Source organism: Triticum urartu, chromosome 5A (genome assembly GCF_056163025.1).
Source record: "Triticum urartu cultivar PI428250 chromosome 5A, HENAU_Tu73, whole genome shotgun sequence".
NCBI classification, from domain to species: domain Eukaryota; kingdom Viridiplantae; phylum Streptophyta; class Magnoliopsida; order Poales; family Poaceae; genus Triticum; species Triticum urartu.
The window spans coordinates 445,423,868-445,494,851 of NC_141877.1; the positions used below are offsets into that span (position 1 = coordinate 445,423,868).

Below are 70,984 nucleotides of genomic sequence, written 5' to 3' on the forward strand. Positions count from 1 at the left end.
GATTGAGGCTTGTTGGTGGAGGGGGAGTATAAACTTTACCATTCTGTTTGGGAACCGCCTATAATGTGTGTAGCATGGAAGATATCGACATCTCTTGGTTGTTATGTTGACAATGAAAGTATACCGCTCAAAATATTATTCACCTCTATTTCAAAACTGAGCTCTGACACCTCTACAAATCCCTGCTTCCCTCTATGAAGGGCCTATCTATTTACTTCCATGTTGAGTCATCATCCTCTTATTAAAAAGCACCAGTTGGAGAGCACCACTATCATTTGCATTCATTACTGTTAGTTTACATTGAGTATGACTTGACTAGATCTCTTTTACCATGAATTACAATGTATAGTAAGTCCTTGATCTTTAAAGGTGCTCTGCATTTATGTTTTGCGGCCTCAGAAAGGGCTAGCGAGATACCATCTTGTTATATCACATTATGATTGTTTTGAGAAAGTGTTGTCATTTAAGATTTATTATTATTGCTCGCTAGTTGATTATGCCATTGATATGAGTAAAAATGAGACCTAAGCGTTATTGTGAATATGGTTAGTTCATAATCTTTGCTGAAAACTTGAATGTTGCCTTTACATATTTACAACAACAAGAGCAAACAGAGTTTGTAAAAGTTTTTCTTTATCACTTTCAGTTTGTCAACTGAATTGCTTGAGGACAAGCAAAGGTTTAAGCTTGGGGGAGTTGATATGTCTCCGTCATATCTACTTTTCCAAACACTTTTGCCCTTGTTTTGGACTCTAACTTGCATGATTTGAATGGAACTAACCCGGACTGACGTTGTTTTCAGCAGAATTGCCATGGTGTTATTTATGTGCAGAAACCAAAGTTCTCGGAATGACCTGAAACTCCATGGAGCGTCTTTTTGGAAATAATAAAAAATACTAGCAAAAGATCAAGGCCAGGGGGCCCACACCCTAGCCACGAGGGTGGGGGCGCGCCTGCCCCCTGGGCGCGCCCCCTACCTCGTGGGCCCCCTGGAGCTCCTCCGACCTCAACTCCAACTCTATATATTCACTTTCGGGGAGAAAAAAATAAAGGAGAAGGATTCATCGCGTTTTACGATAAGGAGCCGCTACCAAGCCCTAAAACCTCTCGGGAGGGCTGATCTGGAGTCCGTTCGGGGCTCCGGAGAGGGGAGTCTGTTAGGGTTTGATCCCTAGTATCCACTATGTTTTGAGATTGATGTTGCTATGACTTTTATATGCTTAATGCTTGTCACTAGGGCCCGAGTGCCATGATTTCAGATCTGAACCTATTATGTTTTCATGAATATATGTGAGTTCTTGATCCTATCTTGCAAGTCTATAGTCACCTACTATGTGTTATGATCCGGCAACCCCAAAGTGACAATAATCGGGACCACTCCCGGTGATGACCGTAGTTTGAGGAGTTCATGTATTCACTATGTGTTAATGCTTTGGTCCGGTACTCTATTAAAAGGAGGCCTTAATATCCCTTAGTTTCCGCTAGGACCCCGCTGCCACGGGAGGGTAGGACAAAATATGTCATGCAAGTTCTTTTCCATAAGCATGTATGACTATATTCGGAATACATGCCTACATTACATTGATGAATTGGAGCTAGTTCTGTGTCACCCTAGGTTATGACTGTTACATGATGAACCACATCTGGCATAATTATCTATCACCGATCCATTGCCTACGAGCTTTCCATATATTGTTCTTCGCCTATTTACTTTTCTGTTGCTATTGTTATCATCACTACAAAATACCAGAAACATTACTTTTGTTATCATTACCTTTTGCTACCGTTACCACTACTATCATATTACGTTGCTACTAAATACTTTGCTGCAGATATTAAGTTTCCAGGTGTGGTTGAATTGACAACTCGGCTGCTAATACTTGAGAATATTCTTTGGCTCCCCTTGTGTCGAATCAATAAATTTGGGTTGAATACTCTACCCTCGACAACTGTTGCGATCCCCTATACTTGTGGGTTATCAAGGACGACGATGTCCCCGGATGCTTCATCTATAATGTTTATGGCTTTATTTATAAAGTAGAGCGGAAGCCTTTTTCGATATTTTTATGAAGAAAAAAATTGTGAGTTTACTCTCCATTGCCAGGTTGAACGAATTGTGGATATTGCTCTCCAATGTGATATTCATTTTATTAGTTGGGGACGTTGTTTGTTGTGCTAGAGGTTGAGGTTGAGGTGGTGGAAATCTTTCAATTTTATTTGTCCCAATACTTTGTTTGAATCATGTGCAAGTCAAAGCATGTCAGAAACATTCCTCTTGTTTTCTTTTCATGATGTCTTGTTACCTTTTTTGACACTATGATGCCTTGTTACTTTATAGTGATGACGGGCTGATGCTTACATGATTTGATTAAAAGAAAATTGTACAACAAACTAAGAGCATCTACAACCGGGTGCCTTAAACCCTCCTCAAACGTTCGGGCGAGCCGCCCAGTCACTGTCCGGTCACATTTTTTCAACCCAGACGGACACCCCAAATGGGTCTCAAACGCCCGGACTGACCGGCACCCCCCATATCTAGCCCAAATATGAGGCAGATATGGGGTGGCCTAGGCACGCCCGGGCGCGTCCGCCTGACAAGCCCGACCCACCACCGACCCCACAGATGTCCCATAAAAAACCATTGGGCTCATCGCTCTGAAACCCTAGTTCACTCACTCTCCTCTCTCACTCCCTCCTCCCCCGCACCGATTCCGACCAAATCCAGCGCAATGTCGATCTCCGCAGCCGCTCCGACGACGAGTTGGATCCGGAGTATGAGATTGCCATCCGCATCACCTTGGAGCGTCCAAGGTGGAGGCCGGGGGCAGCTCCGAATCTGCAGCCTCGCCGCAACCGCAACTTCCTCGTCGGCGCAGCTCGGACGCCCGCGCTGAGGGCAACTCCGACAGGCAGCATGCACAAATCGCGCCTCCCCTACGCCGTCTCCTGGCCCCGCCGGCTGCTGCCCCCCTCGTGGGTAGCGATGGGTGAGGGAGTCCTGGACTAAGGGGTCCTCGGGCGTCCGGCCTGTTAGCCATTGGCCGGACTGATGGGCTGTGAAGATACGAAGACCGAAGACTGCACACGTGTCCGGATGGGACTCTCCTCGGCGTGGAAGGCAAGCTTGGCGACCAAATATGTAGATTCCTTTCTTCGTAACCGACCTTGTGTAACCCTAGATCCTCCCGGTGTCTATATAAACCAGAGGACTTAGTCCGGAGAGGGGGAGATATATTACCATAGCCATACAAGCTAGACCTCTAGGGTTTAGACATTACAATCTCGTGGTAGATCAACTCTCGTAATACTCATATTCATCAATATCAATCAAGCATGACGTAGGGTATTACCTCCATAGAGAGGGCCCAAACCTGGATAAACATCGTGTCCCCTGTCTCCTGTTACCATCGACTTTAGACGCACAGTTCGGGACCCCCTACCCGAGATCCGCCGGTTTTGACACCGACATTGGTGCTTTCATTGAGAGTTCCACGGTGCCGTCCTCAAAAGGTTCATTGGCCCCTTCAATCGTCAACAATGACGCTGTCCAAGGAGAAACTTTCCTCCCCGAACAAATTTTCGTGTTCGGCGGCTTCGCACTGCGGGCCAACTCATTTGGATATCTGGAGCAGATCGATAGCTACGCCCCTGGCCACCATGTCAGATTTGGGAGCTTGAACTACATCGTGGACATCCGTGGAGATCTGATCTTCGCTGGATTCGAGACCACGGCGATCGCTCCTGGTCACCTCGATGAACATGACCTAAATCTGTCATCGGACCATATTCAGGAGATAGCTCCTGTAACTGCTCTGGCCTTAGATCCGGAGCATACGGTGCCATCTAAGGACTGGAGGTTCAAGCCCACCACGGAGGCCACAGATTCCTCGGCGTTGGAGCCGCACATGGACTTAAACTCACACAATATTTTTGTCACTGGAACCCCGGACTCGTCTCCGAGTGTAAGTTCCGAACCATGTGAGTCCACGGATGTCGAACTTGATCGTTTATTGATCTTCGAGTTCAGCGCCGCAGACATCTTCCAGCACTCACCCTTGGGCGACGTGCTAAGCTCTTTAAAGAACCTGTCCTTGGCTGGGGACTCATAGCCGAACTATATCCGGTTCGAACTAGAAGCTGATGACAGGGAATTTCGCTCCCCACCCGCCACCCACTTTATAGCCACTATCGAAGACTTAACCGACATGCTCGATTACAACTCCGATGACATCGACTGTATGGACGACGATGCCGGAGAAGAAGAGGCCCAGTACCCGCTGTTCACCGGACGCTGGACGGCCACTTCCTCGCACGATGTGTACATGGTGGATGTACCAAAGGAGAATAGCGGCGATGACAAAGAAGACCCAGTTGAGGATAAACCTCCTGAGATACAATTGAAACGCCAGCATCAGTGGGGCCGCTCTAAGTCACGCCGCAGTAAAGATAGCAACACCGGCACAGGAGGAAGATAACACTCCGGAAGGTGCCGAAGACAACGAAGACCCCGTTGACGCAACTACCGAACGGGATGAACGGGAAGGTGGGCAGATTAGCCCTGGTAGACAGGCCATGCACGAGGACTCGAAGGACAGTAATTATCTTACGCTCTCCGAGGATGAGGCGAGCCTCAGCATCGAGGATTTCATAGTGCCTGAGGAACCTCTTGAGCAGGAGCGCTTCAAGCGCCAGCTAATAGCCACTGCAAGGAGCCTGAAAAAGAAGAAGCATCAGCTTCAAGCTGACCAAGATCTGCTCAACGATAAATGGACCGACGTCCTAGCAGCCGAAGAATACGGCCTCAAGCGCCCGGCCAAAAGCTACCCGAAGCGCAAATTACTACCTCAGTTCCACGACGAGGCGCCGGAACACATACCACCATCGCGCAATGCGGCTGACCGACCACCACGTGGATGGGACAAAGCGGCAACTCAAGCCGAACACCAGCCCGCCCCACCTCATCGCAAAGGCAGAGGTAAATCAGCTCACGGTCATATATATGACCTTCGACATGACCTGAACAATAAAGCAGGATATACCCGATCGATTTACGGATCGCGAGGACGTTCCTCAACACGTGATGACGGCTACCAATTCGGACATGACAAACCTAGTCACACCCGAGCCGACAACCGCAGACGGACTCCATGGGAGCTACGTCGTGATGTGGCCCGATATAGAGGCGCCGCACACCCTCTTTGCTTCACCGATGAAGTAATGGATCACGAATTCCCCGAAGGGTTCAAACCCGTTAACATTGAATCATACGACGGAACAACCGACCCCGCGGTATGGATCGAGGATTTTATTCTCCATATCCACATGGCCCGCGGAGATGACCTACACGCTATCAAATACCTCCCACTAAAGCTCAAAGGGCCAGCTTGGCACTGGTTAAATAGCCTATCTGAAAATTCTATCGGCAGCTGGGAGGACTTGGAAGAAGCCTTCCTCGACAACTTCTAAGGTACATATGTCCGGCCACCAGACGCTGATGATTTAAGCCACATAGTCAAACAACCTGGAGAGTCAACTAGGAAATTTTGTACTAGGTTCCTAACCAAAAAGAACTAGATCATCGACTGTCCGGATGCCAAAGCCCTAGCGGCCTTTAAGCATAGCATCCACGATGAATGGCTCGCCCGCCACCTCGGCCAAGAAAAGCCGAAATCTATGGCAGCCCTCACGGCACTCATGACCCGCTTTTGCGTGGGTGAGGATAGTTGGTTGGCTCGTAGCAAAAACACAGCCAGTGAGGCAGCACCCTATGAGGTTAAGAACCGCAACGGCAAGCTCCGAGGCAGCAAACACAAACGCCGAAGCAATGATGACAACACCGATGACACTGCTGTCAATTGCCGGATTCAGCGGCTCCAAGTACGGTTAGCGAAAAAAGCCATATAAAAGAAACAATCAGGGACCATCCATCATAGACCGCATACTCGACCGTCCGTGCCAAATCCATGGCACCCCAGACAAACCAGCCAACCATACCAACAGAGATTGCTGGGTTTTTAAGCAAGCCGATAAGTTAAATGCCGAAAACAAGGAAAAGGGACCGCAGAGCGAGGACGATGACAAGGAGCCCCTGCAGCCAAACACAAGGGGACAGAAGAAGTTTCCCCCTCAGGTCGAAATGGTGAACATGATATATGCTACGCACATCCCCAAGAGGGAGCGCAAGCGCGCACTCAGGGACGTCTATGCGATAGAGCCAGTCGCCCCAAAATTCAATCCAAAGTCATAGTGCCCGATCACTTTTGATCGTCGGAATCACCCAGCCAGTATCCGGCATGGCGGATCAGCTGCACTAGTCCTAGACCCAATCATTGATGGATTCCACCTGACACGAGTCCTCATGGACGGTGACAGCAGCCTCAATCTGCTCTATCAGGATACAGTGCGCAAAATGGGCATTAACCCATCACGGGTCAAGCCCACAAGGACTACCTTTAAAGGAGTCATACCAGGCGTAGAGGCCCGCTGTATGGGCTCAATCACACTAGAGGTTGTCTTCGGATCTCTGGACAACTTCCGAAGCAAGGAGTTAATCTTCGACATCATCCCCTTTCGCAGCAGCTATCACGCACTGCTTGGACGAACCGCATTTGCTCGATTCAATGCGGTACCTCACTACACTTATCTCAAGCTCAAGATGCCCGGACCACGTGGTGTCATAACAGTCAATGGAAATACGGAATGCTCCCTCCGTACCGAGGAGCATACCACGGCCTTAGCAGCAGAAATACAGCGCGGCCTTTTCCAGCAGAACCTTAATTCGACGGCCGAGCCCCCGGACACCATTAAGAGAGTCCGGACTATCCTGCAGCAAGACAGCCCGGCTCGTCAAGAGTTTAACTAGCAACTTGGCCTCCGTCCCAGTCCTAATCAAACGGCGGCATTCGTACCGCGCGTACATAACTACGCACTCAAAATTCCATGGAGGCATAGCTAGCCCGTGATCCACGGTGCGGCTCGACCGACCCTGGATCCGCACACCTTCACTTTTTCTTTTTCATTTCGGGTTTTTCTCTTCTCGAGGCTTTTTCTAGTAACCTGATCATCGGACCGATCACGAGACGGATACACCAAGGAGGCAAGGAGCTTTGACATACAAGGGAATCCCCAGGTGGTCTCTGCTAACGATTGCTATACCTATTTTACATACCCGCACGTAGCTCGCTCTTGGTCATGGCATGTTAAATAGCCTTACTTGATTATCGCATTGCTTGCACAAGTACACCTCGACGTATTAATCAAATTACAATGAAAAATATTTGGCAGCGTCAGCTTATTCCTTGATTTTTTTTCCTTACCTCTGTATTTATTACTCATCGCACCCGTATACTCTGGTACGTATTACTTTGCCAGGGGCTTCATCGCGCCCCGCAATACGGCAACAAAGTCCGAGCACTTTTACAGTATAGTTCGGCACCCCGAACTTATAGCATTATATGCATCGGCTCCGAATCATGTCTTTGGTCAATAGTTGGGTTGCCCGGCTCCTGTGCTTACTACATTACGTTCCGCTATATCGGCTAGGGTAGTAAAGGGAGAACTACTACGATTGTGTCCCGATTCTTCTGGACGAGCACCTCAGTAGAGAAAGCCGAAAACTAACTGTCATGATGCAGCGAGAGCTGGTCAGCTGTTGGAGAGGTTTCAAATCCTTAGAGATTTTTTTTCTGCTTTATCAAGGAATTGGTTTTTATCCGATCAGGTGTGTATAGCGCCCCTAGTTCGGCCTTCCGAATACCAGGGGCTTCGCCAAAATTCTCATTGTCAAACTCCTATGGCTAAGTGAGGGCGATAAAAGCCGTATAGTCTGATTGCCTTGTCCGTTGCGCTAAACACCTCCTTTAAGGATCAGAACGTGGAGTAAAGAGTGTTTAGATTTATCCCGAACACCCGTACTATCTACATGGGGGCAGAAGCCAACGACTGGCTAACCCTCAGATTTCATAAACGGCCGCACGGGAGGTAAAATTTTAAAAGTCACAAGCACTATATTACATAACGACCTTGTTTCATATTACAGGACAGGACAACATGAATGTTTTCATGGTAATATAACATCCTTCGCACATTGCTCCGCCACAAGGCGGGATCCCTCCAGAACACTATCAAAATATAGCTCAGGTCGGCGGTGCTCCTTGCCCTCAGGCGGCCCCTCGGTCATCAGCTTCTTGGCATCCATCTTCACCCAATGTGTCTTGGCGCGGGCAAAGGCCATCCGTGCACCTTCAATGCAGACCGACCGCTTCACGACTTCAAGCCGTGGGCAGGCACCCACAAGACGCTTTACAAGTCTGAAGTAGCTGCTGGGCATGGGCTCGGCAGGCCATAGTCAGACTATTAGGTCCTTCATGGCTAGCTCGGCCGCCTTGTGCAACTCGACCAGCCGTTTCAGCTAGTCGCTGACGGGCACCGGATGTTCTGGTCCAAGGTATTGAGACCAGAATAGCTTCTCCGTAGAACTCCCTTCTTCGGCTCGATAGAACTCGGTAGCATCCGATACGCTGCGTGGCAAATCCGTAAACGCCCCTGGAGAGCTCCAAATTCGGGTAAGTAAAAGGAATGTTTCCTTCGCAGACTTGCTTTGCATAACGAAAGCCTTACCCGCGGCGATCTTCTTGGCCGCCTGGATTTCCTGAAGGGCGCTCTAGGCTTCGGCTCAGGCATCTTGTGCGCTCTGGCGGGCCTTCGCAAGTTTGGACCCTTGTGTCTTAGAATCACGCTCCAGGGACTCATACTTCTTGACGGCGTCCTGGAGCTCTTGCTGGACCTCGCTGATCCGGGCCTCGTGCTTCTCGCGCGCGGCGCGTTCCTTGGCCGCTTTGTCCTCGGCCTCGGCTAACGCCTTCTTGAGGGACGCCTCCTCGATCGTGGCCCCTAATAAAGTTCATGACACTTTAGTCAGCATGAACCATTCATCCTTCCTAAATATACACGCAGGTTACTGCATACTTTGGCTGTCCTCCAGCTGCTTCTTCACGAGGCCGAGCTCTTTCCCGGCCCGCTCCAGGTTCTGCTTTAGTCCGGAGACCTCCGCAGTATGAGCGGCAGCAGCCATCAGCGATGTCTGCTTATTCACATAGACATCTTATGTTAGACTCCTATGAAAATTATTTTGATCCTCTGTTCGGATTTTCCTTTCCGGACACCGAACAGAGCATCAGGGGCTACTGTCTACACTGTGATATTCTCTCTATAATTATATTACTTACCTCAAAGCCTGTTAGAATGCTAGCACAGGCTTCGGTCAGTCCGCTTTTGGCGGACAGAACCTTCTTGATCACCGCACCCATAAGGATACGGTGTTCATCCACAATGGAAGCGCCTCACAGCGCTTCCAGCAGATTATCCGGTGCCTCTGATTGGACAGAGGTCACTGGTGGAACAGGCACACCTCCTACTTTCAGGGAAGGCTGCTCGCTTGACTCCGGAGCCGTGTAGGTCTCCGGAATGGTATCCGGCTGGGGGTCGAATTGAACTTGGCCCCCACCACCAGTCCCCATGGGGGCTTTTCCCCCCATGTGTCCGGCGGCCGAGGAGTCATCCTTTGGCGCCACCCCGAAGACCTCCGGAACCTCTCCCTGACCTGAGAAGGTCCTTTGGGACACCACCTCGTCATCACCCTTGGCCGAGGGAGAGTGAGCGGGCGGCGGTGACACGCTGGCCATCTCCTTTGAATCCAACGAACCTCCTGTTGAGGATCGCGGGGAACTGTCACAGGCCGGACTGCAATAGCATAATTTAAACATATTAATATTACAAAGTGGAAAGGCCAGACATTTGGGTGTGCATAAGGTACTTACAAGGCAGCCTGAGGCTTGGTTCGGGGGGGGGGGGTCGCTCCGGACTGCTATCGACATGCCACGTGGAGTTATCCGTGAGGGAGCCCTTCCCCCTCTTGGGCGCCTTCGCCTCCAGAGTTGGGGAGGCCCCCCTTTTCTTCCTTCCCTCCTCAGGGGGGAGTCGTTTTCCTCCTCCTCTTCGTCATCATCTTCGGCGGCCGAAGAGTGAGTCTCGTCTCCGGACGTCACGTCCGAAGCACCTTTTCGGCGAAGGCCACTCCTGGCCCCTTTGGCCGTTTTCTTGGCCTTCTTCTCCGGAACATCATAAGGCGCCGGAAACAGCATCTTCGTCAGAAGTGGGGTTTCTTGGTCTTCAGGTAGCGAAGCCGGACAGTTAATCTGCCTCGATCCAGGCTTGAAAAATTGATAGGAAGGCTTAGACTCCTTCCTCAAAATATGCCAGTAGAGGGTATACCTTGAAAAAATGAAAGAACTTACCGAATTGGCATGGCGTTTTAAGTTGAGCCCGCGATCCTCGGTCGTGGGTGGTGGTGTCTCGCCGGCCTTGAAGAGCACTTTCCAGATGTCTTCGTGCATCGTGCCGAAGAGCTTAGTAGCGTTTGGTGCTTGGCCGGATCGAGCTCTCACAAATAGCAAGTCCAGCGTTGGCACAGAAGGATCCGGCGAATGAGCATAACCTAGATCATGTTGACTAGTTTGATCCTCTTGGTTATGATGTTCTGGACGCACGTCTGGAGCCCAGTCAGCTCGCTCGAAGAGCCCCAGGTTAGGCCCTTCTCTTGCCAGGAGGTGAGCCGCATCGGAGCTCTGGATCGGAATTCGAGGGCTGCCGCCCAATTGGTGTTGGGCGGCTTGGTGATGTAGAAAGACCCCGACTGCCACCCCTTCACCGTCTCCACAAAGGAGCCTTCGGGCCAGGTGACATTGGGCATCTTTCCCACCATGGCGCCTCCACACTCTGCTTGTTGGCCGCTCACCACCTTCGTCTGCACATTGAAGGTCTTCAACCATAGGCTAAAGTGAGGTGGGATACGGAGAAAGGCCTCGCACGCGACAATAAATGCCGAGATGTTGAGGATATAGTTGGGGGCTAGATCATGGAAGTCCATCCCATAGTAAAACATCAATCCGTGAACAAACGGGTGGAGAGGGAATCCCAGCCCGCGGACGAAATGTGTGAGAAACACCACCCTCTCATGGGGCTCTGGGGTAGGGACGATTTGTCCCTTGGCCGGGAGTCAGTAAACGATCCCCTTGGCCAGGTATCCGGCCTCCCCGGAGCTCCTTGATGTCCTCCTTCTTGACGAAGGAGGCCATCCACTTGCCTCCAGCTCCGGATCCGGACATGATTGGAGTGCTTTCTCGGGCGGGGAAAGCTAGAGCTTGGGCGCTGGAGCTCGAGTATGGATGGGCAGAGGAAGGAGAAGGCGTGGGAGAAGAAGAGGGAATCCTTATCCCCTTATAAAGGCAGTGAATATCGAACGCCTCCCCACTCGCCTATTCACAAGGGCTGTGTAAACAGGCACAGTTGGGTTACCCATGCCCGAATTGATGAAAATCCTGCAATAAGGGGACACGATCTATACTTTGACAAGACGTGCCAATGGCAACCGCGTCTCGAAACATGGAGTGGCAGACGAAAAACGGTTCAAAATTATGGCCGAACTGACGTGATGTCATGTTACTAAAGTGGTCAGCAGATTGGATTCGTGAAATATTAATACTCTCTACGGCTGTGTGTTGCAAATCTGTACACAATTGTTTCGTCTGAAGACTATCTTGGGGTTCGGAAGGAGGAACCCGCCTTGCAATGCTGAAGATAGATCTACGCGTCGGATACCTTGTCATTGAAGCCAGGTTCAGGGGCTACTGAGGGAGTCCTGGACTAAGGGGTCCTCGGGCGTCCGGCCTGTTAGCCATGGGCCGGACTGATGGGCTGTGAAGATACGAAGACCGAAGACTGCACCCATGTCCGGATGGGACTCTCCTCGGCGTGGAAGGCAAGCTTGGCGACCAAATATGTAGATTCCTTTCTTTGTAACCGACCTTGTGTAACCCTAGATCCTCCTGGTGTCTATATAAACCGGAGAACTTAGTCCGGAGAGGGAGAGATATATATTACCATAGCCATACAAGCTAGACCTCTAGGGTTTAGACATTACGATCTCGTGGTAAATCAACTCTTGTAATACTCGTATTCATCAATATCAATCAAGCATGACGTAGGGTATTACCTCCATAGAGAGGGCCCAAACCTGGATAAACATCGTGTCCCCTGTCTCCTGTTACCATCGACTTTAGACGCACAGTTCGGGACCCCCTATCCGAGATCCGCCGGTTTTGACACCGACAATGGGTGCTTGTGCCCGCCCCGCCGGCCCGGACGCGCACGTCGGAGCTGCCGCCCGCGAGAGGCGGCGGACAAGGGAGAGGGACGCTACGGAGAGCTTTGTCCGCCGCCGCCGTGGGTTACTGGCGGAGCCCGACGAGGACGAGAAGCTCCTCGTGTGGGTTTATCGCCGGTCGCTTACGACGGTGGAAACGGGCGCTCGGCGGCTCCGCCGGAAGAACGCGAAGGCTCTCCGGCTTGCCATCGAGCAGTCTGAGCGGGAGGCGAAGGAGAAGGTGACAGAGGCGGCTCGGCTGGCCAAGCTCAGGCGCCTGCAGGACCGAGCCGTCCAGCGCCTGAAAGGCCTCGTCATTGTCTCCTCCTCGTCGTCCGACGACCACGGCTCCTTATCCGACGAATCGGACGATCCTCCACTAGCCGCCGATGGCTACAGGTACGCCGGCGACCAGAAAGGGAAAGGGCCGGCCATAAAGTGGTGAAGTTCAATTTCATTTCAAGTTTTAGATGTAGTATAAAGTTGTCTGTTGTTTATGTGAACTTTGGTGGATCTTTTGGTGAACTATTGTGCTATCCTATGTCGGATTCTATGTCCGGTCAGCTGGTCTACGTAGTTTGATCGACATTGCATGATTTAGTATGGATATAGGACTCGGATATGAGAGGCACGGATGTGGACAACGCGATTTGGGAAGTGTCTGGTCAGTGTCGGCGGACGCGCCCGGGCGCGTCCGCGGGCGTTTGAGGGGCCGGATTTGCCATGTCCGGCTGTAGATGCTCCAAGGGTATGATTGTGTTTCTTGCGATGAAACCAGTCCACTACGGTCAAGTTCTAAACTTCACACTTCCCGTCAACACAAAAATGAGTGTATGTGCGTGTATATAAGCATTTGTGATTGCACTGTAAAACGTTCAAGCTTTCTAATCTCTTATGTTCAACAATTATTAGATTGGATTGTTTCACACACGAGCCAATTGTTAATTTGTCGCTGATATCGGTTCTATTTTTCTTTTCTTTTTTGAAGAGGAAAAAAATAGTGAGTATACATTGCCGTCGGATCATACAGTACAATCAACTGTCTCGATTGATGCATTATCCGATCGTTGCATTCTCATGGCAATGGATCCAGGCCAGAAATTACGTGTGGCCATGCGCACTCCTCAGCTCGCTGCCGACTTGGCACCTTATCGCCATTTAAATCTGACAGACCTCGCGAAGCTGATAGTCACAACACCAAGGCCAAGCCTCAAGGCAAACACCTTCTCCATTCGCCACGGCCATGGACGCCGACGCCGACACGGTGGTGTTCGAGGCACCGGCGCACTTCCGCTTCTACAAGAGCGGCAGGATAGAGCGCCTTAACCGGCCTCCCATCCTCCCCGCCGGAGTCGACGAGGCCACCGGCGTCACCTCCAAGGACGTCGTCCTCGACGCGGACTCCGGCCTCTCCGTGCGCCTCTACCTTCCCAAGCTCCAGGAACCCTCCACGAAGCTCCCGGTCCTCGTCTACTTCCACGGCGGCTCCTTCCTCATCGAGTCGGCCGACTCCTCCACGTACCACAACTACGTCAACGCCCTCGCCGCGGCGGCCGGCGTCCTCGCGGTGTCCGTCGACTACCGCCTGGCCCCGGAGCACCCGCTCCCCGCGGCCTACGACGACTCCTGGGCCGCGCTCCAGTGGGCGGCGTCGGCGCAGGACGAGTGGATCCGCGAGCACGGCGACACGGCCCGCCTGTTCCTCGCCGGCGACAGCGCGGGGGCCAACATCGTGCACGACATGCTCATGAGGGCGACCTCCAACGACGGCAGCCCGAGGGTCGAGGGCGCGATACTGCTGCACCCGTGGTTCGGCGGGAGCAAGCCGGTGGAGGGGGAGCACCCGGCCGCGCCCATGGTCACCGGGATGCTCTGGTCCTACGCGTGCCCGGGCGCGGTGGGCGGCGCGGACGACCCGAGGATGAACCCGCTGGCGCCGGGCGCGCCGGCGCTGGAGAGGCTCGGGTGCGTGAGGATGCTCGTGACCGCGGGGCTGGCGGACGGGCTCGCCGCGCGCGACCGCGCGTACCACGACGCCGTGGCCGGCAGCGCGTGGGGCGGCACCGCGGCCTGGCACGGGTCCGATGGGGAGGGCCACGTGTTCTTCCTCGAGAAGCCCGGGTGCGACAACGCCAAGCAGCTCATGGACCGCGTCGTCGCGTTCATAGCCGGCGCCTGACAGAGTTGGTCTGCAGATCATCTCCATTGTGTTCGAGGGAAGTTGCTCTGCATGAGTGAATAAATAGGTGATGGCGCCTAGTTGGGGTTTAAGTTTGTCAGAACGGAGAGAGGGTTTTGGTGGAATTGTCCTTGTATTGATTGAGCCTCGTGGGCATACATATATGAATACATGATCTATTTGAAGTACAAGACAAATCAGAATATTTCCTAGTCTAACTTATAACTTATGTTTCCTAATACAATCACGTTACTCAACATCCCCCCGCATTCACAACGCTAGCGACGCAGACGGTGAGACTGGAGAAGAATCCGAATGCAAGCCGACGGACAACCCCCTCCCCCCCAGTCGTAACGGTCGACGCATCGCGGAGTCGTGGCTGGAGTGGAAACCAACGAGGTTGCTCAAGCAGGCGGTAGCCTTTTGTGCCGTTTGTCGATGTGTTGTGGTCGAGGTAGCCGTGCGAGGGACGCCGTGGTCGATGTCGAGTCGGGGTGGCCGGTGTCGAGGTAGTCGCCGTGGACCGAGAAGAAGAGCGGCGACGGCGGCTAGGTCAGAAGCGCGGCGACGGTGCCCGAGGTAGGCGAGGAAGAACCCGACAGCATGACGAAGACCGGCGCGAACGGTGGCGTTCCCGCGCCTAGGAAGGCGGCGCGACGAATACGGCATAGAAGTCGACGCGCGGGGACGGCGAAGTAGACCACGCGACGCGACGCTACGACACGAAGGGGCGACGCAGCGGTAGCGCGGGTCGGGACGACGGCGGGGAAGACCTCACGGCGGTTGCAGGGACCGCGTGCCACGCTCGCTACGGCCCGACCGGGCGACGCAGCGACAGCACGAGGGTCGGTGCAGCCTCGGGGACGGTCTGGAGCGGATGGCCTCGGGGCGGCGGTTGACCGCGGGCCGCGTCACTATGGCCCGAAGAGGCGACGCAGCGGTAGCGCACGGGTTGGTGTAATCACGAAAACAGCCTAATGGCGGCGGCGGGGACCACGTGTCGTGGCGTGGGTGCGGAAGCGGCGGCGACTAAGGTTTAGGATCGATTAGGTTGATACCATGTCAGAAGGGAGAGAGGGTTTTAGTGGAATTGTCGTTGTATTGCTTGAACCTCGTGGGCATATATATAGAAGTACATGATCTATTTGAAGTACAAGGCAAGCCAGAATATTTCCTAGTCTAATTTATGTTTCCTAGTACAATCACATTACTCAACAAAGTTCTCTTGAAAAATTTGCGTTCCGAGATTGGCGGTAACATCATTTTGTGCCAACTTCTAGAAATAGATTGGCAGGCGATAGCTACAGCAAATTTGATAAATTTGACCTATAGACGAAATCAAATTACAGAATGAACTATTTATGAAACTATTTTACGTGGCTAATCTTTTTGTGCGACGCCCGACACGAAGACGTCACACTACATTATGCAACGCCTCACAGATAGGCGCTACACGCCTGGCCAACGTTGTATCCCAAACCGACTAAAAATTGCTAAGTCATTGTGCAGAGCCTACGAGCTAGGCGTTGCACTTTATAGTATGGCGCCTAGCTCTCAGGCGCTGCACTAGTGGTTGCACTATAAAATGAAGCAACCACTAGTGCAACGCCTGTGGCGCCTAGCTCTCAGACGTTGCACATTGACTTAGTAATTTTCGGATTACATGGATGCGACGCTGGCCAGACGTGTAGCGCCTATCTGCGAGGCGTTGCACAGTGTAATGTGACGCCTTTGTCTCGGGCGTCACTCAAAAAATTCAGCCGCGTGAAGTAGTTTCACGGGCAGTTTATTCTGTGATTTGATTTCGTCCATAGATTAAATTTGTCAATTACCGACTGCTGCAGCAGCAACTTCACACTTTCCAGTCCACCGCTAGTCTCTGCCACTGCCACCAACCACTGAACAAACTATACCTTCAGATCTGTGCGCGGCTACGGCCATGGAGTCCGGCGCCGACGAAGTAGTGTTCGACTGCGATGACTACCGCATATACCGGAGCGGCCAGATGGACCGCCTCTGTCGCCCGGCTCGTGTGCCCACCGGCCTCGACCCGGCCACCGGCGTCACGTCCAAAGACGTGGTCCTTGACTCCGACACCGGCCTGTCCGTCCGCCTCTTCCTCCCCACCAGCCGAGACCCCTCCAAGAGGCTCCCGATCCTCGTCTTCTTCCATGGCGGCGGCTTCCTCGTCGAGTCGGCCGTCTCCCCGCAGTACCACAACTACGTGGCGTCCCTCGCTGCCGCGGCCGGCGTCGTCGCCGTCTCCGTCGAGTACCGCCTCGCGCCCGAGCATCCGGTGCCCGACGCCTACGACGACACCTGGGCCGCGCTATCGTGGGCCGCCTCGAGCCAGGACGAGTGGCTCGCCGAGCACGGCGACAGCGCGCGCCTCTTCCTGGCCGGCGACAGCGCCGGCGGCAACATAGTGCACAACGTCCTCATCAGAGCGTCGTTCCAGCCGGCGCCGAGAGTAGAAGGCGCGATTCTTCTGCATCCTTGGTTCGGAGGGAACACGTTCCTCGAAGGTGAGGTCGAGGCGACGGCCAAGGACATGGCCATGATCTGGGAGTTCGCGTGCCCCGGCGCGGTGGGCGGCGCGGACGACCCGAGGATGAACCCGATGGCGCCGGGCGCCCCGGGGATGGAGAATCTCCGGTGCGAGCGGATGCTCGTGTGCGCAGGCGAGAAGGACTGGCTGGCGGCCAGGGACCGAGCGTACTACGCGGCGGTGACCACCAGCGCGTGGCGCGGGAGCGTATGGCGTGGAGGCGTGGCGTGGTTCGAGTCGGAAGGCGAGGGGCACGTCTTCTTCCTCAAGAAGCCGGACTGTGCCAAGGCCAAGGAGCTCATGGCTCGCGTCGTGGCGTTCATCGCCGGAACCTGAGCCCTGATCGGTGCGCGCACGCCGGCGCGGCCGCGGTGTGCTCTCGTTTCGTCACAAACGAACTGTAAGAGTGGCTTCGATTCACAACGTAGATCTAATGTTACAATCCGATGGACTGGTGCATGTAACGCGCTTGATGAAGGACACAACAATGGCCATCTCCTTCGCCGCCTTCTCCGGCACGACGGAGTTGGATCTCGCGGCTTTGGAGAAATAATACATGTGACCCTCGCCCTCCGTCTCGTACAGCACGGCCTCCTCGCCGCCCCACGCGCTGCCGCGGAGCGCCTCGACGTACATGCGCGCCCTGTCCCTGGAGGGGTCGAGTTCGGCCGCCGTCACCAGCGCCCGTCGGCAGCCGAGCGCCGCCCACTCCTCCGGCGGCATCAAGAGCGGGTTGGAGAGCGGGTGGTCGAGCCCGTAGTTTCCCGCGCAGACGAACCGCCAGTTCCTCTCGGCGGTCGCCGTGGTGTCCGTGCCTTCCGACGGCACCGGAGCCTTGCCCAAGAACAGCGGATGAAGCAGCACCATCCCTTCGACCCGCGCGCCTCCCCGGAGCCCTTCCTTTCCGGCCCTCATCACCACGTTGTGCGCCATGTTGCCGCCGCTGCTGTTGCCGGCGACGAAGATGCGCGTGGGGTCGCCGTGGTCGGCCAGCCACGGCTCCGTCTCCGGGCCCGCGGAAACGCAGCTCGTGGCTGTCCAGCGGAGCGCGGCCCACGCGTCGTCGTAGCCGGCGGGGAGCGGGTGCTCGGGGGCGAGGCGGTACTCCACCGACACGGCCACGACGCGGGCGGCGGCGACAAGGGCGTTGACGTAGCTGGTGTACCTGGCGGAGAAGGCCGACTCGGCGACGTAAGCGCCGCCGTGGAAGTAGACGAGGACGGGGAGCTTCTGGGACTCCGGGACGCTCTTGGGGAGAAAGAGCCGCGCGGCGAGGCCTGTGCCGGCGTCGATGACCACGTCCTTGGAGGTGACGCCGGTGGTGGCGTCGGTGCCGGGGCTCTTCCGCGACGTTAGACCAGAGCGTTGGACGCGGCCGCTCTTGTACACGATGGCGAACGGGGAGAGATCGAATTCGACCTCCTCGTCCGGATCCATGGCGCCCCGGCGGAGAGGGGAATACGCCGGGCAGTGGCAAAGGTTGTTTTGTGGAAATAATTGGTCTTCTGATCGCTAATCGCACTTGCTTCACTGTTTATATATAGAGCCATTTCTGTGCTTTAATATGCTTCCTGATCTTTGATTAACCAGAAAGTCAATATTCCTGAAGGTGAAGTGAAAGGTGACAGCGGTGCTTGCGTACAGAAATCCACTTCTAATAATAATGTCAACAGGAATTTGAAAGAAAGAAAATGTCAGCAGAAATCCACTTCTAGTAATAATGTCAACAGAAATCCACCTCTAATATCAAAACAATGGATCGCTAAATCTGGAAATTTTTAAAGTTTTTAAAATGATAAAGGGAGTGGAAGGTGGAATACTCATGTTCGTACTTGTAATGCCTCTTTCTGATGAATGAATTTGGCAGCTCTTCTGCCAACATGCTAATAAAAAATAAAAAAAATGCCAGAAGGTGTTTCCATTGTTATTATGGGCCACGGAGTTGAAGGTGGAAGCAGAGGCAGTGCTGGATTCTGACAGAGGAGCATGGATTCATTGGTGGAGGTGCAAGAAGAGGCTCTGATTGGGCGAGACGAGCGAAGGCACGTGCTGGAGGTGCTACTCTGGGCTATGGATCAAGTCGATTCGCCGATTCCGGGCGACGGCGCTGAAGTGGGTGGCGTTTATCTCCTTCTTCACCACGCCGCTGGCCCTATCGATGGAGGCGACAGCGATGAGGCCGGGGAGGAGTTGCCCCGCTCTCCGCGCTACACGCCAACGGTGATGGAGCGAAAATTGGATAGACACAAGGAGGAGTTGCCCCGCTAGCAACTCCAACGGGCCGACCCAAACGGACGGCATTTTTGTCCGGTTTTTGTCCATTTGGGTCGGCCGCCCGCCCGCCCGCCCGCCGTCCGCCCTCTTTTAGATTTGGGTCGGCAGTGCGCCTAACGGACTGACCCATTTTCATGACCGCGCGCGGGAAAGGTTCGTGCGCGCGCCGCGGCCGGCGCTCACTATAAAAGAAGGCGCTTCCTTCACACTCTGTCGGCCGCTCACTCTCGCCGCCTCTGCGTCACCATGCCGATCCGCCGCCTACGCGCTTCGGATTTTCGCGGAATCCGCGAGCGCCCTCCGACGCCTTCTCCGCTGAGATCTGGTTTCGCGAGAAACGTCTCGTCCTCGGAACCTTCGACACCGCAGAGGAGGCGGCCCGCGCGCACGACGCGGCGGCGTGGCGCCTCCTGAGGCTTCGTCGGGATATGAATTTTTCCAACGTGTCGAGCCAGCGGGCGCAGGATCTGGCGCCTCTCCCGCGGCTTTTCACCGACGAGGATCGTCGTGTCCATCGGAGGCGGCAGCGTCGCCTCGCCATCGCAGAGAAGGACGTGGAAGCCTTGGTGTTGTGGCGAGGAGGCTACCCGCAGGACATCGTCGACGAGCGCGAGTTCTATAAGCAATTGAGATCGGAGAGGGACGCGAGGAGGAGGGAGCGAGCCGCCTATCGGGAGGACAAGCGTTCGCGGAAGCAGGCAGCTCAATTGAAACTGAAGCTACAAGAAACGTCGGGTTGGGACTTTGAAGACGAGCAGCTTGCTGACGCCTACCTTCAAACGTCGGAGGAGGACATTACCAAGTCGGAGTCAGAAAACGACGAGTAGTGGTCTTTTTTTTTATCTCTGTACACTAGAACTATCTATGTATCCATTTTAATCTGAAAAAATGGCCGGTGGCATCGGCGACGTAGCAGGCGGGCGAGTGTGTGAATCCAATGTGCCACCGACCAGCGAGCCCGGTGAGGAAAGAGGGCGAGCGGCCGCGTCTGTCTTGTGTCCGCGCCGACGCAAATCAGCCTCAAAAATGGGCCGGAATGGATCGGCAGGCGGACGAAAGCGGACGCGCGTCCATTTGGGTCGGCGCGTTGGGCCGGCTTTTTTGTCCGCGCCGACCCAAATGGACGGCCGCGGACGAAGTGGGTCGCCCCATTGGAGTTGCTCTAAGCTATGCGTCCTGAAACGATGATAACAAAGACATAATGATTTTTACTCAGGTTCGGACTCTCTCAAATAGACAGTACCCTACACCTTGCTTGTGTTTATTGTATTGGGGTATAGTACAGAGTATAAATATCTATCATGAGATTATTGTGTAAGATTCTAATGATCTATAGACTAGTTTGACCTCGACTTATATAATGTATTAGATGCCTAGGATAAAAGGAGTCCTGATCAGCTATGTTGGTGGAAAGAAGTCCTTGTCTTATATGCCAAGTCTTGTGTAACCTTCCTTGTATGTGTCAGGGATGCCTGAAGTGGCCCAGGACGGAACAAACAAAAGGGGATTCTCGACTCGGCCCACCTGGCCGGGAGTCGATATTGTAAATACCCCCTAGTTCAGGTCATCAACAATCATGTCGCGCATGGAAGAAGAACGACATGAGAGGGCGAGACACATGAGGTGGAGAAACACAGCGCCACCGACGACGATGTGACCTAGATGATGCCCAGAAATGAGAGAACGAGGAAAGAAACGGGATCGATCATGACATCGGAATGAAAGGATGAAAGTACGAGGTTTTGAAACACGATACTTGGGGAGAAGGATGGCAATGATGGCGGTCGACGTGCTACTGGAAGCCTTGGCGCCGAAGAAGCCATCGGGTCGGCACGCAAGGGACGGAGCGGGAGTGGGGAAGGCGGTGGCGTCGACGTGGGGGTGGCTACCCTAGGTTGGGCTTGAAGTTGCGATGTGACTCGGGATCGCTGGACGGAGGCTCGCGTGTTATTGAGTTGCCAGCGGGGACGGTCATCCGTTTTTTTGGTTCCTCTACTATGATGTGAACTCTGAAGCCTAAAAAAAATTATTGCTAGGCTTTATTGATCAACACGTATGATTACAGCTATAACAAGTGGATCATTAGGCAGTCCCAACCACAAATAAATCCCCTAATTTAAAGATAAAGCATGCCTAGTTAATATATTTTTTCAGTTGAGCATGCTTTTTTAGTTTCTTTAGGGGTTAAACCGAGCTTTATCGATCAAAGTCCACGATGCCCGGGTTGGGCTCCCAGCCCCACGGCCCAAATCTGACTCCACCTACATCCTGCAGGGCCCGTTCGTAACCCCTGCGCCCATCCCCACCCACTCCTCTTCCTCGCCCGCCGTATCGTAAGCCGCCGGCCGCCGGCCGCCGAAGATGGCGCGCCTCCTCGCCGTCCGGGGCATCTCCTCGTCGCCGCACCTCGCGTGGAGGGTAAAGCAAACAGGTGGCACACATACCCCCCACCCCCACCCATCCACGCTTCCCCTTTATTTCGGTTTGCTAAGAATGTGCTAGGCGTGGGCTCTGTCATAAGTTCCAGCGGAAATTAGGAAGGGTTTCAGGAACCTGACCTTTGTTGTTAGTTGCTATGATATCATTACGTATTACAAGGTCAGATCAGCTTTCTTTGTACTGCTAACTTGAGTGAAATCATGTTCTGATGCAGCCGTTTGTAACAGTTACCTTAGTCAGGTAGAATAAATTACTTCCTTCTGAGATTAGTCCTCATGTGTGCTGGATTCGATTGTTGTTTTAATTTTACTTTTGAGCATACGATCTGTGTTGCTGTATGAAATGCCATTTTTAATACTAATGCCTTATTTTATTTTGTTTGAAAATCTTGAATTACTGGCGCAGAGAATGAGATTGTCCAGATGTTCCAGCCCCCGGTTCGTCAGAGTGAGGAGGCAGTAGCAACCACTGGACCAAGGTACACGCATTCCATACGAGTCATGGATGAGAGATTCATTAGGATCCTGAAGATATTCAAGTGGGGCCCTGATGCTGAGAAGGCGTTGGAGGTATTAATGATGAAAGTTGATCACTGGTTGGTAAGAGAGGTTATGAAAACCGATGTCGGGGTCAGTGTGAAGATGCAATTTTTCAGATGGGCAGCAAGGAAGAGGAATTACGAACACGACACATCCACTTACATGGCATTGATACGTTGTTTAGAGGTAGTAGAGCAGTATGGTGAAATGTGGAAAATGATCCAAGAAATGGTACGGAATCCTGTATGTGTTGTCACGCCGATGGAGCTATCAGACATCATCCGGATGCTGGGGAATGCCAAGATGATCAGTAAGGCAGTTGCAATCTTTTACCAAATCAAGGCACGAAAGTGTCAACCCACTGCTCAGGCATATAATAGCATGATAATCATGTTAATGCATGAGGGGGAGTATGAGAAAGTGCATGAACTTTACAATGAGATGAGCAACGAGGGCCAATGCTTCCCAGACACCGTGACTTACAGTGCACTCATTTCTGCTTTCTGCAAACTTGGTCGCCAGGATTCAGCAATTTGGTTGTTGAATGAGATGAAGGACAATGGAATGCAGCCAACTGCTAAGATATATACCATGCTAATGGCTTTGCTCTTTAAATTGGACAATGTTCATGGAGCATTGAGTTTGTTTGAAGAGATGAGGCATCAGTACTGCCGGCCAGATGTGTTTACTTACACTGAATTAATCAGGGGACTTGGTAAAGCTGGGAGATTTGATGAAGCATATAACTTCTTCTATGAAATGCGACGAGAAGGCTGCAGGCCAGACACAGTTCTTATTAACAATATGATAAATTTCTTGGGTAAGGCTGGTCGTTTGGATGATGCTATGAAGTTGTTTGAGGAGATGAAGACATTAAGGTGTATTCCTAGCGTGGTGACCTACAACACTATAATTAAAGCACTTTTTGAATCTAAATCTCGTATTTCTGAGATTTCATCATGGTTCGAGAGAATGAAGGAAAGTGGAATCTCCCCTAGTCCATTCACCTACTCAATCTTGATTGATGGATTCTGCAAAACCAACAGGACGGAGAAGGCTATGATGCTGCTGGAGGAGATGGATGAAAAGGGCTTCCCTCCATGTCCAGCAGCATATTGCAGCCTGATTGATGCTCTTGGAAAAGCCAAACGGTATGATCTTGCACACGAGCTATTTCAGGAACTAAAAGAAAATTGTGGCTCCTCTAGTGCTCGAGTGTATGCGGTGATGATAAAACACTTAGGGAAGGCTGGGCGGCTTGATGATGCTGTAGATCTGTTTGAAGAGATGAACAGACTTGGTTGCACTCCTAATGTTTATGCTTACAACGCCCTCATGTCTGGATTGGCAAGAGCAGGCATGCTTGATGAAGCCCTTACTACAATGAGAAGAATGCAAGACCATGGGTGTATTCCTGATATCAATTCATACAATATTATCCTGAATGCACTGGCAAAAACAGGAGGTCCTGATCGTGCAATGGGGATGCTTTCTAATATGAAACAGTCTGCAATAAAACCAGATGCTGTGTCATATAATACTGTTCTTGGTGCCTTGAGTCACGCAGGCATGTTTGAGGAGGCAGCTAAATTGATGAAAGAGATGAATGCGTTAGGATTTGACTATGATCTTATTACATATTCATCTATACTTGAGGCGATTGGAAAGGTTGATCAAGAGTGAACTGAAAATGGTCAGTAGGAACAGGATACATACCTTTTGGTAGTGTTCTACATAAAACATCTTGATCCAAGCTTTAATATTTTTGAGTGATCCTCCCAGTTTTTGTGCAGCACTGCAACTGTTCGATATAAAAAGCTTCCTTTTGTGCCACTCAAGTAAACTGTTACTTGGTAAAATCATGGAGGACAGCAGCTAGTCAAACGTAGAAGGTGTGTATTTCACCTAGCAAATGGCCAAAATACCGTTATGTTCCGTCCTCTTTAATTTTTTGGTAATCTGCAGCTGCCTAAATACTTCTCTGAATGGTTTCAGAATCACTTTCATCCATTAAGATGCGAGGGCTGTTGCTGAAAAGTTGAGACCATTTGTGAAAAGTTAACTACTGTATGTTGAGAGTTTTTTCTTCAGCAATCACCAGTGGAGTGCGCATGCTACAGTTCCTGAAGTTATGGTACGTGTTGCCGTGTTTGTGTGGGTAAATCAAATATTTTCAGGCGTTATATTACAGTCAGAACGTAGGAATCCAAAATCAAAGATATGGTAGCCGTCCCCATTTCTCCTCTCTGTATGCGTGGCTTTCCGAACTTCCTTTCCGTTATTGAAAAATATAGCTTTTCCAGATCTATACGGCGTGAAAACATTTTCTTATTTTCCCCGTGTGTGTTGTAGTTTGGCAGCATTTTTCACACTTTTCTCTTTCACTGGAACTCTATGGATTCTGACACTAAGGAATACTTGCAGGCTTCCAAAATTGGCATAGCCGGCAAACGTGCCTAATCTTTCCAGCTACTGTGTGCACAGGGGCTTACCTGTGGGCTGCCATTGTTTCATTGCTAAGTGTTTGAAGCCTTCCGAAACCAGTAAAGAACCGGCAATGCCATAAAAACATGGTAGGCCAAGTCCAGAATCGAGATATGTCTTTGGCGTCTGTTAAATTTGTGTTACTATAGAAGCTTCCATGGCGTTTGTAAGAAATGGTGTTACTATAAAAGCTACTGTGGTCTTTGCTATCAGCTAGGGTTTCAAATCAACAAGGTTACTGCAAAAAATGGTGTTACTATGCGCTTGTTGCTCATGCGGATTGAATACCTGCCCATAACAAGGCTCACGGTGCATGCGGCAGCAAGGCTGATGCTTTTGCTGGGCATCTGGAAACCTATCCTTTTGGGGGTTTTCGTTTCTGCAACAGGATGTTATATCGTGAGACTCTGTGTTTTATTCCGTTATTTTTTTATAGTGGAACCCTATCCATTTTGGATCGAATGTAAAACATAATAACAAGGCTCACCGAGGAGCATTGTTGGCTAGGCCATGGGCACGCGGCCGTGCGCCACCGCTATCGACCGGTGCTTGCGAGAAGGGTAGATGTTTGCCTCTTAGTGCAGTCAGGGAGGATTTCATTCAGAAACTCTAGCACTAGTTTAAAAAATCTCATCATCTGCGAGGATGCCGTTCTTATGTCCTTAGCATATGTGTTCATTGGTGAGCATCATTCATAATGCCATTTTAATTTCACTGTCCACTGAAATAATAGCTCCTTCGTTTGCACAATATTTGCTAGTATTTTCTACTCCCTCATTTCCGGTTTATAAGGCTCAATTTAAAAATCTCACAAACCAAGGTAGATGATGAGTGGTGGAATATTTTTTGTAGTTTGCAAAAGCACCCAATTAATGCTTTTATTTTTCTCAAAAAATTATGTTTACGAATGCATTAATTGCAATGCATGCATGCATAAAGTGCATGCATTGGTCAGTTTTCTCTTAATACTTGCATGCAATGATTTAATGCACCTTGAAGTCTGAACATGTGATGGAGAACAACCAAATTGAGCCTTATAAAATGGAAAAACTAAAATTTTGAGATAAGTCCTATAAACCGGAAAGGAGGGAGTAGTCGATTGTCATTTATTTGAGCAAATGTCATCTTGATTTGTGTGTATGACAGTTGATTTCAGGCCGAAGACAGTTAAGGTCCAGCTACACACTGAAAGCATGACCTGACACAAAAGTGGAGTTGGAGTTGCTGCAATAAAGAGACTTCAGTGTTGATGCACAGTTAGGAGAAAACAAGTTGAAGTTACGAGCAAATTCTTTATTGTACCAGCACAAGAAACTTGCCAGAAAAAAATCCTAAAACTTGCACAGCACCCGTTGGCGGGTGATGTTTTGGATCGGACCGGTCGCCTTAGTAACCTTGGATGGCGTGATTGGCAGCCACCTGATCTCAACAGCGCCTAGTTGTTTGCAACATGAGTCACATTGCGCTCGTGTTGCTGTGTTGCGACCGGTTGAACTGTTTTTAACTTTTTCTACCATCGCAACACCATCTGTGTTGCGGGCACAACAAATCCCTGCTGCTGGCCCGCAACAGATGGAGCTATCGTGAAATTACCTACCGCTGGCCGCCGTAAACCGCTCCCTCTGCTGCCAAAATACTTTTCTGAATGTTTCAGAATCACTTTTCTCCGTTAAGATGCGAGGGCTGATACTGAAAGCTTGAGACCATTTGGTGAAAAGTACTACTGTATGTTGAGAGTTGTTTCTTCGGTAATCACCAGTGGAGTGTGCATGCTGCAATTCCTGAAGCTACCGTACGTGCTGTCGTGTTTGTGTGGGTAAATCAAATATTTCCAGGTGCTATATTGCAGTCAGAACATAGGAGTCTAGAATCGAAGAGATGGTAGCTGTCCCCATTTCTCCTCTCTGTACGCATAGCTTTCCAAAAAAAATTGAAATCAAAGGGGTTTCCCCTCCGCCCTAACTTTTATTAAAACGCCAAGGCAAGTAGCTTTCCAAACTTCCTTTTCATTGTTGGCTTTTCGAGCTTTTATATGGCCCGAAAACATTTATTTTCCTCGTGTTCTAAGTATAAGTCTTTTCACAGATTTTAATACAGACTACATACAAAGCAAAATGATTTAATCTACACTCTAAAATATATCCTTATATATCCGTATGGTTCCGCATTGAAATCTTTGATAAATCTTATATTTAAAAACGGAGATGGTAGTTTGGCAGTATTTTAGTACTAGCCAGGTCTTTATTTATCACACTTTTCTCTTTCACCATAACTATGTCGATTCTGACACTAAGAAACACTCCCCCTGTTCTATAATGTAGTGCATATAGATTTTTTGAAAAATCAAACCTCTCAAACTTTGATCAAGTTTTTGGGAGAAAACATTTACATCTAGAATACTAAGCATATATCATTAGATTCATTATAAGAAGCAGTTCTATATTTGATACTGTAGATATAAATAGTTTTTTCTATAAAGTTTGCAAAGTCTGATTTTAAAAAAAGATTATATACACTACATTGTAGAGAAGATGGAGTACTTGCAGGCTTCCAGCCTTCCAAAACTGGCATAGCTGGCAAATGTGCCTAATCTTTTCAGTTACTGTGCACAGGGGCTTACGTACGGGTTGCCATTGCTTCATTGCTAAAGGCGTGCTTGGATGACATATTAAACTTGTCACACTTTGCCACGTCACAAGTTAGATAAGTGTGACTGAGTTAGCTTATGTTTGGTTTGCAGCCACACTGATGGCAAGATTCCTTTCATGTAAACTAGACCTCGTATGCCATTAACTCAGAAAACTCTCGCAAGTTTGTCTCAAGTGTAGCAAACTGTGGTATCGGTTTTGATTGTATAACAGTAGGCATGTGTGGCAAAGAATGTCACACCTGCATCGCCAGGAGGTGATGCGGTGGACGCGTGATGGCGGGTCCTTTCCGGCCAGTTGGCACGGGCCTACCAGTCAGGCCAGGCGGACAAGTGGAGCACCGCTATGTAGCCAGCTGTTGGCCAGTAGACAGGGCATGTGAATTGTATACTGAATTCTGAACCTCTCCCACCTAATCTGTACCTCCTCCCTTTGCGAGAACCTTCTCCCCTAAGTCTCGATCTCATCCCCTTCCCCTCCCAATCCAATCCTGCGAGGATGAGTTCGTGACAGTTGGTATCAGAGCTCAGGTTTTGGCCCCTAGAAATTTCGTTGCCCTCACATCCTCTCGATCTCGCCGTAACATCCACCGCTGCGGGTGCGGTCTTGCTCCGGCGAGATCCGCTCGAAATCCCCAGCGGGGTTGGCCTAATTTGGAGCGAGGGCGACGGCGCCGCCCAGCAAACCTTCCGCCCAGACCTGTCACATCATCACCGCCATGTCGGAATCCACGGGAGAGCTCAAAACCATGCTGCAGGCGCTCTTGAGGCGCTTCGACGAGACCACGCTTGCGAGCGACAAGCAGCGCGAGGCCCAGATCGCGTTCAACACGCAAGTCTCCATGGATCTGGCGCACATCCGCAAGCAGCTGGACCTCACCCAAGCCGACGTCGACGAAGTTCGGCATCACCAGCGTGAGCTACCACCTTCGCCGCCCGCAACCGATCACCACCGCCCGAACACCGCCGACCACCATGACGGCGACACCCAAGCCTCTGCGGTGACTTCGCTGGAGCACGACCACGGCGCTCGTCCTCAAGGCCCAGCCGTCCGCCTCGCCAACAACGGCCCACCGCTGCTACCCACGCGGCACGCCCTGTCCTACGCGGGCGTGGGGCAGACGAACGTGTTCATGGCGGGCCGCGACGCGCACACCGGACAGCGTGAGGAGTACACGGTCAAGCCACCGAAGCACGACTTCCCGCACTTCGACGGCGACGCGCCCAGCCTCTGGATCGACCGCTGCATCACCTACTTCGACCTTTATCGTGTTCCTCCACACAGCTGGGTGACAACGGCGTCGCTCTACATCGACGGCCACGCCGCGCACTGGTACCAGGTGTACCGACAGACTCATCGCTCGCCGTCGTGGCAGGAGTTCACTGCGGCAATCATCACCGAATTCACGCCTGATGAATTCGAGATGGAGATACATAAGTTGCTGCAACTACGCCAAACCGGCACCGTCGCCGAGTACCGGACGGCGTTCGAGACCCACATGTGCCATTTGCTCGCCCTCGACGCGTCGCTCAACCCCAAGCTGTTCATCACCCAATTCTTGCTGGGCTTGCGCGACGAGATACGGGCTGCAGTTCACCTTCAGGAGCCATCCAACATTACGCGCACTGCGGTGTTGGCCCGGATCATCGAAGAAGAAGCCAACACGCAACGTGCTCGACCGCGGATCATCCCGGCGGGGCGACCACCCCTCCACCACCACCGCCACTGCCGCTTCCTCGAGACATGGGGGCGCCACGGCCAGGCGGCGCGGCCGCCCCCAACGACGACCTGGCGCGCGAGCGGCAACTGCGGGAGCACCGCCGCGCCAACGGACTCTGTTTCAAATGCGGTGATCGCTACTCCCGCGACCACCGATGCAAGCCGGCCACGCAACTCCTCACGATTCAGGTGGGCGACCACGGAGAAGTACTGAGCGACGACGCGGTGCACGCTCTGGACCTGCTCGACGCACCGGCTGATCAAGACCCGGAACCCGAGTGATGCGTGCTCTCCACCCATGCGGTCGCCGGCACCGAGTCGCCACGCACCATTCGTCTACGCGCGCTCGTCGGCAATCAAGTCATGCTGCTGCTGGTGGACTCAGGGAGCACGCACAGCTTCATCTCCCAGGCGTTCGCCGAGCGCGTGCATGCCCAAACTGTTCCCGTGCCCGCCGTGGAGGTCCGCGTGGCCAACGGTGAACGCATGACCTGCAACAGCATGGTGTAAGGGCTGAACTGGTGGATTCAGGGCCACACCTTCACCACCGACATGCGTCAACTGGAGTTGGGCGCCTACGACGGCGTGCTCGGCATGGATTGGTTAGAGCAGTTCAGCCCCATGAGCTGCCACTGGCTAGACAAGACGCTATCCTTCGAGCACCAGGGCGCCATGATCACCCTGCAAGGTGTTCGACCGAAGCAGCCCGAGCAAGTGGAGGAGATCGAGCCCGAGCAGCTGCGCAAATGGCACGCCGGCAATGACATTTGGTACATGGCCGTGCTGGATTTGCCCCGCGCAACCGAGCCACTTGCAACCAAAATTCATTCAAGTGTTCAAAGCGTTCTGACGGACTTCGCCGACATGTTCGCCGAACCAAAGAGCCTACCTCCTCACCGCCGCTACGATCACGCAATCACCCTGGTGGACGACGCGCGCCCCGCCAACTCACGTCCGTACCGCTACTCGCCATTACAGAAAGACGAGATCGAGCGCCAAGTCCGCGAAATGCTCGAGTCAGGTGTCATCGAGCACAGTATGAGCCCTTTGCCGTGCCTGTGCTGCTTGTCAAGAAGAAGGACGGCACCTGGCACTTTTGCGTCGACTACCGCAGGCTCAACGACGCCACGGTCAAGAACAAATTCCCACTGCCCATCGTCGACGAGCTGCTCGACGAATTGGCTGGAGCAGCCTTCTTCTCCAAGCTAGACCTCCGCGCTGGTTACCACCAGATTCGCATGCGCGCAGGCGACGAAGAGAAGACGGTGTTCAAGACACACCATGGCCATTTCCACTTCAAGGTCATGCCGTTCGGGCTGACGAACGCACCGGCCACGTTCCAGTGCCTGATGAATGCAATCTTCGCCAAGTACGTGCGTAAATTCATGATCATATTTTTGGATGACATTTTGATCTTCAGTGAAACTTTGGAGGAGCACCTGGAGCATCTTCGCCTCGTCCTCGCTCTGCTCCGCGAGCACCAGCTGTACGCCAAGGAGTCCAAGTGCTCGTTTGCTCAAGATAGCATCTCCTACCTCGGTCACATCATCTCCAAGGACGGCGTCGCCACGGACCCGGAGAAGACACAAGCCATGGTGGCATGGCCAACCCCTTCAACTGCCACCGAGCTCCGCGGCTTCCTCGGCCTCACCGGCTACTATCGCAAGTTCATCAAGCACTACGGCATCCTGGCCAAGCCGCTCACAAGCTTGCTCACCAAGAAGGGCTTCGAGTGGACCGAGAGAGCGCAGGCGGCATTTGACCTCCTCAAGCGCGCCATGGTGACCGCGTCGGTGCTCGCGCTCCCAGATTTCGCACGACCGTTCGTGATCGAGACAGACGCTTGCGACACGGGCGTGGGCGCGGTGCTGGCACATGAAGGGCACCCGGTGGCGTTTCTCAGCAAGGCCCTGGGAGTGCGAAATCAGAAGCTGTCGGCGTACGAGAAGGAGTTCATCGCCGTCATGATGGCCGTCGAAAAGTGGCGTGCGTACTTGCAACGGGGCCCGTTCACCATCGTCACGGATCACAAAAGCCTCTGCAACCTGCAAGATTAGCAGCTCACCACCGACCTGCAGCGCATGGCCATGGCCAAGCTGGTGGGACTCCAATTCAAGTTCCGCTATCGTCGCGACAGCGACAATGGCACTGCGGATGCTCTCTCTCGCGTGGGTGCGTCTCTAAACCTGGATGCGCTCTCCATCTGCCAGCCCGCATGGGTTCAAGAGGTGGCAAACTCCTATGCCACAGACGCCGAGGCGCAGGATCGCCTGGCACGACTCGTGATCCACAGTCCCGACAACGACGGGTACGAGCTCTACAAGGGACTCATCCGCAAGCATGAGCGCTTGTGGATCAGCAAGAACACGGCCTTGCGCACCAAGATTATCAGCGTCGTGCATGACAGCGCGGTCGATGGCCACTCCGGCGCAACGGTCACCTACCAGCGCATCAAGAAGCTTTTCGTGTGGGACGGCTTGAAGACCGACGTCACCGACTATGTGCGGCAGTGCCCAGTGTGTCAGCACGCCAAGCACGAGCAGTCCAAGCCGGCGGGCACGCTCGCACCCTTGCCCGTGCCGATCGCTCCCTGGCGCGACCTAACCATGGATTTCGTGGAAGGATTGCCGCCATCGGAGGGCTTCGATTCTATCATGGTGGTCGTGGATCGCCTCACCAAATCAGCGTTGTTCATTCCGCTTCGTCATCCCTTCAAAACTCCTCAGGTGGCCAAGGTCTTTTGGGATCACGTCGTCAAGCTGCACGGCATCCCAAGCTCCGTCGTCTCCGACCGCGATCGCGTCTTCACCAGCGCTCTCTGGCGCGAGCTCTTTGCCAGTGCGGGCACCAAGCTGCTCTTCTCCACTGCATACCACCCCCAGATGGATGGCCAGAGCGAACGCGTCAACCAGTGCATGGAAATGTACTTGCGTTGCACGGTGCACGACGCGCCCAGGCAATGGCGTCGCTGGCTACCGACCGCTGAATTCTGGTACAACTCGTCGTTTCACTCCTCGATCAAATGTTCCCCCTTCAAAGCTCTGTACGGCATCGAGCCCAACCTCGGCGCCATGACACTCTGGGACGACAAGATGATGCCCATGATCGACGGTGAGCCGTGGGACTGGGGCGTGCACACGGCAAGGCTGCGAGATCACATTCTGCGTGCCCAACACAGATTCAAGAAGCAGGCCGATCAGCATCGCACGGAGCGCTCCTTCGAGGTGGGCGACAGTGTTCTCCTCAAGCTCCAACCTTATGCGCAGTCATCAGTGGCGAACCGGCCCTGTGCAAAATTGGCATACAAGTACTTCGGGCCATTCGTAGTGCTCGACAAGATTGGCAAGATGGCATACAAGCTGGAGTTGCCGGCGGACAGCAGAATTCATCCAGTCTTCCATGTGTCCCAGCTCAAGCCGTTCACTCCGAACTACACCCCGGTCTTCTCCGAGCTGCCGCGTCCACCAGACCTCGCCGGCCACGACGACGAACCGATGGAGATCCTGGAGCGGCGCATGGTCAAGTGTGGCAACAGTGCTCTGGTGCAGATCAAGGTGCGCTGGCGCAACGACGATGCGGCGACGACGTGGGAAGACTACGACACCCTACGCCGCCGTTTTCCGCTTGCACCGGCGTGGGACGAACCATCTTCCGGCGACGCGGAGCAGCACGCTGAACCTGAAGACGGCGCTCGTTCTGAAGGAGTGGGGAATGTCACACCTGCATCGCCAGGAGGTGATGCGGTTGACGCGTGATGGTGGGTCCCCTCCGGCCAGTTGGCACGGGCCCACCAGTTAGGCCAGGCGGACAAGTGGAGCACCGCTATTTAGCCAGCTGTTGGCCAGTAGACAGGGCATGTGAATTGTATACTAAATTCTGAACCTCTCCCACTGATGAGGACATCAATACCATTGTTACACCCACAGCCCCTACTGTTACATATACTAGACCAATTACTAGAGCTCGCGCACGCCAATTAAATTACCAAGTACTTTCGTTTCTTGGTAATGATTCTAATGTTCATGAGATTATGATGCTGCCTAAATTGGATACATTTGTTTTGCTTACAAATGAAGGGCCTAGCTTGGAGAAGGATGAACATTGGAGCAGGAACACGCATGGAGTTGATGGCATGCGCAAGGGGATCAAGAACGGAGTTACAAGTGATGATTTCAGGACTTTGAAGCCGCCATAAGGAGTGCATGAAGCCTTGGACGAAATATACAAGATGCCACTTCATAATATTCGTCCATAGGCTATTCTAGGTGCTGCGTCACCTTATTAATGGGCCAGGCCCATGTAATTTTGAAATACTTAAGTATAGGCTATTTTTAGAGTCCGTATGTGTGGGGAAACAAGAGTTAGGGTTGGTTTCGGGCCCCACCCTCAAGGGCCTCTATCACCCACCTAATCTGTACCTCCTCCCTTGGCGAGAACCTTCTCCCCTAAGTCTCGATCTCATCCCCTTCCCCTCCCGATCCAATCCTGCAAGGATGAGTTCGTGACAAAGAAATCTGGTAAATGGTGGTAAGCTTCGTATATGAACCAAACATGCCACAAGTGTTTGAGGTCTTCCAAAACCAGCAAAGTCATAAGGTAACACCAATGTGCTGACGCAAACGGACGCGGATTTGGTCCATTTTTTGTTCATTTGGATCGATTGTGGGGGAGGCGTCCACCCTCGTCTGCTTTTCAGCCAAAGATTCTGGTGGAGTATTGGCATGGAATGGAACACTGATGTCAACATACACAATATGATTCTTGATAGCAAACAGAGATACAACATGGATTTTCTCATGGAAATTATAATCATTGGATGTTGGAGCATATGGAATCAAATAAATGATATATTTTTTTGAAGGCGTCCAGTGCTCAATAAGCCAATGCAAGAATGATTTCATCAGCACGTTCCACAACACAATGATGAGGATTAAGCCTAGCATCAAGGATAGTGTATAAGTAGTCTCTGCTTGATCTAAGCACTAACTCCAATAATACCGCAACTTCTTTGTTGCTCTTTGTAACTTGTCTATCTTATTATATTAATGAAAATGACATACAGTAGGGACTTCCCCCACTGTTACTTGGTCAAAAAAAACTCATCCGCTTCCAACCGGTTGACCTATTTGGTCCGGCGGGCCGGTTACGCGGACGAATTTTCACAAACATTCTACGCATATAAGTACAAATAAAAAGAAACATTACACATAGTTTACAATCAAATAAATTAGATAGTTTTTACATCACAATAAATAATTTACAGCCAAATACAAATCTCATAGTTTACAATCAAATAAATTTAAAATTGTACTATATACATTGAAAAAAAGAGAGAGTCAATATATCTACTGGTTTCCTAGTTGAGTCCACATATGCTCAACCAAATCATCTTGAAATTGAATGTGAGTTGTCCAATCATACATTCCCTGATAAAATTGGGTGAACTGTGCAAACATTGCCGCTCCATGCTCCGGCTCACCATTTTCACCCTGGAAATCCCACCCTCGGTCGAAGGGGCTGTCATCACGCTCATCCTCTACGATTATGTTGTGCATGATCACACAAACAATCATTACCTCCCACATCTTCTGAATACTCCATGTTCTCGCAGGATGCCGAACAATAGCCATCCACCAAAAGCACGCTCCACATCCTTCCTAGTACCCTCTTGTGATTGGGCAAACCCAGCCATTTTCTCTCCTACTGGCTTGGAGATTATCTTCACAAGAGTTAACTACTAAGGATAGATACCATCAGCTAGGTAGTATTCCCTGTTTTATTGGTAACCATTTACCTCAAAGTTGACCCTGGGAAGTTGCCTTGAAAGCCTTGCGACCATCGGAGATCGCTGAAGCACGTTGATGTCATTGTGTGAGTCTGCCATCTCAAAAAAAAAGTGCCAAATCCAGAGATCTTGTGATGTCACAACTTAAAGTATGACTGTGCAAGCTTTAACATGCCTCTTATCTTGTCCCTGCCAAGCAAATGGACAGTTCTTCCACTCACAGTGCATATAATCTATGCTACCATGCATTCCCAGAAAGCCTCTTGATTCATTGATCGCCAACAACCGGGCTGTATCCGCAACATTTGATGCTCACAAGTACTCCGGATGAAACACTATAACCACAACTTTGGAGAACTTGTACATGATGCAAGGCATGTGGACTCACTCATGTGAATATACTCATCCACAAGATCATCGGAAATTCCATATGCAAGCATCCAAATAGCTTGTAGTATATTTCTGATAAGAGGATGTCAACCTTTCCAAGGGCATCATACTCCACCCTTCCCTCCCGGATACGGTTGAACACATGTCTCGCCATCCGGAAGCGTCACTAGAAAAGGTTGAGATTGAAGAGTGGGACGTGAGCTCGAAATAATCGTTATAGACTAGGCAATGGCCGCTCTCTCTGTTACGATTCAACACCGGAGCATGGCCCGAGAACGATCCCCTAAACATTGGCCGCTGCCTAGAAATGTGTTCATTGACGATCATAGTAACAATCACAAAGTCCTTATCATGAATCGTCTGATGAACAATATGGCGTTATTGTAAAAGAACTCATGCTAGCTATCTACCATGGTACCTTGTGTGCAAAGTCCCGAACACCTTGCGGGCAGCGACGGAGGCGGACATGGTCGAGTCATGACCGGTCCAGGGTATCGTCCTCTCCCCGTGCAGGCAACAGGATTGTCAAAGTTCGCGCCCTCCGGCAGTGACTGTGGAGGCGAAGGTGGTGCCGACAACCCTGGGAAGACATGCCTTCTTGTGCTCTGCAGCGCCCATGCCTCCTCGATCCTCGCGTCCTGCAGCATCGCATCCCGCACCGCCTCCTGCAGCTCCAGTGAGGGCGGAACCCCGTCGGAGGCCATCTTGCCGAGAGCGACGAGCGCGCTCCTGGGGTCCCCGAACCTGCAGAACCCGGCGACGGCGATGCCGTAGGTGGCGGCGTCGGGCCGGCGCGGGGAGTCGGGGCGGCAGAGCCAGCGGAGCATGAAAGCGGCCTCGCGGGCGCCGCGCATCGCGAGGAGGTGGCCGAGGAGCGGGGTGGCGAGGGGGAGCGGCGAGGGGCGGATGGGGTACAGACGGGGTGGTGGCGGAGCGCGGTGAGCAGGGTGAAGGCCGGGGTGAGCGTGGGAAGAGAGGCGAGGTGCTCCGCGAGCGGGGGGAACGGGAGGCGCTCCGGGGAGCCGGGCAAGAGGAGCGCCGCAGAGAGGAGGCGGCCGACGGCGGGGACCTGGCCCTCAGAGATGAGCCGCGGGATGAGCGCGGAGATGGAGTCGAGCTCGGACGGGGAGAGAGGGGAGGGAGGCGCTTCCGTTGTGCAGAGGCCCCGAAGGAGACGGTGGAGGCTACGAGCAGAGGCCGCGGCGGTGCGAGCAGGGGCAGCTCCGGCGCAAGCGGGGCCGCGGTGATGCGATGGGAGCTCGGGCTCGATGGATCCCCCCCCTCGATCCAGACCGGGCTCCGCCGTGCGGGGTGTTTCTGCAAAAAATTGCCACATCGGCAGCTGACATGCGGGCCCCGCCGGTCAGATACACCGTCAATACGCGTTTATACGCGATTTAGACCTTTTTGTAACGTCTAGCCTCAGATTTGGTACTGACATGTAAAAATTACTAAAGTTGATACCAATCTGCTTCTAATGCCCCAATTGTGATAGTTCTGTGCAATTTACTCGGAAATCGGAGAAAGACGCTCGCTCACATGCGCGCGGGATAGGCCACAGTGGCTCCCCATGGCGTGCCCGCGTTTGCGTTTTGGACCCGCCCGGGAAGTAAAAGCTGCGGCGCATCCGGTTCTGATCGTCGCCCGCGACCGACCGACTGCGGGGAGGCCCCGCCGTCCTCGCTGTGGGAGACCACCACCGCTCACGGGCGGGGGCGGGCCACCGCTCCTCCTCGTGTTCACATGAGTATACTCATGTGAATATACTCATCCACAAGATCATCGGAAATTCCATATGCAAGCATCCAAATAGCTTGTAGTATATTTCTGATAAGAGGATGTCAACCTTTCCAAGGGCATCATACTCTACCCTTCCCTCCCGGATACGGTTGAACACATGTCTCGCCATCCGGAAGCGTCACTAGAAAAGGTTGAGATTGAAGAGTGGGACGTGAGCTCGAAATAATAGTTATAGACTAGGCAATGGCCGCTCTCTCTGTTACGATTCAACACCGGAGCATGGCCCGAGAACGATCCCCTAAACATTGGCCGCTGCCTAGAAATGTGTTCATTGACGATCATAGTAACAATCACAAAGTCCTTATCATGAATCGTCTGATGAACAATATGGCGTTATTGTAAAAGAACTCATGCTAGCTATCTACCATGGTACCTTGTGTGCAAAGTCCCGAACACCTTGCGGGCAGTGACGGAGGCGGACATGGTCGAGTCATGACCGGTCCAGGGTATCGTCCTCTCCCCGTGCAGGCAACAGGATTGTCAAAGTTCGCGCCCTCCGGCAGTGACTGTGGAGGCGAAGGTGGTGCCGACAACCCTGGGAAGACATGCCTTCTTGTGCTCTGACGGCGGCGAGGAGCAGCCACACACATCGGCAATAGTGGGCCTTGGTGGATGCGGCGGCGACGCCTGGGTAGTGGCGAAGCGGCTGTGTGTACAGTGTGGAGTGGAAGGAGAGGATGACCGTTGTGCCACATGCGGGTGGGCCAGGGGCGGGCGTCCGCGTCGACGCAAATCAAGATCAAATTTGGGCTGAAAATGAGTCTAAACTGATAGAAAAACGGGATACATCCGTCTGGGTCGACACATTAGAGTTATCCTAAAAACATGATAGGCCAAGTCTAGAATCTCATATGGTCCAAAAAACATTCTCAGAACTAATAGTGTACAGGCAGCTTTCTGTGGATTGTCATGATTTGATCAAACGGTATCTCGATCTCTGTCAAGGCCCAGCCACACACCGAAAGCATAACGGGACACAATGCTGGAGTTGGCATCGCCGCAACAACTAATAGTGTACACGCAGCTTTCTGTGGATTGTCATGATTTGAGCAAACAGCATCTCGATCTCTGTCAAGGGCCAGCCACACACCGAAAGCATAACGGGACACAATGCTGGAGTTGGCATCGCCGCAACTTGCAACCAAGAGACTTGCCGTGTTAATACACCGTTAGGCTGGTCACAATGGGGAGGAACTTAGGAGTAACATCACACACTCCAATACAACTTTGCTTATGTGGCACATATTTAATGAAGAGAGAGGTGCTTGTGGTAACTAGCTAAGTTACCGAAACATCACACACTCCAAAAAACAATGAGTCTATAACCTAATAAATACATCGTTGCATGACACTATATAGATGTTCCTACCCACTATGGAGGTAGTAACATAGTCTAAGGAACTGTGTAAGTTACTAGCTTATGTTCTTGCCCATTGTGACCAGCCTTAGTGTTAGGAGAAAACGAGCTAAGCTGCCGAGCAACTTTTCCATTACTCGCTGACCAGCCGCATCAAGATCCGCCGAGAGAGAAGGCGGCGCCATTCCCGGCTTGAGGATGCCGATGTACGGCGGTGCCGCCGAGACCATGAAAAGGGGGGAGAGATAGCCCGGAAATCGGGAGTAAATTGCACACAAGTACCACAGTTGGGGCATTGGAAGCAGATTGGTACCAAGTTTGGTAATTTTTACATGTCAGTACCAAGTCTGGGGCTAGACGTTACAAAAAGGTCTAAATCGCGTATAAACGCGTATTGACGGTGTATCTGACCGGCGGGGCCTGCATGTCAGCTGCCGATGCGGCATTCTTTTTGCAGAAACGCCCCGCGCCTCCTTCGTCCTCACGTGCGGCAGGGCCCGATCTGGATCGAGGGGAGGAGCCCCTCGAGCCCGAGCTCCTTCGCCTCCCGTAACCCCCGCCCCGCCCTGGCCTCCTCCTCGCCGCGCCGCCGGCCGGCCACCGGAGCACCACCACCGGCGATCAGGACCAGGCCGTCCCCGCACCCTGCCTCTCTCCTTCTCTTCCTCCTTCCATTTTTTCTTCTCTCTCTCTCTCACCCGAAGCTCTCTCTCTTGACGCGCCGCCTTAGTTCCCGTCTTCTTGGACTCCGGCGGCCGCATAGCCTCCTCCAGCGCCCATGCCTCCTCGATCCTCGCGTCCTGCAGCATCGCATCCCGCACCGCCTCCTGCAGCTCCAGTGAGGGCGGAGCCCCGTCGGAGGCCATCTCGCCGAGGGCGACGAGCGCGCTCCTGGGGTCCCCGAACCTGCAGAACCCGGCGACGGCGATGCCGTAGGTGGCGGCGTCGGGCCGGCGCGGGGAGTCGGGGCGGCAGAGCCAGCGGAGCACGAAAGCGGCCTCGCGGGCGCCGCGCATCGCGAGGAGGTGGCCGAGGAGCGGGGTGGCGAGCGGGAGCGGCGAGGGGCGGATGGGGTACAGACGGGGTGGTGGCGGAGCGCGGTGAGCAGGGCGAAGGCCGGGGTGAGCGTGGGGAGGGAGGCGAGGTGCTCCGCGAGCGGGGGGGAACGGGAGGCGCTCCGGGGAGCCGGGCAAGAGGAGCGCCGCGGAGAGGAGGCGGCCGACGGCGGGGACCTGGCCCTCAGAGATGAGCCGCGGGATGAGCGCGGAGATGGCGTCGAGCTCGGACGGGGAGAGAGGGGAGGGAGGCGCTTCCGTTGTGCAGAGGCCCCGAAGGAGATGGTGGAGGCTACGAGCAGAGGCCGCGGCGGTGCGAGCAGGGGCAGCTCCGGCGCAAGCGGGGCCGCGGTGATGCGATGGGAGCTTGGGCTCGATGGATCCCCCCCCCCCCCCCCTTGATCCAGACCGGGCACCGCCGTGCGGGGTGTTTCTGCAAAAAAATGCCACATCGGCAGCTGACATGCGGGCCCCGCCGGTCAGATACACCGTCAATACGCGTTTATACACGATTTAGACCTTTTTGTAACGTCTAGCCTCAGATTTGATACTGACATGTAAAAATTATTAAAGTTGATACCAATCTGCTTCTAATGCCTTAATTGTGATAGTTCTGTGCAATTTACTCGGAAATCGGAGAAAGACGCTCGCTCACATGCGCGCGGGACAGGCCACAGTGGCTCCCCTGGGCACGCCATGTGCGTGCCCGCGTTTGCGTTTTGGACCCGCCCGGGAAGTAAAAGCTGCGGCGCATCCGGTTCTGATCGTCGCCCGCAACCGACCGACCGACTGCGGGGAGGCCCCGCCGTCCTCGCCGTGGGAGACCACCACCGCTCACGGGCGGGGGCGGGCCACCGCTCCTCCTCGTGTTCGCGCGCAGCGGCTTTTGATCCGGGACCGGACAAAACCCCACCCACGTCCCGTCGTCGGGGCCGGGGAGCAGGCCGACGGAAAACGCGAGGCCGCGCGGGAACCCGTTCCCCGCCGCAGTCCACCGGCGTGCGTACCGAGAGATTACCGACGGAAAAGTGGGAGGCATTGGCGACGGGAAGTGCCATGGCGTCGTGCGGAAAGTAATTCGTGCAAGCTCAAAAGAACCAAGACGTAGTAGTACAGTTGATTAAAGCATTAAACACGCCCATGTGGGTGTGAACATTTTGACAAGCCAAGGAGTACCGGGGCGCGTGCGCCCCATTCCGATCCAAAAGGCGCGTCGCAGCGCCATAATCGCACGCCATGATGAGCCGCGTCGCGTCTCGATCGGAGCTCGCCGCGGTGAACCCCGAACGCGTCCGCTCCGGCGACCCGGAAACAACGCGGCCGCAGCGCGCGCCCCAGAGCGCGGAGCGCGCCGATGATGCTTACAACGGAGTCCCCTGAATGCCGGAAACGCACTGACAGACACCCCGCACGCACGCACGGCCCAACGTCGAAGAAAACAAAGGCGAGACACACATTCTCCGCCGCTCTGGCCGGCACGTGCATGATGCCAACGCTAACGAGATGCCGCCACACAGAGACCAGCTCGGACAATACTAAATCACACCACTCCAATTCCACACGGCCAGTTCACCATAGCAGCAGTACAAAAAGTTACACACCGGACACTGCAATCGCCAGGTAAATATAGTGACGGTGACACTACTAATATAGGAGTAGTATACGGCTCGGTAGTTACTACTGGCAACTGCAAGAAACGGCCGTCCACTACTGCGCTAACGTTGCAAGCTACGGTAGCTAGCCGCAGATCGGTCGGTCGGTGGTAGAGCCCGGCCCCCCTCTCCGTCCGGCCGGTTGCTGGGGAGGAACCGAACTCACCTACGTACCGCGCTCTACACCGCAGTGACACAACAAGAGAAATCGACCCAAATCCTCGCTACGTACGTCGTACGTACTCGTTACTAGCGTAGCAGAGTGCTCATGCCGGGGGGCGGTGTGGCCGCCGGCGAGCCGCTAGGCGTCGCGGTTGATGAAGGCGACGAGGGTGGCCATCTCGGCCTGCGCCTGGGGCGTGCTCATCTTGGTGAGGAAGTAGACGTGGCCCTCGCCGGGGGTCTCGTACAGCTCCGCCTGCCCCGGCCAGCCGCTGGTCCGGAGCGTGCTGTAGTAGGCGCGCTGCCACGGGCTCAGCCGGTCCTGCCCGGACACGGTGACCAGCACGCGGGAGGCGCCGAGGTGCTGCCACGAGGCCGTCGGCAGCATCAGCGGGTTCGCGTACGGGTGGTCGATGGGGTACTTGCCCGCGCAGATGAAGCTCCAGGTGCGCGCCGCCGACTGCAGGAACGACGGGTCCGCCGAGTAGGCGCCCACCGCGCTCCGGCCCTGGAAGTAGGGGTCGAGCAGCGCCACGCCCTTGAGCCTCGCGCCGCCGTCCAGGCCCTCCTCCCCGGCGCGCAATGCCAGGTTGTGCGCGATGTTGCCGCCCGCGCTGTCGCCGGCCAGGAAGAGGCGGGAGAGGTCGCCGTACTGGGACAGCCACTGGTCCGCCCCGGGCGCCGCGTTGGCGAGCACCCACTTGAGCGCCGCCCACGAGTCGTCGTAGGCGGCCGGCAGCGGGTGCTCCGGCGCCAGGCGGTAGTTCACCGACACGGCCACCACGCCGGCCTTGGCCGCCAGGGTGTTGAGGTAGGCGTGGTAGATGGGGTTGAAGGCCGACTCCACCACGAAGGCGCCGCCGTGGAAGTAGACCAGGACGGGCACCTTGGTGGTGGCGCGGAGGCTCGGGAGGTAGATCCGCGCGTCGACGCCGGCGGCGGGGTCGATGGTGACGTCCCGGGACGTGACGCCGGTGAGCGGGTCGGCGGCCGCGGAGACGCGGTCGGTGCCCATGAGCCGCTTCACCACGCCGCTCTTGTACTCGATGAGGAAGGGCGAGAAGTCGAACTTGACCTGCGAGCTGGCCTCGCCGCCGCTGCGCGCCCTCCTCCCCGCCGCGCCGCCGCAATGCGCGCAGAGGAGGAGGAGCAGCAGCGCCGGGAGCAAGATCCGGGACGCCATGGCTTCCGGCACTGACTGCAGCAGTGAGTGCTGCGGAGGAGGGGAGTGGCAGGCAGCGCGTGGGGCGTGACTGTGAGCGAGTGAAGCGTGAGTGTGGGTGTCCTCGGGGCCGCTGCTGCTGCTGGTTGAGCTTGGCGCGGGATGGGTCCGGTTATATGCGGCGTGGCAGCCGACAGGGCTGGGCGCAGCGCACTATTTTCGTGGTGGGCTTTAGCGCCCCGGCCCGGCCCTTTCTCCCTTTCCCGCCGCACCCGCACCCGCATGTGCCTGGGCTTCACACTCGCCGCAGACTCGCCAAAAAGCTCACATGAATTCCTGCCTGTGATGGCGCAAACCTCTCGTCTTTACACGCTTTTCTGAACCCAAAGATTCAGGTTTCGCCAATTCACACGCGACCTCTGCAAGGGCATTAGCGCGACAATGCAACAGCGGCCATTGAATGGGGCGCGTACGATCGGGGCGGCCCATGGCGCCGTTCCCCCGCCACGCAACGCTGCCTCGCCGAGGTGGTCTGGTCTGGCTGGTACCCTGCTAATCAAGGGCTCCCCCCACCCCACCCATATCGACCTGTCCCGGTGAGTGGGGCGGCGCTCCGGCAATCAGTGTGGGTGTGGCCTCAGCCGCTCCAGCGCCATCGCCCATCGGTTTAAGCTAGCTTTGTCGCCAAGGCAAGGCGCTCGAGCCCTGCTGGCGCACAGGCAAAGCCGCAGCGATGCATGGACCCGTGCACGGGCTACAGCTTTCGTGGAGCCGCGCCATAGAAAATTCATTGCGGAATTCGCGGTCACGGAGGGAGAAGAGAAGACGGGGTGGTGTTCACGGACGCTTGTGCCGTCAGTGGCATTGATGGCGCCTTGTTTTGTTCCTCGTGTGAGTGATCGTGCCTGAGTTACGAGGCAGCGGCATTGCCGTCCCGTGAAGATTCAGGCCCGTTGGAGTGGTGGAATTTCAGACTTGTCAGTTTCAGAAACAAAACAAAACAATGTTAGCTTGCTGCCTCGGCGAAAAATTGCACCCACAAAATGTGGGTGGCGTTTTTCAGGATTTTTTTCTTCAAATTCTGTTCATTTTATGAGCTTTTTTTGGCCCTCATGACTTTGTTACGCTTTTTTTAATAATATGGCTGCACGCATCGATTGATGCAGAGGCCGGGATGATCCTCCTTTTCAAAAAAAAAATCTTCGTCGCAAAATAAACTATCAGGCTTGCTCATCGTCGGGTTACTTTGTTCATTGCTACAAGTAAATTTTCCGTTTTGCATGTGTATCTCCTTGAGTTTACAGTTGTTGAGGCCTTGAGGGCATTGCGAAAGCGCCGGCTCCCGTCCACATTGGCTCGGTTTTTGTCTCCAGCACGATAGATTTGATTAAAATCATCGTTGACAAGCCATCTTGTTATAGGCAAATGCTCTTCTGAAATCAGCTCCAACAAGAATGCATCCTTGTGGATGCTACGGGTTGGACCATACACAGTGCTTAGCTTAAATGACTTGTTGTCCCTGTAGTTGTTGATGGCCACCTTTGCAGAGAGGAAATAGACTCCAATCTGCACATAGCAGCGGGATGCCGCCTTTTGTGCCATTAGGCGTTGCCCACCAAGGTACGCAGTCAAGAAAGGGTCTACAGATTGGAGCTTCGACTCTTGGATGCACACGAGATGACAGAAGGAAGTAGCAATGGTTTCATGGACGATAGCGCAACGTTCTAGACGATTCAGCCCTCTCCTCAGTCCTCATCGATTTCAGACCACTGCCCTCTCATGTTTGCTAACGACGTTGGCCCCAGGAAGCCTAAATCCTTTCGTTTTGAGAACTACTGGACAAAAATGCCCGGGTTCCAACGAGTCGTCAATGAGGCTTGGAATGAGAATTCCTTTCATGTTGAGCCTTATCAGCAACTCTTCCATAAGCTAAAGAGAACAAGCCAAAGGATGCGCTCCTGGAGCAAATCCCTCTTCCCTAACTCCAAGGTCCATCTTCACATGGCTCTTGAGGTCATACTTCGCCTGGACCTTGCCCAAGAGCAAATATAGCTTAGCCCGGAGGAAAGGGACCTACGGAAAAGGTTGAAACGAAGGATCATCGGATTGGCGGTGCTCGAAAAGAATAGAAAATGGCAAAGCTCGAGGATTACAAACCTTAAAGAAGGAGACACAAACACTTGCTATTTCCGTCTCCGTGTCAATCATCGTAGGAGAAAGAATTTTATCCGTCACCTCAGACACAACCAGGGTTGGGTCACCTCGCACGAGGACAACGAAAAGATTGTCCACGGCCACTTCAAAAACTTAGCCAAAAAAGGCCCTCCGTGTAACATCGATATCAAATGGGGTCTCCTACCAACTCCCACTTGTGATCTTCAGGGCTTGGACGAGGCCTTCATCGAGGAAGGGGTCAAAGTGGCGGTGTTTGCATTGTCGGGCGATAAGGTGTCGGGGCCGGATGGCTTCATGAGCTCTTTCTTCAAAGCATGTTGGAACATAATCAAGCCGGACATCATGCTTGATGTCAACCGTTTCTCCAACCTTCAGGCCTCTCACTCCCATTGGTTGAACTCGGCTGATATTGCTGTCATTCCGAAGAAGGATGGTGTTGAGGATATTTCTGACTTCCGCCCCATAAGCCTCATCCATGCCATCGCAAAGCTCATTGCAAATATGATGTCCAAAAGACCGGCACCTCACATGAATGAGCTTGTCTCCCAAGCGCGGAGTGCTTTCATTAAGAAGAGATGTATTCATGATAATTTCATGTACGTGCATAACCTTGCTTGCATCGCAACAAGACCCTGGCTCTTTTGTTCAAGCTTGACATCAAGAAAGCATTTGATTCGGTGCGATGGGACTTCCTCCTGGACCTACTAAACCATCTTGGTTTCCTACCCAGATTTTGCGGATGGGTGTCCGCCCTCCTGTCCACTGCCTCGACGCGTGTCTTTCTCAATGGTGTGACAAGCAATCCCTTCAGACTTGGTCGTGGGTTGTGACAGGGGGACCCCCTTGTCGGTGTCAAAACCGGCGGATCTCGGGTAGGGGGTCCCGAACTGTGCGTCTAGGCCGGATGGTAACGGGAGCCAAGGAACACGAAGTATTACCCAGGTTCGGGCCCTCTTGATGGAGGTAAAACCCTACGTCCTGCTTGATTAATATTGAAGATATGGGTGTTACAAGAGTAGATCTACCATGAGATCAGAGAGGCTAAACCCTAGAAGCTTGCCTATGGTATGATTGTCTGTTGTGATTGTTGTCCTACGGACTAAAACCCTCCGGTTTATATAGACACCGGAGAGGGTTAGGGTTACACAAGGTCGGTTACAAAGAAGGAGATATCCATATACGTATTGCCTGGCTTGCCTTCCACGCCAAGTACAGTCCCATCCGGACACGAGACGAAATCTTCAATCTTGTATCTTCATAGTCTAACAATCCGACCAATGGAGATAGTCCGGCTGTCCGGAGACCCCCTAATCCAGGACTCCATCAGTAGCCCCTGAACCAGGCTTCAATGACGATGAGTCCGGCGCCGCGCAGTTGTCTTCGGCATTGCAAGGCGGGTTCCTTCTCCGAATACATCACAGAAGAATTTGAATACGAGGATAGTGTCCGACCCTGCAAAATAAGTTCCACACTTCGTCGTAAAGAATAATGCTTATGTCCCCTTTGCCAACAAGTCCAGAAATCGGCGGCCCACCTCCTTATTCAATGCCAGTACACTGTTCGAGTTTGGGGCATGATTAAAGATTGGCTTGCGCTCCAGAATGTCCAGCTCAACGATTGGAGCGTCGTGGATTCGGCTAAGGATTGATGGAGTCAGAGTGCCACCAAGCAAATTCAATTGAGAAGGCCCCTCATCTCCCTGATGATGCTCATCTCTTAGGAAATCTGGAAGGAGCGAAACGCTGGAGTATTACGAAATACGGCTGTCCCGATGGGAGTGTTGGTGGCCAAGATCAAAGAGGAGTGCTCGCTTTGGAGCCGTGCGAGAGCAAATCATTTGTGTAACATTTTGCCGCGAGAGTGATGTTTTGTACTTCCTCCGTTCCTAAATATAAGTCTTTGTAGAGATTTCAATATGTATACTACATACAAAGCAAGACGAATGAATCTACACTCTAAAATATGTCTATATACATCCATATGTAGTCCATATTGAAATGAAATATAAGACTTATATTTAGAAACAAAGGAGTATTTTGGCCTTTGGCCTGAACTCTAAACCTTCTCTTAATCAATGAAAATGGCACATCCTCTGGCTAGTTTCAAAAGAAAATTGCACCCCTGCGAGCGAGTGTAACCTTCGTTGCATAGCATGGGCTGCCGCTTTCTGTGCCATCAATGCCGTTTCATCGACTCCTCTTTCCGAATCATCACTTCGTCTTTGTGAATGCGGTCCTCGAATCTGCCCTTCTTCGCACCTAACTCAATAATTTCCAACTGGAAGCCCACCCTGACGTGACATGGGCGTGTACCGAGCTCCCCTCGGTAACAACATCATGTGCATACATGTAGTTATGCGGCCTGCACCTGGTGAAAAACAAAGGCACATGAAATATACTGCTGTCTACTACTGTGATCCCGTGAGCGTGCTGATTGTTGGAATCGATTGGCAGTAACAGCACGATGCCAGGCATGGGAATCGATTTGCTGCTGCGTTGGTGCATTCGATTTGCTCGACCGATCATCATGTGGACCAGCACTGCAAGCCGTGAGTGAGCTTTACTCCTCCTCCTCTTCCTAGTTCAAGTGTTGAACTAATATATTTGTACCACTACCACTAGTCACTCCACTACTAATGGGTAATGGCTGCTGCGATGCCGCTTTTCCAGCCGATTGCCGTTGCTTCCGGTGTAAAACTCGGGCACCGTCTATCCATCTACCAACAGTTTATGAAAAAGAATTCTATAAGCCCAGGTCTCACGCGAGACCCATCCTAATGGATGACACGTGACATTCACAAATCACAAAGCATTCCTCATCCACTCTTAAAATGAGGAAAGGAGAGATTAGATATTTTATAATTTATAAATATCATGTGTCATCTATTAGAACGGGTCTTACCTACTAACCGTAAGACCTGCAGCGTACTGAATTCCGAGCTGCACAGATGTTCCCGTTCCGGAAATAGGACGAAAGCTCCCGCTGACAAGGGTCCGGGTCACGAAGCCGATCGAAGCCGCTGACATGACCAGCCGAAAATACCGTTTGCTGCATCTTTCCAGAGATAAATTCCCAGCGAAGGAGTGGATCTGGTTGCGACCCGACGCGATCGCGATCTCCCCTGCCTCAGGGTTTCGCGGAACAGAATTGGTGTCACGGATCGGGCCTGCACGGATTGCATCGTCGGCCGTCTGTTGGAGTAATCGGCCATTAACGTGACGCCGACCCCTCAGCTTTTCTCGCCATGTCGACCAGGGCCCCCGCCTCCGCTCCGTGGCGCGCATGCATGTCGCCACGCCTTCATGCGCCGATGCACAGTGCTGAATGCTGGGCGCGGGCCTGCCCGTGCAACAGTGGTCGTCCAAGCCGTCGTCGTCGAGCAGTATGGCCTTCGTCCTGCACGAGCTCGCGTCCATTCCGGTGCAGTGGCCCGAATGGATGCATGCACCCTCCTCCATGGTCCATCCGTCGCCTGTGACGATGGACAGACGCGTCGGCAGCGCCGCTGCTTACTGTCGAATAGTGTGACGGGTCCTTTGGGTTGTCGAATTTATTCGCACGTTCGTCCGTCTGTCTAGGCTGGCTGACTCGACGTGTGCACCCGCGTGACCGCACAAAGGCTTTTGCCTCTCTGGCCGGCCGGCTAGGGCTAGCTATGGGCGGCGCTAGGCGCAAGTGCGGCACACTCGCGAGCTCCAGAGAAATGGATTATTAAGGCCTTTTCCTCTTTACAGAATTATCACAGCTCGCTCCTTCATTTGGGATCTGTACTCTGTGGCGTCAAGTATGAACGGCGGTACGTCGACAAAGTTGGGTTTGCACTTTGCACTCCTTTCCAGCCTGCGCCGCCGTTCAGCAGTAACTCCATGGAGCGAGCGAGGGGCGGCGGTGAGCGGAGGCGGAGGCTGGCTGTGCACGGCGATGGCGATGGCGACGGGAGGCAACCGCTCGCTCTAAAAACGTACGTACGGAGAGTTAATGAGGGAGGGGCTTCAGATGGCCGAGGACTATCGGCTCTGTACAGCCCTTTGCTTTGCCGGACGCTGTGGAGGACGACGAGCCTTAACGAGCCGTTCGTCCGTCCTCGCCGTTGCCATGGTCTGAGCTGAGCTGAGCTGGCGCCGTGTCATGGCCATGTAGGAGCTAGCAACAGTCGGGAAAGCCGGTTTAATCATTGCCGGAAAGGAGCCACGAGACTGTGTGTGTGCGTGTGTGTGCGGCGATCCCCACCGCCTGCTGGATCGGAGCGGCGTCGAGCGCCCATGTGAGCCCAGTAATAATGCCGTGCGCGCGGCGGCGGCGTCGCCGCTCGCCGGGAGACCGCCGTGCTTGCTTTGGGCCCGAACCTCGCGTTAGTGCAGTGCAGGTGCGGCGATCCTCGGCGCCGGCACGGCCGGCTCCCGGTCGGCCGCTGCGCCGTAGTCCGGGAGGAGCCGGGGGCGCGTGTCAATGTGTCGTGAGGCGTCATCATGCGTGTGTAGGTGTAGCGGTGTGCCGGGTTAATATCATTGCGGTGCCGGCGGGTGAGCCGGAGCCGCTCGATTTTCTTGCCATGATTGGCGGTCCTGCGGCGGATTTCGCGGTGTTTGCGAGCCCGGGCGCGGTGTCCGGCCCGGAGTCTGCGACCGACGGCCAGACACGCGCGTAGTACGCCGCTGTGCAGTGTATGCGTACTGCATCATGCATCGCCGTCTCGTCCGCCTCTACCGCTCCGTAGACGCGTTCCATGCCGCACATGGCGTGTCGTGTCATCAGCTTATTGATTTCCACGTGCGCAGCGGCTTCGTTCGCCATAGCTTCGTGCCAATGTAGGTCTGCTGCTGCAGGCTAGGCTTGAAGCCTTCCCATAGACTATAAACGTGTTTGGTAGGCTGCATATACTTTAGCCAGGCTTGTGCGAGAAGAAAATGAATGGTTTGGTTAACCGTATTCACCGTTGGGGCTGCATAACACGAATATTAAAGCATCTCTGGACATGTATCCAGAGCAACGCTCAAATCTGCCATTTTTGTGGAGCCAGGCCCGGTGCGATGCAACTCTAGACATGTAGGCGTGGACAGTTGCATGCGTGGGTGCGGTCCCGAGAAGTCGTGTTGTTTCCAGACGCGTCTCATCGCTCTGTCCCCTCTTCCCACTCACACCGGCGGAGGCGACCACCGGAGCTCTAGTGCGAATCGATCCAAAACGGGGGCAACCACCGGAGCGACTGCAGACCTCCACTGGAGCACATCGGCCATGGCAGTAAGTCCTCGTCCTCTCTGTAGATTAACTGCTTTCGACTCGGGCTAGATTAGTTTAGAGCACGTGATTGAAGAGTTAGGGAGGAGATTGAACACATCGGTGATGGAGGATTGACATCAATCGATGTTGCATCGACGGCTGCTAGGGTTCATAGGTTATTTTTCGGTATTACATCGGGGGTGGGGATTGGGATACAAACTTTCTTGTCTAGCTGCGGCTACCCTGCAGTTGTATCGAGCGACCGGGAGGGGGGGGGGGGAGGGACGTAGCCATCTTCTTTTCTTCCTCATTGTCTTCGTCCTCATCGTCTTCGTCAAGAACGATCGGTCTTGCATGACCGCCTGCCGCTGGTGCCCTGGCCACCATTTGCACCTTGTCGTTGTCGGTCTCCGACGACCTAAACATACTACTCCAGTACGCCGCGACACACTAGTCTTGAGGCACCTTGTACAGCCTGTACTTGGCCCATCTTGCCCGCTGTCTAGTGTCACCAGAGTCTGCCTGATTAATGGCCCAGCGCAGGATGTCCGCTGATATTGTGCCCTTGGCTGGGTCCGGAATCAGTGTCTTCAGCTCATCCAGCGTAGCCTTCTTCATCACAACACCGGCCTTTTTGTGCATGTCATCGATGTTGCTGAAGTTCGAGCACACTTCCATGGTGTACTTGAACTTCTTGCGGTCACTGAGCGAGCACCCAAGGAAGAAGGCCCTCCATCCAATGCCCCAGGGGAAAGGGTTGGGGGTTGAAGTTGGAGTTCATGGCGAGGGAAATGTGGTGAAACAGAGAGGTGGGTGGAAGAGGAAAGGTGGTAAAACATAGGAGGTTTGAGTATGCTGTTGGGTTAGTAGGTGGGTTAATCTAGGAGCGCTAGGCCGATATGAATGAATGCTGACCATTAAACTACGTGTTGTTCATAATGCAAATGGACAATGGCAAAGAGGTCGTGCCACCATTGAAGAAGGGCAAGGAGGTCGTGCCACCATTGGTCGAAGTGTCGGTGTAGGATCACCCAAGCGCCAAGTGGAGGAACTATGGCCACTAGCATCAGGAGTCAGGACCAAACCACTTCTGTAAGGTTATCCTTGCTCCAAAGCGGGAGAGTGTGCCATTGCCTCTGGACTTCACGAAGTACTTCCCCGCCCCTGTAGAGTTCAAGCTCAAGACGAACACCGGCCACACATGGAGGGTGACGATGAGGGTGATCAACGGCAGGGTCACCCTTGATCAGAGTTGGGCCACCTTCACCGTCGTTCACCAGATCATGATTGGGTACATGCTGACGTTCAAGTTGCTGACCCCCGATACCATGAAGGTGATCGTCTTTAATAACGAGGGCGTGAAGGTGATCACCAAGTTCAAGGAGCACGAGAATGCCTTCGCCGCGACCGCCTGAGCTCTTGTTGCCCGTTTCTTGTTGGTCCTTGGTTTAAGACTTGGGTGTTGTTTAAATACATTATTTTTTGAACGGTACATTTGTCATTTGATAATACGATACTTTTTCCCTCCTAAGAATAGATAATACATTATATTTCAAATGGTAATTTAATAACACAGTGGTTCATCAAAACTAGAGGAAATCTTAAGCTCGTACAGGTTGTCCGAATCGAAGCCTGAACTTCCAGTTCATGAAATTGACACCCTGAATTCAATGATCTTGTTCAATTCCTGGCCATATAAATATTGAATTAAAAAACATGAATTTTTAGAAAATCCTCACAAATTTAAAATTATTCATGGATTCAAATAGTGTCCGTCAATTTTTAAAAGGTTCATAAATTTAAAATATCCATAGACTTTAAATTTTCATGAATTTTAAAATATTCATGAATTTTAAAATGTATTCATGAATTTGATAGAATAGTCATGGATTTTAAAAGATCAACTCTTTTTTCTCTAGTAGTTTATTGTAGTGTGTTGTTTCATTTTGGTATTATCTTTGTTGGCTTGGGTTTTAATTAATTATTATGTTTTGGTGTTTTTCTTTGTATATCGTGTTGGGAAGCTCTTGGTGAGAAAATTTGTTTTGAGTGGAGAGTGGAATAGTTTGATTCGTTGTTGTCGTGTCCTTACACATTTCGTCCTTGGTGTCAGCCGGTGGTGATTGTGTAAACCCATTGGAAGCTCCTATTCCTTGCAAAAACTATGGAATTGGTGTTACATCACTAACAGGGGCTGGCCCATGATGCTCTCACTCCGCTCTGCGGGCTTGCTTTGGTTTGTTTTTTCGCTGCTCCACTTCTCGCTCACAAGAACCTACTATACCAGATTACTAAATCAAAAGATGTTCACTAATTTTTAAAAATCTCGTATTATAAAAAATATTTCGACTTTTAAAAATAGGTTTCTATTTTTTTAGCAAACCTAAGAAGTATTCGTGGTTTTCAAACAGTGTTTGCGAATTTGAAAAAGTTCCACAATTAAAAAAAATGTTCACAGACTTTAAAATGTTCATAATTTAATGTTTTTCTGAATTTTTTAAAATCTTAACCATTTTTTCTCTAACAGGATACTGGAGTCAATTCTTACATTTTGGTTTTATCTCCATTGACTTGGGTTTTAGTTATGTTATGACAGTGTTTTTACATCGTATATTGTGCTGGGCTTCTTTTTGAGATGATAATTGTTCTGAGCGAAGAGTGAAGTTGTTTGACGTGTGCTTGTTGTGTCCTTGTACGTTTCAGCATCGATGTGAGCCGGTGATGGTTGTGTGAACCCATTGGAAATCCTATTCTTATTGTATTTTACCCCTTCTCTTATTTTATTTACAACCTTATTTGTTCGAACTGTTATTTTTCATGTTTTCAATACAGAAAGGAAAATCATAGTACATTAAATGTTGTCTTGCCGTGTAATTTAGGTGAACAATATTTTAACGGAATGAATATTATTTCTAAATACATAACATTTTCCCATACATGTTGGAAAATAATTGAAAATGTGTTTTTACACATGGAATTATTCTTTATCTTTGGAAAATATTTCACGAGTCAAGTTAGGCATTAATATCTGACATATGCAAACAATTTTGTCAGTAGCTGAAGCAACATTTTTGCAAAAATTACATGAATATGCTTTTGTCTTGTGCTACTACATGGTAGGATGTGATTGTTAAGAATATTGTTGTATTTCAGAATGTTGAAACATAAAATTCTTTCTATAAGGAAATAAAATGAATCTGTTAAATAACATAAAAATGATTTTATTCTTAAAAGTCACTGCCTTACCGACACATATATAATGATCTGCTAGCCACTAAGACAGATTAATGCTTATGGTTTAATGTCAATTCGAATATATTAGAACTAGCCACATCTGCAGATTCGCATTGTTTAAAGTCCAAACGTTTTTTAAAGTCCAACCGTTTTTGGCAAAAACACAAACAAGTTTATTTTTTTAGAAATTATTCGAATTTGTAACCAAATTTTATAAACAGGAACAATTTTGAAAAGGGAACATTTTTCAAAACTCTGACATTTTTGATAAAATACGAACAAAAAATTTGAATAAAAAAAGATATTTTCTAAAAAATTGTGAACCAAATTTAAAACAGAAATACGTTTTTAATTTGTAAAACCATCTTGAAAAATGGGAAAAGCATTTCAAATTCCGAACAATTTTTGACAATCACAAACAAGTTTTGACAAAAAGTGAACAATTTTCGAATTTGTGAATACTTTTTTAAAAAGGAACATTTTGTAATTTGTGCACAAATTTTGAGAACAGGAACTTGTTTGAATTTGTGTTTTTTTAAATGGAAACATTTTTTTAGAATCATAAACAAGTTTTAAAGATGTGAGCAATTTTTGAATCTGCAAACAAATATAAAATTGTAAACTTTTATGAATTTGTGAACAAATTTTGAGAATTTTCAAAAGATGTGAACAATTTTTTAATGTGCAAACAAATTTTTGAAACAGGATTTTTCTGAATTTGTGAACAAATTTTGAAAAAAAAGAACAGTTCTTTTAATATGAACTTTTTGGAAAAATTGAACATTTTTGAATCTACGAACAAATTTTGAAACTCCGAACAAATTTAGAAAGAGGGAAAGGGAACATTATTTGTAATCCGTGAACATTATTTTGAAGCAGGAATATTTTTTGAACTTATGAACATTTTTTCGAAGATGCGAAGATTTTTGAAAAAAAAAGATAATATTTGAATTTGTGAACAAAAATTATAATCAATAGTACTTTCTTAATTTCTGAACATTTTGATTTTTTTAAATTCTGAAAAGAAAAAAACAGATGGAAAAGGAAGTAAAGAAACAGAAAAATGAAAAAAAGAGAATGAAACAGAAAAAACGAGATTGAAAGAAAAATAAAACGGAAATGAAAAAACCCAGTGAAAACCGGTTCAGGAACCTTCTAGGAGGTTTCCAAAACCGCTCGGGAACCTATCCAAAACCGGACATTGTAGCGCATATGTGATCTCGTAATTGGGCTGGCCCATCTCGGTCGTTAGTCCCTCGGGTCTGTGCGAAACAGGGACAACTTGACGCAACGTGCGTCCGTTAGGAATTTCCGAGTTGGGATACTTCTTTTGCCCCTAAAAAAATGGGTTGGGACCTTATTTTGGCGTGTGAGCTGTTGGGGAACGTAGTAATTTTAAAAAATTTCTTACGCACACGCAAAATCATGGTGATGCATAGCAACGAGGGAAGAGTGTGATCTACGTACCCTTGTAGACCGACAGCGGAAGCGTTAGCACAACGCGGTTGATGTAGTCGTACGTCTTCACGGCCCGACCGATCAAGCACCGAAACTACGACACCTCCGAGTTCTAGCACACGTTCAGCTCGATGACGATCCCCGGACTCCGATCCAGCAAAGTGTCGGGGAAGAGTTCCGTCAGCACGACGGCGTGGTGACGATCTTGATGTACTACCGTCGCAGGGCTTCGCCTAAGCACCGCTACAATATTATCGAGGATTATGATGGAAGGGGGCACCGCACACGGCTAAGAATATGATCACGTGGATCAACTTGTGTCTCTAGAGGTGCCCCCTTGCCCCCGTATATATAGGAGCAAGGGGAGGAGGAGGCCGGCCCTAGGAGGGGGCGCACCAAGTGTGGAGTCCTACTAGGACTCCCTAGTCCTAGTAGGATTCCACCTCCCATATGGAATAGGAAAAGAGGAAGGGAAAAGGAGAAGGAAGGAAGGGGGCGCTCCCCTTCCCTAGTCCAAGTCGGACCAGACCAAGGGGAGGGGTGCGGCCACCTTTGAGGCCCTTTTTCTTCTTTCCCGTATGGCCCAATAAGGCCCAATACGTATTCCCGTAACTCTTCGGTACTCCGAAAAATACCCGAATCACTCGGAACCTTTTCGATGTCCGAATATAGTCGTCCAATATATCGATCTTTATGTCTCGACCATTTCGAGACTCCTCGTCATGTCCCCGATCTCATCCGGGACTCCGAACTCCTTCGGTACATCAAAACTCATAAACTCATAATATAACTGTCATCGAAACCGTAAGCGTGCGGACCCTACGGGTTCGAGAACAATGTAGACATGACCGAGACACGTCTCCAGTCAATAACCAATAGCGGAACCTGGATGCTCATATTGGCTCCTACATATTCTACAAAGATCTTTATCGGTCAGACCGCATAACAACATACGTTGTTCCCTTTGTCATCGGTATGTTACTTGCCCGAGATTCGATCGTCGGTATCTTAATACCTAGTTCAATCTCGTTACCGGCAAGTCTCTTTACTCGTTCCGTAATACATCATCTCACAACTAACTCATTAGTTGCAATGCTTGCAAGGCTTATGTGATGTGCATTACCGAGAGGGCCCAGAGATACCTCTCCGACAATCGGAGTGACAAATCCTAATCTCGAAATACGCCAACCCAACATTTACCTTTGGAGACACCTGTAGAGCTCCTTTATAATCACCCAGTTACGTTATGACGTTTGATAGCACACAAAGTGTTCCTTCGGCAAACGGGAGTTGCATAATCTCATAGTCATAGGAACATGTATAAGTCATGAAGAAAGCAATAGCAACATACTAAACGATCGGGTGCTAAGCTAATGGAATGGGTCATGTCAATCACATCATTCTCCTAATGATGTGATCCCGTTAATCAAATAACAACTCTTTGTCTATGGTTAGGAAACATAACCATCTTTGATTAACGAGCTAGTCTAGTAGAGGCATACTAGTGACATTATGTTTGTCTATGTATTCACACATGTATTATGTTTCCGGTTAATACAATTCTAGCATGAATAATAAACATTTATCATGAAATAAGGAAATAAATAATAACTTTATTATTGCCTCTAGGTCATATTTCCTTCATGAGCTGGGATGCAAAAGTAAAAGCATGTTTGCTGCGCAGGGTTTTGCAAACATAGGAATGTAGAAAACCCAAATAATACAATATGAATGCTTGTGTAAAACAAAGGATTGGAAGACAATTAATTCTACAAGCTTGCATGTTTAGTTCACAAAACATGCCCAAATCACACGAGAGTATTATGGGGCATTTATAAACTTGAAGTTGCAACCCCTCTTGAAAACATGAAGTTACGACCCCATTTGGAAACTTGCATTTGCGATCCTCTAAAAACTTACAGTTGTCACCCCATTTGAAGTTGAAGTTATGATCCCACTAGAAAACTTGCTGTTGCGGCCCCATGTAAAAACTTGTAGTTGTGACCCCCATTAAAAACTTACAATTGCGTCTCCCCTAGAAAACTTGCGGTTTTGAGCTAGTTGAATACTTTTAGTTGTGTTCCCCTTGAAAAATTACAGCTATGACCCTTTTTAAAAACTTGTAGCTACTGCATGTTTAAAAACTTGAACTTGCGACCCCATTTAAAAGCTTGCGGCTTCACCCCCATTAGAAAACTTGCAGTTGCGACCCCATTTAAAACTAGCAGGTCAGACCGCCTTGAAAACTTGCATTTGCTACCCCATTTGAAAATTTGCATTTGCGCCCCCCTTGAAACTTGTAGTTGCGCATCCCTTGGAAACATGACGTTGTGACCTCATTGAAAACTCATAGTTGTGATAGATCCCATATTAAAAACGTGCAGATCCGACCCCATTTGAAAACTTGTAGTTGTGACTCCCCATAAAAACTCTGCAGCTGCGACCTGTATTCAAACTTGCAAGTGCGACCTCATTAAAAATTTGTAATTGCGACCCCACTTGAAACTTTGCAGTTGCAACCCCCGTTGAAAACATTACAGTTGTAACCCATTTGAAAACTTGCAGTTGCGCCCCCATTGAAAAATTGAAGTCGCAACCTCATTTAAACCGTACGATTGTGACCCCTTGAAAACTTGTAGTTGCGACCCACAAAAGAAGAAATTATGACTCAAAAAAAATCTTGCTCAATCTCAAAATAATAATATCGTAGACGAAAATTGCTAGTCTAAAGCATTATTAGTTGTTGCACAAATTGCTAAGAACTATGGGAATAGAAAGGAAGAAGATGATCCAGAGGGAATACCTATGAAATAAGCAAATAAAAAGAATTCAAAAGGAAGTAACGGAACAAAGATTGATCCCATCAATGTTGATACATCGGTTTCCTCCTAGGTGGAGGACCATCGAGAGCAATGAAAAACCTAGACTGGAACTATCGTCGCTCTTGACCACGGCACTATCTGAGCTCTTGGATCTCCAAGGGCATGTTCGTGTGATTTTTTATTGGAGTCACATCTTAGTAGGATACAGGAGGATGGACTTCGTCTCAAGTTAGGTTCTTTACTTTTTGTCAGTGGTTGAAAGTGATGATCGATCTAGAGGCTTTGTTTCACTCTATCAAGAGGATAATAAAGTTGAGTTGAACTACTCGGGTCCTAATTTCATTGATGTTGTAATTATGAAATATTATGTGTCGGATTGGAGACTTACTAGAATATATGGTCACCCAGCATGGAACACTTTACATGGACTGATATTAAGGATCTTCATGGTAAATGTCTCCCATAGGTGTTCATTGGTGATTTTAATGATTTTTTTTCTAGTAAAATAGAGGGAGGAAATATGATATCGGAGGTGGTGATGAAGGACTTTAGATATTGCATCTCAAAATTGGGTCAGGATGATATGGGTTTCATGGGTGACCTGTTTACTTGGAGAAGAATGGTGATCCAAGAAAGGTTCAATCATGCAGTTTGCAATGGTGCTTGCACAATGAAATTCTCTCAAGAAGTAGTGGTTCACAAACCACATGTTCATTCTAACCATCGTCCATTGGTTCTACACATGGATTATTACGATGTGATGTATCTCCTAACAAGGCAATGGGGGGGGGGGACTTGAAGCCAAATGGCTTGAGGAATAGAGTGTCGCAGAAACAGTCTCTAATACAAGGAATCAAGCTCAGTTAGCTGGAACCAAACCATCCCTAGCTAACTAGACCAAGGTTGTACATGTTGATTTGCATAGGTGGGATCGAGAGGTTTTGAAAGGCAAAAAAAAAAAGAATTAAAAAGCTAAAGGCTGAATTGGAAAATGCTCGGAGGGTCCTGTAAATGAAGACTCTCGTTCTCATGAATTGCAAGTTCTAATTGAGAAACTGCTTGACTAGGAAGAAGTATTTTGGTTGCAGAGAGGAAGAGCTGACTGATTATTACATGTAGACTGAAATACAAATTACTTTCATCAACCAGCCGCGACAAAGAAATGCAGATATCAGATAAAAAAGCTCCTAGATGACACCGACATGTGGTGTCAAGGTACCGGGACTAAAAGACCGTACCGCTTGTTATTTAACTAACCTATTTACTTCCGAACTTTTTGAGCCATACCATGTAGTATTGTATCATGTTCGGCCAAGCGTTTAAATCGATCTTAATGATAGTTTTCTCAGACCTTTAATGAAGGGTGACTTCCATAAAGCCCTATTTGATATTGGTGATATGAAAACACTAAGACCGAATGGTCTGCACTTGGTTTTTTATAAACGTTTCTGGCCTATGTTGAGAGATGACCTTGTTGGTGAGGCTTTGGAGACAATTAACTCGGGATTTATTCCTTGGGGTTGGAACGATACAACTATTGTGATGATACCAAAGATCACGTGTCCAGGGAAGGTAACGCGATTTCAGCCTATAAGTCTATGTAATCTTGTTAACAAAGTGATTTCTAAGATGCTTGCAAGCCGCGTGAAAACTTTTCTGCCAGAGATCATCAGTCTAACACAAAGCGCTTTTGTGTCTGGAAAGAATGATCACTCACGAAGTGCTTGTGGCATATGAGTGTTACCATAAAATAAAACATAAATGAGACGGAAAAGAGGGTTTGTGTGCGGTTAAATCGGACATGAACAAAACATATGATCGAGATCACTGGGTCTTTTTAAAGGACCATACAGTCTGATTTTATTGCGAGGAACCAGGTTGTTTCAAACCCTTGAGGGGGCTCAGGCAAGGAGACCCCTTTTGCCCGTACCTGCTTTTATTATCCACTAAAGGCCTTACTACTTTGCTCTCTCATGCTCGAGATAATGGACTGATGGGAGTTCAGGTTTGTAGAGAGCTCCCTTTATAACCAAACTCCTTTTTACAGATGATTTCTTGATACTTATGAAGGCAACACCTGATAATGTTGCATGTTTAAAGAACGTTCTTGATACCTAATGTTCTGCGTACGGCCAATAGATTAGTTTGGAGAAGTCAAGCATCTTATTTGATCCAAATACAAATGTTGTTATGAGAGCAGGTTTCACAATTCTTGATATTATGACAGAAGCTTTGAACAATAAGCCTTCCACTATTGGTATGGACAAAACTGTTTTGCTCCAAATATTTGATTGAAAGGGTTGTCCAAAGAGTGAATGGATGGCAAGAAAAACTACTTCCGTCAAGGGGTAGGAAATTCTACTCAAGTTTCAAGTTGGTTGTTCAAGCAATACCATTATATGCCATGTGTGTCTTTAAAATTCCTAAACAACTACACCTTAGAATAATATATCTTTTCCTTTTTATTTATGGTATTTATTTATTTATTATTATTTTTTGTGGTTAAATGGTTTTAAGTTAAATTTTATGTTTATATTTACTCGTAACAAAAAAGTGATTTACATGAGAAAAATTCAGACCACTTGCCAATAAGAGGTCCCTAATTGTCATGCACGAATATTAGAACATCCTGGATTCAACACATGAATTGGAGAAAATTCGAATTCAGAATACAAACCACCAAATACCGTCGCGTCACATGCCAATTCTAATAATCTCAAAAAATCACTAATACTTCTGCTAAAGCCTTCCACCGTTCCACATTGATAAAAAATAGTACAAAAATAGATCAAATGTAGTGTACAAGTTTTCAATGTCTTAAAACCTTGATTGGAACGGCATTTTAGGCTCTCGGTAGCTCGACAGCTACATGCTATAAACACACTCCGCAGGTATCACTCGGGGGTATCTTGTGTGGCGCCCACCTGGAAACTCTTGGCCAGATCGCGGATGTTGGCGTGCGACGAGCCCCCCTCCCGCATGGCCGCCCTCGCTTTCACCGCGAGCGCACGGGCCTTGCAGCGCCTCTCCTCGCCATCCTCCCCGCCGTCCATGGCGCTCCTCACCGCGGCCTCCACCGTCTCCCTCCCAACCACGATATCCTTCTCATCCATCCGGTACATCACTGGCTCCTTCACCCCGACGCTGACGCCGATCCCCAGCACCTCCACCGCCATCTTCTCGTTCAGGAACTGGTCCGTGAAGTGCGGCCACGTCACCACCGGCAGCCCCGCCGCGACCGCCTCCAGCGTCGAGTTCCAGCCGCAGTGCGTCACGAACGCGCCCGCCGCGCGGTGCGACAGGATGAGCGCCTGCGGCGCCCACCCCCAGACGAGCAGTCCACGCCCCGCGACGCGCTCCTCGAGCTCGCGGAGGAAGGCGAGCGCGGCCTCGTCGTGGCGGCCGGCGTCCTTGACCACCCAGATGAAAGGGTAGCCCGACGCCTCCAGCCCCAGGCCGAGCTCCGAGATCTGCTTCGGGTCCGCGTGCGCGATGCTGCCGAAGCTGACGTAGACCACGGAGCCGGGCTCCCTGTCGTCGAGCCACCGGACGCAGTCGTCGGTGTCGATTGCCGCGGTGTTCCCTCTCGCCGCCAGCGTTGCGGCGTGTTGGTGGTAGAGAGACACCGGCCCCACGGTCCACACCTTCATCGCCCTCGCGGCCGCGTAGCCGGCGACGTACTCGGGCTCCATCTCCACGAAGGTGTTCATGACGACGCCGTCGGCCTCGGCCCGCGCGCGCTCCACGTCGTCGGCGAACTTCTCCCACCCGGGCCAGCCCCGGAAGAAGCCGGGGGCCTGCGCCCTCGTCACCTCGAACCGCTTCTCCAGCCCCGGCACGACGACCGGGTGGTTGTAGTCGAGCACGCCGTCGTAGGCGTTGAACCTCTCGACGTTGTGCTGGCAGAGGACGCAGAAGGCGCACATGCTGAAGAAGCTGAGCCGGGGGACGCCGAGGCTGGCCGCGAGCTCCACGGTCCACGGGTGGCAGAAGTCGGACACGATGCATGTCGGTGGCCGGGGCGCGCGGTCGCGGAGGTGGGCCTCGATCGGCCCCCGGAGGAGCGCGACGGCGGAGAAGTAGGCCAGCATGTACTCCGGGGGGAGGTTGTCCATGTTGTCCGCCCCGCCTGGAACCCCGTCGGGCAGGCCGACCGCGGCGTAGTCGAGCGGGAAGTCGACGAGGCTGACTGGCAGGCCGGAGCGCCGGGCGGATTCGACGGTGGGGCGCACCCGCGCCGCCGTGGACGGCGTGGCGACGATGGTGCAGAGCGCGCCTTGAGTGGCCAGCAGCAGCGCGGTGTCGACGGCGGGGATGATGTGCCCCTGGGCCATTAGCGGGACGAACACGAAGTGCGCCGCCGCCGCCTCCGCCTTCACTTCTTCATCGGTCGACATCGTGGGCTCCTGGCTCAGAGGATCCGATGAGAGGCTGAGGAGGCTAGCTAGCAGAGTCAGCGAGTGATTTAAAGAACGTCGACAGATCCAAGCCGGCAGAGGCCGCGTCTTTGTGTTGATTGGTGGCGTCGACACCCAAGCCGGCAGAGGCCGGCCGGCCGGCGTCGTCGGTGCGTGGCGTCAGGATTGACGCACCGTAGAGGATGCGAACATCAGTACATAGCGTCAGGATTGACGCACCTTGAGAATGCGGAGCCTAATATCCAAGATTAGATGCTGATCTTACTCGGCCGTAGTTTGGTTTTTGTCCTGTCACTGACAATGTGGAGATGCCCGCATGTGCTACCAACGGCACATCGAGATCTGCGCTCTGCAGAGTCATTTGACTAAGATCGCTAATCGGGTACAGTATTTTCTTTAAAGAAACGCTTTCATTAGATAGGAGGTGCATTACAATCACCTTGGCATACATAGTGGGAGTAAATTAGACTAGCAAGGGCGTCACCAACTTCTTCGACCCTCAAAGCGTCCCGACTGTGTTCCGTCATCCAACACGATACTGTATCGGTTCGTTCGGCTGTGCGGATACATTTTTTCGCACAAACCGGAAACAGAATGGAGGGTTTTGTGCGTGTCCGGACTGCTGCCACTTCCGCTCCTGATTGCCCTAGCCCACCCCACCCTTTTCCCCCGCACGCTTCTCGTCCGAAACGGCTAGCGCCGCTCTAGAGCGTCAGTGCTGCATTCATGCCCGGTCTGATCAGACGCGATCTATCACTCTTGTCGGCATTGAAGCGGCGCGCCGGTCAAGAGAGCGCCGCCCGTGCTGCTTCCTGGTGCACGCGACCGCTCCGCGTTCAAACAATTAGAAGTATAATTGTGTAGAGATAAGACACCACGGCGGTTCGTCGCGCTACATCAATGATATGCGATTGCCGAGTAACCTACTCCGGCGCCACCCGCCCATCCATCTGCAGCCCACCATTGCCATCCACCCGCTATATAAACTCCAGCCCTGGCCTTAGCCGCAGTATGTCATCCTCCTCTTGTCCCTTTGACATCTTCGCACCACGCCCACCTTGGCCTCCTCGTGCTCCAAAACCCTCTGAGACAACCTCTCGCCCGACCAAAAGAGGAGATAGCCGCCATTGCTGCCGGCCGATAGGCCGACAGGCAGACAAAGGCCGACGACCTCCCAATGGAGGGTGCGACCGAGGATGAGCCGACGCCACCCTCCTCATCGGTGCATGCCGGCATCACCATCGACGAGACCCGTGCCCAGTATATGGACATGGTGCGGGAGGAGTGGGAGGCCATGTTCCGGGAGACGCGGGCCGACCAGGCCAACAACCTTCATCTCCTCGACGAGCACATGCAGGCAGAGGAGCAACTCGCCGCCGGCATGGCCATCGCGCCAAACGCGGACATGGCGGAGTAGGCGGTGCTGCTCGATTCCTACAGCTCCGCCCATGACATCCGCCGCAACCGCTGGCGGTATCGCCAATATCAGGTAGAATTACAGGCCGCCTACAAGCACTAGTAGAAAAATGCCCATTTGTCCCGGTTCTAGAGGCCCATTTGTCCCGGTTCCGGAACTGGGACTAAAGGGTCGGTACTAAAGCCCATTACCTTTAGTCCCGGTTCGCCTATGAACCGGGACAGATGGGGATCCATGTGGCCGCTGCGGCTTGCTCGGGCAGGAGGACCTTTTGTCCCGGTTGGTAGCTCCAACCGGGACCAAAAAGCATCCACGCGTCGGCAGTTCAGGGGCTGGGTTTTTTTTGAAGGGGGGGGGGGTTGGGGGTTTGGGGGTGGGGTGGGGTTGTAGGGTTAATTTAGGGGTTTCATATATTGTGTTAGCTAGCTAATAGAGAGAAGTGTCCTCTCTTATCTCCGTGCTTGGTCGATGCTACGTACTATAGGTATAGAGAGGACTCGACACGCTAGCTAGTTAGCAAATGAAGGAAACCATTAAGTACAGAAGATCGTCATGAACATATACAGAGAGAAGTGATCGACCTCTCCTTCTCTGAGAGATTGGTCGAACAACAAGTTTTCATATATCTATCCGACGCTACTGGCTACATATATACAATATAAGATCTCTTACAATCCCCTAACATCTAATGTCAAATTCCACATGGTATTCTTCAGCTTTATTTATGATGTGGTCAAGAAAGAATCCCGCAAATTCCTCTTGAATTGCTCATATGCGATCTTGTGGTAGGAGTTCATTCCGCATCTGCCACATCTAATTTGAAGAAGGGGGTGTCGGTGTCAAAACCGGCGGATCTCGGGTAGGGGGTCCCGAACTGTGCGTCTAGGCGGATGGTAACAGGAGACAAGGGACACGATGTTTTTACCCAGGTTCGGGCCCTCTCGATGGAGGTAAAACCCTACTCCTGCTTGATTAATATTGATGATATGGGTAGTACAAGAGTAGATCTACCACGAGATCAAGGAGGCTAAACCCTAGAAACTAGCCTATGGTATGATTGTTCTTCGTCCTACGGACTAAAACCCTCCGGTTTATATAGACACCGGAGAGGGCTAGGGTTACACAGAGTCGGTTACAATGGTAGGAGATCTACATATCCGTATCGCCAAGCTTGCCTTCCACGCCAAGGAAAGTCCCTTCCGGACACGGGACGAAGTCTTCAATCTTGTATCTTCATAGTCCAGGAGTCCAGCCGAAGGTATAGTCCGGCTATCCGGACACCCCCCTAATCCAGGACTCCCTCAGTAGCCCCTGAACCAGGCTTCAATGACGATGAGTCCGGCGCGCAGGTCGTCTTCGGCATTGCAAGGCGGGTTACTCCTCCAAGTACTTCATAGAAGATTTTGAACACAAAGGTAGTGTCCGGCTCTGCAAAATAAGTTTCCACATATTGCCATAGAGAGAATAATATTTACGCAAATCTAATCTGCTGACGTATTCCATAGCGTGACATCAGACCACGGCCAAGTCTTTATTCGAATCGTTTTACTGTCCCACCTCAGCGCGTTTAGCGAGGCGGTTTCCTTGGCACACCTTGTCAAAGCAGAGATCATGTCCCCTTATTCCGGGATTCTCATCAATACGGGCGTGGGTAACCCAACCGCGCCATTGATGACGGCGCTTGGGAGATAAGCGAGTTTTACCAGGCTGGTGGGGACGCATAGTCGCATCCACCCATATAAGGGGATAAGGATCCACCTTTTCATCCACGCCTTCTTCCTCCTTTGCCTATCCATTTCCGCGCACTCGAGCTCCAGCGCACAAGTCCGCACACCCCACCTCAACCTTCTCCAGCCATGTCCGGAGCGGGAGGCAAGTGGATGGTCTCCTCCGTCACGGAGGGACACATAAACAAACTGAGGAAGGCCGGATACTTGTCTAATGACATTGCGCACCGGCTTCCCGAAGAGGGGCAGCTCATCCCCACCCCTAGGCCCCATGAGAGGGTGGTGTTCCTCCCCCATTTCCTCCGTGGACTGGGCTTCCCTCTCCACCCATTTGTCCGGGGGCTCATGTTCTACTATGGCCTAGATTTCCACAATTTGGCCCCGAACTTTGTCCTCAACATCTCGGCGTTTATCGTCGTGTGCGAGGCTTTCTTCTGCATCCGCCCCCATTTCGGCCTATGTCTCAAGACTTTCAATATCAGGCCGAAGGTGGTGCGCGGTACCCAGGTGGAGTGCGGAGGCTCCATGGTGGGCAAGATGCCCAACGTCCTATGGCTCGAGGGCTCCTTCGTGGAGACCCTAAAGGGGTGGCAATCAGGGTGGTTTTACATCACCAAGCCGCGCGACCCTGAATGGGTCGCAGCCCCCGAGTTCCGATCCGGACCCCCTACGCGGCTCACCTCTTGGAAGGAGACGGGCCTGTCGTGGGGTAAAAAAGGAGAGCTGGCCGGACTCCAAACATGCGTCCAAACCCTGGTGGACAAGAAGCTCAAACTTGTCAACGTAGTCCAGGTTATGCTCATCCGCCGGATCCTCCCGTGTCAACAACGGGCTTTCAACCTGTGGGAGTTCGACCCGGCGCGGCACCAAACTCTGAGCAGGCTCTTCGACACGACGTACGAAGATGCCTGGAAGGTGCTTTTCAAGGGCGCCGAGGCTCCCGCATCCGCTACCGAGGATCGCGGATTCAGTGCGCAGCGTCACGCTCTCGCGGTAAGCTGTTTTTTCCTTTTACAGGGTATCAATTTTTCATAGTTTGACTCCATGCGGGATCTAAGCTCCCTTACCTTTGACAGGATTGGCAGGTGACGTCCGGACAGATCAACTGTCCGGCTCCATTGCCCGAAGGCCCAGCGGACGCTCGCTTGGCGAAGCTGCTGGTTTCGGCACCCTATGTGGTGCTAGAGAAGAAGGCCACGGGGACTCGAAAGAGTGCCCGGCGCCTGGAGGTGTCGGATTCATCATCCGATGACTCCAAGATGCACTCCTCCCGTGAAGACGAGGAGGAGGAAGAAGAGACCTCTCCCCCTCCAGTGGGGGGAGGGAAGAAAAGGAAGGCCGCCCCAACTGGGGAGGCCGAAGGGTCCAAGAAGGGGAACACCCTTCCTCCGGACTACTCCACCAACACCGACGACGGCGAAGAGGAGTGGCCGCACAGGGCCAAGCCCCTGGCGAGATCGTAAGTATTCGGACACCAGAGCAATTCATAGTGTTCCTTTCTTGCACAGCTCCTCCTTACGCCGAATATGACTATGCAGTCCGCCCAAGGCCGGGCTCAACGAATCGTCGAGCGGCTCCCTGGATTCGTCGGACGTGAATTCACTTCCGCCCGCTACCTCCCCCCACCCTACGGACGACGCCGAGGTGCTGTCCCAACAGGTTCCAAGCCAGGAGGAGGTGGTCCTGGAGGCGCCGCAAGGCGACCTCCCGGACTCCAGGCGCAAAGGGGATAAAACCCCCAAGGGCTCCAAGTCCGGCCTTGAGCCGGACACCGCGCCGGAACCTTCAACGGTTCCGGACTCCGGTAGGCAGCCTCCTTCCAAGAGGAGCAAGCCTACCGAGCCGGTGACCTCCGTCCAACCGGAGGCACCGGACAATTTGCTGGAGGTGCTTAACGGTGCCTCCATTGACGAGGAGCACCGCACTACTATGAGTGCGGTGATCCAGAAGGTTCAGTCTGCCAAGAGCGGACTGACTGAAGCCTGTGCCAGCCTTCTAACAGGCTTTGAGGTAAGTAAAGAATATGTAAAAATATTACCGCATAGACAGTAGCCCCTGATGCTCTGTTCGGCGTTCGGAAAGAAAATCCGAATAGAGGATCTAATAACATTCGCAGGAGTCTAACATAATCAAGTCAATATGCGTATGCAGGCTTCGCTGCTGGCCTCCGCCGCACTGACTGCGGAGGTGGATACGCTGAAGCAAAACCTCACGCGGTCCGAGAACGAGCTCGGCCATGCCAAGAGGCAACTCGAGGAGAAGGAAGGTAAGTAATACCTTGCACAAGTATATAGAGAAGATGTGGTTGCAAAAAATGACAGGATCAACGTGCTATTATAGGGGCCACGACCGAGGTGGCAACCCTTAAGAAAGCACTGTCCGAGGCTGAAAACAGAGCGGCCGCGGAGCGCACAGAGAGAGGGAAGCAGGAGGCGCGGGTGGAGGAGGTGCAGAAAGAGCTCCAGGCTCTCGTGAAAAAACATGAGAGTTTGGAGCTTGACTCAAAGACGCAAGCTTCCGAGCTTGCGGCAGCCCTCGAAAGCGCGAAGTCTGCCAAGGCCGAAGCCTAGAAAGCCCTCCAAGAAATTGAAGCGATGAAGAAGATAGCGGCGGGTAAGGCAATCATTATGGAAAGCAAGCACGTGAAAGTGAATTACTTGTTACTTACCCGAGTCCGGAGCTCCCCAGGAGCATTCGCAAATTTGTCCCGCAGTGCGTCTGATGCCGCCTCCTACTACCGAGCCGAGGAGAGGAGCTCGACGGAGAAGGTGTTCTGGTCTCAGTATGCTGAGGCCGGACACCTGGTGCCTTTGAGCGACCAGCTGAAGCAAATGGTCGAGCTCCAGAAGGTGGCCGAACAGGCCATAAAGGGCCTCATAGTTCGGCTTTGGCCTGGAGAGGCTCTGCCTGGTAGCTACTTCGGGCTGGTGAGACGGCTGGTGGATGCCTATCCATGGCTTGAAGTAATCAAGCGCTCCGTCTGCATCGAAGGTGCCCGTAGGGCGCTTGCCCGTGCTAAAGTGCACTGGGGCAAGATGGATGCGGAGAAGCTGGTGAAGGACGGGCCGCCTTCGGGCAAGGAGCATCGCGTCGCGGAAGCGTATTATGAGGGCGTCTTGAACGGTGCCCGCCTTATAGCGGATGAATGCTCCAAAGATGTAATTTTTGAGTAAACTCGCATTTGTGATCCTGTACGCTGAAAACTTATTCATATGCGCTAAGCAACGCTTTTGAATTTAAAATATTACCTTCTGTGCGGCCGTTTATCAAATTTGAGAGATGGCGAGTCGTCGGCTTCTGCCCCCATGCCACGAGTGCTGGGGTGTTCAGGATAAACATGAGCGCTCTTTTTCCCATTCTTGGGTCCTTCGAGGGAGGCGCTCAACACAACGAACAAGGCAATCGGACTATAATGCTTGAACACTCTCACTTAGCCATAGAATTCTATAACTTTAAATTTTGGCGAAGCCCCTAGTGTTCGGAAGACCGAGTTCGGGGCGCTATCCACGCCTAGGCCGGACAAAGCCGACTCCTCGCTCTAAGCGGCATAAGTCTTTAGGGACTCAAAAACCTCTCGAACAGCGACCAACTCTCGCCTCATCATGACGGTCAGTTTTAGCTTTCTCTACTGAGGTGCTTAGCCCAGCTCAACTGGGCCACAATCGCAGTAGTTCTCCTAGTGCTACCTTAGCCGATATAACGGAACGTAAGGTACCAAAACATAGGAGCCGGGCAAACCCAACTATTGACCCAAGACATGATTCGGAGCCGATGCATATAATGCTATAAGTTCGGGGTGCCGCACTTGTGAAAGTGTTCGGACTTCTCACACCGTATTGTGGGGTACTTAAGCCCCTGGCGTATTGTCCGTACCAAAGTGTACGGGTGCAACATGTCATTAATGAACATATATTCGTAAAAAAGAGTAATGCAATAATAGACGGAAGCTATGCATTGTTTATTTAAAAAAGCTGCGATCAAAGCAGAACGATACAAATAGTGCAATAAGCAAAAGATGGGACTATTTAACATGTCCTTTCCAGGGGCGAGCTGCGAAATGGTATGTGAAACAAGTATTCTGCTCGTTATAGAGACCGCCTTAGAGTTCCATAGTGCGGCGTAGCTTTCTGCTTCCCTGGTTGTATCGTTTGTGCGGCAATTTTTACTGCCGGACAAGCCTTCCGAAGAATGGAGTCATGAAAATAAGAGAAAATTAAGAAATCGGCAGCCCCTAGTGCGGTTTAAGCCGCGTTTCGGGCGTGCCGTGATGGTGCCCCTCCCCCTGTGTCCATGGTATTTCCAGAGCGTAGTTATGTACGCGCAACACTGGTTTCGCAAGTTCGCGAGGGCTGGGGTTGGGGCCGCATTGCTACGCTTGCTCGGAACGTGCCAGGCGGTCTTGTTGTAGGTTACTCCGGGCGCGCTTGACGGTGTCCAGACGTTTAATGGCCGGACTGGAGAATTGCCTTGAGAGGCTGCTTTGTACTTCCGATGCGATAGCCGCCGTATGCTCCTCCGTTCGGAGAGAGCGTTCGGTGTTTCCATTGACCGTGATGACTCCTCGAGGGCCTGGCATCTTGAGCTTGAGGTATGTGTAGTGCGGCACCGCATTGAACTTGGCAAATGCGGTTCGCCCGAGCAGTGCGTGATAGCCACTGCGGAACGGGACTATGTCGAAGATTAACTCCTTGCTTCGGAAATTATCCGGAGATCCAAAGACCACTTCAAGTGTAACTAAGCCTGTACAGTTGGCCTCTACACCTGGTATGACGCCTTTAAAGGTCGTTTTAGTGGGTTTAATCCTCGAGGGATCGATACCCATTTTCCGCACTGTATCCTGGTAAAGCAGGTTCAGGCTGCTGCCGCCGTCCATAAGGACTCTAATGAGGTGAAATCCGTCAATAATTGGGTCTAGAACCAATGCGGCGAATCCGCCATGACGAATGCTAGTGGGGTGGTCCCTTCGATCAAAAGTGATCGGGCAGGAAGACCATGGGTTGAACTTTGGGGCGACTGGCTCCATCATGTATACGTCCCTTAGCGCACGCTTCCGCTCCCTCTTGGGGACGTGGGTTGCGTATATCATGTTCACCGTCCGCACTTGTGGGGGAAAACCTTTCTGTCCACTGTTGTTCGGCGGCCGGGGCTCCTCCTCGTCATCGCTATGCAACCCCTTGTCTCTGCTTTCGGCATTTAACTTGCCTGTCTGCTTGAACACCCAACAATCCCTGTTGGTGTGATTGGCTGGTTTTTCGGGGGTGCCATGTATCTGGCATGAGCGGTCGAGTATTCGGTCCAAACTGGACGGGCCCGGAGTATTTCTTTTGAATGGCCTTTTCCGCTGACCGGGTTTAGAGCCTCTGAATCCGGCATTAACTGCCGTATCCTTGGTATTGTCACTGTTAATGCAGCGCTTTTGCTTGTTGCGACGCGACCTGCCACTGTTGTCCTTGGTATCCGAATTACCAGGGCTCTTGGTCATGTTATTGCTACGAGCTAGCCAGCTGTCTTCTCCCGCGCAAAAGTGGGTCATAAGTGTCGTGAGGGCTACCATAGATTTTGGCTTTTCCTGTCCTAGGTGTCGTGCAAGCCTCTCGTCGCGGATGTTATGCTTGAAGGCTGCTAGGGCCTTTGCGTCCGGACAGTCGATGATTTGATTTTTCTTGGTTAGGAACCGTGTCCAGAATTGTCTGGCCGATTCCTATGGCTGCTGAATTATGTGGCTAAGGTCATCGGCGTCTGGTGGTCGCACATAAGTGCCCTGGAAATTGTCGAGGAATGCGGTTTCCAGGTCCTCCCAACAACCGATTGATTCTGCTGGCAAGCTGTTAAGCCAATGCCGAGCTGGTCCTTTAAGCTTGAGTGGGAGGTATTTGATGGCGTGTAGGTCATCACCGCGGGCCATGTGGATATGAAGGAGATAGTCCTCGATCCATACCGCAGGATCTGTTGTGCCATCGTATGATTCGATGTTCACGGGTTTGAAACCCTCGGGGATTTGATGATCCATTACTTCATCTATGAAGCATTGTGGGTGTGCGGCGCCTCTATATTGGGCTATATCACGACGCAGCTCAAACGAGCTTTGTCTACTGTGTTCGGCCCGGCCGGATTGACT

At 51.7% G+C, this 70,984-nt stretch overlaps 3 protein-coding genes and 5 pseudogenes across 4 annotated transcripts; 3 read left to right on the forward strand and 5 right to left on the reverse strand.

The window, feature by feature from the left end:
* Positions 1–13,375: 13,375 nt before the first annotated feature.
* LOC125509582 (tuliposide A-converting enzyme 2, chloroplastic) lies at positions 13,376–14,586 on the forward strand. Its single transcript, XM_048674575.2, has one exon. It carries the CDS (start codon positions 13,446–13,448, stop codon positions 14,379–14,381), a length of 936 nt encoding a protein of 311 aa, XP_048530532.1. The 5' UTR covers positions 13,376–13,445; the 3' UTR covers positions 14,382–14,586.
* Positions 14,587–15,513: 927 nt separating this feature from the next.
* Positions 15,514–17,511, forward strand: LOC125509581 (tuliposide A-converting enzyme b1, amyloplastic pseudogene; annotated as a pseudogene).
* Positions 17,312–18,433, reverse strand: LOC125509580 (tuliposide A-converting enzyme b3, amyloplastic pseudogene; annotated as a pseudogene).
* Positions 18,434–21,425: 2,992 nt separating this feature from the next.
* Positions 21,426–25,171, forward strand: LOC125509583 (Pentatricopeptide repeat (PPR-like) superfamily protein). 2 transcript variants are annotated; one of them, XM_048674578.2, is made up of 5 exons: positions 21,426–21,634; positions 22,048–23,874; positions 23,964–24,073; positions 24,177–24,315; positions 24,606–25,171. In XM_048674578.2, exons 1-2 carry the CDS (start codon positions 21,565–21,567, stop codon positions 23,862–23,864), a joined length of 1,887 nt encoding a protein of 628 aa, XP_048530535.1. In that variant the 5' UTR covers positions 21,426–21,564; the 3' UTR covers positions 23,865–23,874; positions 23,964–24,073; positions 24,177–24,315; positions 24,606–25,171. The 2 variants fall into 2 exon arrangements, with proteins under 2 accessions (XP_048530535.1, XP_048530534.1); XM_048674577.2 differs by having other exon boundaries at positions 21,427–21,634; positions 23,975–24,073.
* A 10,319-nt stretch (positions 25,172–35,490) lies between these two features.
* LOC125507100 (uncharacterized) lies at positions 35,491–36,543 on the reverse strand (annotated as a pseudogene).
* A 702-nt stretch (positions 36,544–37,245) lies between these two features.
* Positions 37,246–39,884, reverse strand: LOC125507101 (uncharacterized; annotated as a pseudogene).
* Positions 39,885–40,947: 1,063 nt separating this feature from the next.
* Positions 40,948–42,554, reverse strand: LOC125509584 (putative carboxylesterase 2). The gene has a single exon (XM_048674579.2). It carries the CDS (start codon positions 42,414–42,416, stop codon positions 41,373–41,375), a length of 1,044 nt encoding a protein of 347 aa, XP_048530536.1. The 5' UTR covers positions 42,417–42,554; the 3' UTR covers positions 40,948–41,372.
* A 17,339-nt stretch (positions 42,555–59,893) lies between these two features.
* Positions 59,894–61,911, reverse strand: LOC125509585 (UDP-glycosyltransferase 73C12 pseudogene; annotated as a pseudogene).
* Between the last annotated feature and the right edge of the window lie 9,073 nt (positions 61,912–70,984).

Bases quoted from the DNA above. Each gene is read 5' to 3' on its own strand.
- LOC125509582 (XM_048674575.2), top strand. From the start codon at position 13,446: ATGGACGCCGACGCCGACACGGTGGTGTTCGAGGCACCGGCGCACTTC.
- LOC125509583 (XM_048674578.2), top strand. From the start codon at position 21,565: ATGGCGCGCCTCCTCGCCGTCCGGGGCATCTCCTCGTCGCCGCACCTC. The intron at 21,635-22,047 runs GTGGCACACATA...TTACTGGCGCAG, and splicing joins GTGGAGGGTAAAGCAAACAG to AGAATGAGATTGTCCAGATG.
- LOC125509584 (XM_048674579.2), bottom strand. From the start codon at position 42,416: ATGGCGTCCCGGATCTTGCTCCCGGCGCTGCTGCTCCTCCTCCTCTGC.